The 56214-nt window shown below is 34.6% G+C and overlaps 3 protein-coding genes, 1 long non-coding RNA gene, 2 other non-coding genes and 3 pseudogenes across 7 annotated transcripts; 3 read left to right on the forward strand and 6 right to left on the reverse strand.

Moving 5' to 3' along the window:
* Positions 1-2039: 2039 nt before the first annotated feature.
* On the forward strand, positions 2040-5723 carry LOC120194774 (catalase isozyme 1-like). Its single transcript, XM_039196981.1, has 8 exons — positions 2040-2146; positions 2542-2638; positions 2952-3229; positions 3414-4190; positions 4373-4462; positions 4888-4955; positions 5056-5149; positions 5296-5723. The coding sequence occupies exons 1-8, from the start codon at positions 2132-2134 to the stop codon at positions 5353-5355; spliced, it is 1479 nt and encodes a 492-aa protein (XP_039052912.1). The 5' UTR covers positions 2040-2131; the 3' UTR covers positions 5356-5723.
* A 1739-nt stretch (positions 5724-7462) lies between these two features.
* Positions 7463-12173, forward strand: LOC120194776 (annotated as a pseudogene).
* A 458-nt stretch (positions 12174-12631) lies between these two features.
* Positions 12632-16848, reverse strand: LOC120194773 (bromodomain and WD repeat-containing DDB_G0285837-like). Its single transcript, XM_039196980.1, has 9 exons — positions 16382-16848; positions 15839-15875; positions 15648-15726; positions 15520-15565; positions 15331-15429; positions 14438-14506; positions 14005-14353; positions 13752-13900; positions 12632-13359 (listed from the first exon to the last, which is right to left on the reverse strand). Exons 1-9 carry the CDS (start codon positions 16817-16819, stop codon positions 13024-13026), a joined length of 1602 nt encoding a protein of 533 aa, XP_039052911.1. The 5' UTR covers positions 16820-16848; the 3' UTR covers positions 12632-13023.
* A 2382-nt stretch (positions 16849-19230) lies between these two features.
* On the reverse strand, positions 19231-19294 carry LOC120194781. The gene has a single exon (XR_005523000.1). It is a non-coding gene; the product is annotated as a small nucleolar RNA snoR101 (small nucleolar RNA).
* A 307-nt stretch (positions 19295-19601) lies between these two features.
* LOC120194780 lies at positions 19602-19665 on the reverse strand. The gene has a single exon (XR_005522999.1). It is a non-coding gene; the product is annotated as a small nucleolar RNA snoR101 (small nucleolar RNA).
* A 4896-nt stretch (positions 19666-24561) lies between these two features.
* On the reverse strand, positions 24562-26192 carry LOC120194775 (high mobility group B protein 3-like). 2 transcript variants are annotated; one of them, XM_039196983.1, is made up of 8 exons: positions 26085-26192; positions 25938-25986; positions 25729-25836; positions 25448-25505; positions 25326-25370; positions 25146-25226; positions 24929-25024; positions 24562-24855 (listed from the first exon to the last, which is right to left on the reverse strand). In XM_039196983.1, the coding sequence occupies exons 2-8, from the start codon at positions 25976-25978 to the stop codon at positions 24838-24840; spliced, it is 447 nt and encodes a 148-aa protein (XP_039052914.1). In that variant the 5' UTR covers positions 25979-25986; positions 26085-26192; the 3' UTR covers positions 24562-24837. The 2 variants fall into 2 exon arrangements, with proteins under 2 accessions (XP_039052914.1, XP_039052915.1); XM_039196984.1 differs by having other exon boundaries at positions 25938-25992; positions 26092-26154.
* Positions 26193-27156: 964 nt separating this feature from the next.
* LOC120194736 lies at positions 27157-29618 on the reverse strand (annotated as a pseudogene).
* Positions 29619-34199: 4581 nt separating this feature from the next.
* Positions 34200-34967, forward strand: LOC120194603. The gene is made up of 3 exons (XR_005522985.1): positions 34200-34273; positions 34646-34677; positions 34820-34967. It is a non-coding gene; the product is annotated as an uncharacterized LOC120194603 (long non-coding RNA).
* Positions 34968-36065: 1098 nt separating this feature from the next.
* LOC120194602 lies at positions 36066-45094 on the reverse strand (annotated as a pseudogene).
* Between the last annotated feature and the right edge of the window lie 11120 nt (positions 45095-56214).

Genomic DNA, 56214 nt, shown 5'->3' on the forward strand with positions numbered 1-56214 from the left:
AAATTCATGATGTCAGCTCTGGGCCCAATCTTCTCCAACCCCAACATCACATTCACACCCACACCCACACCCACACCCACACCTACAAGCATCAGCGGCGATTTCAATCTTTGATTTTCAAGGGAGGAATGCCCTTGTTTTACGATAGTGTCTACTACTTTTATTTTAATCTTAATTATATAATAAGTGTATAAATTATATTTTTTCTATAAATATATATCTAAATTATTTTTGAACGATTTTGGTATCGAATATTATAAATATTACTACTTTAAATATTCAATTCATAAATACTGTTATTTTTTAGTTAAATGACACATGTCACATTCTGATAATTTTAAAATATATTTATTTTTTAAAAAAATTAAAAATATTATTATATTAAAAAACTCAGAATTTCTCTTAAATTACATTAAAAAACTACAAATCCCTAACACTAACTTGTCATCGTCGTCTTTTCAACCACAATCACTGTCGTCAACGTACTCTGTATCATCCTTATAGTCATACGTTGTCATAATCACCGTTGCTGGCTGTTGGAATCGTGTAGGATCACGATTTTCATCATAGGGTGTGCAAGGTACAAAACATCGATTGATCGTTGATTGATCATCGATCGATCGCGATTTCATAGGATTATTGATCCCCGGTTGATGTGATTTCGGGAGAAGCTTTGTCAACAGTAAAGTACGATAGTTGACCTTGGTTTAGGGGTTGAAAGGAATGTTTTCAAAATTTTAGGATATTTCAAAAATTTTGTGTGCGTATTTAAAAATATATACTTTCTTAATTTTAAATATTTTTTAAAAATTATTATAATGTGATACGTGTCACTTAATAGATGAAATTAACGACGTTTACGCCCGAAATTATGAAATTGTAACATTTGTAACGTTAAACACCGAGATAATTCAAAAAATAAATTAAACACTTATTCGCGAAAAATAATATAATTTAGACATTTATTTTAGAATTAAACCCTTATTTTAAGGCATAATGCCACAATTGTCTTTCTCATGTTTGTATAAATAATTATTTTTTATATATATTTTTTAGATTATTTTATCTCATAACTTCCTAATTTTAGTCAAAACAAATATTACTAAATAAAAATAATGTTACAAACGTTATGAATTGACCACGTGTAATAAATGTCACATTACTTAAATTAATGATGTAATATATGTCACGTCATCTACAATAATAACATAACATGTGTCACGTGAAAAATTGAACACGTGTAAAAATTTCAAACCAACGATATGAATTGAAAGTTATTCAACTAACGATTTGTATTAAATAAAGATGATTTTGACAAAATGAAACGTTGATGGGAAAGATAATATAAAAAAATAAGAGGTAAAATGATTATTTATACAAACGTTCGAGTAATTGTATCATTATGCTTTATTTTAATTATTCGACTTTTTTCTATAAATTTTAGTTTTGTCTAATTAGTTTTGCAAAATGAAAATTACTTAATTCAATGCAAATAACAATTTATAACTAATTAATTGAGAGTATATATGAAATGATGGATTGATATAATAATCAATAATTTATGAATATTAGAATAAATATAATATTTTAAGTGCGTTTATATTTTAACATTTTTATACAAAAGAAATGGAACAAAAATAATCACAATAAAATAAGATGAAATGACAAAAATGTAAATAAAAAAATACATAGCAGTTGCTGAAATATAATAGGTTAGATATCTATTGTGAAATGATTGTAAATATTTAAAATAATATCATTTTATACTCACCTTGAATCAAAATAAATAAATAATTTCTTTTAAATCTAAAACAGATTTTTCTGTTCATTATTAAAATTTAAATATATTAGTTGTTTATTCCCTCAAAAAATATACTATTTATAAGTATAAAATAAATTTAATAATAAATATTTAAGATATAATTAAAATATCTGAATTCAAATATTATGAATCAACATACAACCTATGAAGCTAATCTTTTCTATCCGCTACCATCCCTATCCAGTTGCGTTGACTTTATTAAAATATAATCACCGATCGAACATCTACTCCTCCGTTTAAACAACCACACCGTCTTCTTCACTTTCAAGCTTCTATCCTTTAATCTCCTTTACAGCTCTACCTTTGCTCATGGATCCATACAAGGTACTATCTCTCTCATGAAACTCTTATTTTAATTTTTAATCGTCGCTAGATTTAATTTCTCTCTCTTTGTATCTGATGTATCGACTTCTTTGAATCAAGTCGAATACGATGTGTTCCGGATTTGGTCTTTGTGGCTTTCTTTGGATCAAACTGTTGCTTGCGTACTAAAGGATTCTTCAAGATATGTTTCTTAGGATCATGAAATTTATTTCACTTCCAAGAACAAAGTACTAACCGCTTTAAATAAGCTTCTTTGTGATAATAATCTTTTGTCATTTGATGATTCAAGTAATTTTTTTGCCCATTTCAGAATCTATCCTTTTTTTTTCTGCAATAATTGTCTTTATTTAGTGAGTAATCATTCTTTTATTATTGTTCTGAATTGGATGATGCAGCACCGTCCTTCAAGTGCTTTCAATTCCCCATTCTGGACAACCAATTCTGGTGCTCCAGTTTGGAACAACAACTCATCCTTCACCGTTGGACCCAGAGGTATTTTCCCCTTTGTTTATTACTATGAGAAGATTCATGACCTATTGACTGTCAGATTCTAGTCATGACTTTTAAATTGAGAAATCTTCCATAATCAGCATCAGCATTCCCCGCTCTTTTGGTTTGCTTACGTTATTCGTATTTGATCATATGGTCACAATCACTGATATAGTACTTTCATTGAGGTTTTTCAGTTAGGATTTTTGTCAATCAATTAGAAAACATGAAGACTATGTTGAAACTCTTTGTGGGAATAAATTGTTATTGAGTACATGGTGTTAATTAAATGGATCCTACACTTCTTCTTTGACAGGTCCAATCCTCCTCGAGGACTATCATCTTGTGGAAAAGCTAGCCAACTTTGACAGAGAGCGGATTCCAGAACGTGTTGTCCATGCTAGGGGAGCCAGTGCGAAGGGTTTCTTTGAGGTAACCCATGACATTTCTCACCTTACATGCGCAGATTTTCTGCGATCCCCCGGAGTTCAGACCCCTGTAATTGTACGTTTCTCAACTGTCATCCATGAGCGTGGAAGTCCTGAAACCCTGAGGGATCCTCGTGGTTTTGCAGTGAAGTTTTACACCAGAGAGGTAAGAGTTCATCTGCCACCTCCTTTCTGTTACTAATATATTTCATTTTATAATTGTCTTCATTGGGTTTAAGGCTTAGTTTGTGAATACAGTCCTGAGTTTATCATGCATTACTTCGTTGAAATATGATCTGTTTTCCAACTTGCTTGTCTGTTTTTATTCTAAATTTTTCATATGATCACAGGGTAATTTTGATCTTGTTGGAAACAACTTCCCAGTCTTTTTTATTCGTGATGGAATGAAATTTCCTGATATGGTCCACGCACTGAAGCCCAATCCTAAGTCTCACATCCAGGAGAATTGGAGGATCCTTGATTTCTTCTCACACCATCCAGAGAGCTTGCACATGTTCACTTTCCTCTTTGATGACTTGGGTGTTCCACAAGATTATAGACATATGGAAGGTTCTGGTGTAAACACCTATACTCTGATCAACAAGGCTGGGAAAGTACACTATGTGAAATTCCACTGGAAGCCCACTTGTGGCGTCAAATGCTTGCTAGAAGAAGAGGCAATCAAAGTTGGAGGATCTAACCACAGTCATGCCACTCAGGATCTCTATGACTCCATTGCAGCTGGCAACTATCCTGAGTGGAAGCTTTTCATCCAGACAATGGATCCCGATCACGAAGATAAATTTGAGTTTGACCCTCTTGATGTGACGAAGACCTGGCCTGAGGACATATTGCCTCTACAGCCTGTTGGTCGTTTGGTTTTGAATAAGAACGTTGACAACTTCTTTGCTGAAAATGAACAGCTTGCATTTTGCCCTGCCATTGTGGTTCCTGGAATCTACTATTCAGATGATAAGTTGCTCCAGACTCGTATCTTCTCTTACTCTGATACCCAGAGACATAGGCTTGGACCAAACTATCTGCAACTCCCGGCTAATGCCCCCAAGTGTGTTCATCACAACAATCACCATGATGGTTTTATGAATTTTATGCACAGGGATGAAGAGGTACTTTACTTTTTCTTAATTAATATCTCTTATCAAATAATGGATTCCTGAACGTGCAAATGAGTTGAATTATATATGTGTGTGTGTGTGTGTGTGTTTACTGGATCAACATAGGTTTTTAACTTGCATTCTATGTCATGATGACCAGTGCTCTTATCAGATGCTATTATACTGTTTTACAGGTCAATTACTTTCCTTCAAGGTATGATCCTGTCCGTCATGCTGAGAGGTTCCCCGTCCCTCCTGCTTTTTGCACTGGAAGGCGTGAGAAGGTCAGTTCATCTTTCTGTCTTATTCTCACTGATTTTCAAAATGGTGTTTGTGATTTCAGCCAAATTTAGTAGTGCAGTACATTTTTTTAATTCAATTGCATGAGCTTATATGTACTATTTTCTGCAATCCAATTCTCGGCAACCATTGGCTTGACTTTGACAGTTAAATTTTGATATTAAACCTGTACATAAAGCTGCATTAATAGTAGTATTAATTTTCTTTTGTCCAATAAGCAATAATAACATAGTCTGTTTGTCTGGTTTCTAGGCATAGGGAAGAAGGTGGGGGAATAAGTATACTTCTATTTAACTTTCAAGCTTTGCGTTATCTCTTAACTTTTAGTATGCAACTTTCAATATTATCTACAAATTTCTATAACTTTTGTTTGTGGAAGTAATGGATTTGCCAAGTATTTTTGTCACAGTGCATTATTGAGAAGGAGAACAACTTCAAACAGCCTGGAGAGAGATTCCGATCATGGGCACCGGACAGGTTACAATTGGGCTTCTCTCAACTATTCTAAATGTAAATTAATGGAATGAATAAAAATGTCTCAAATGTTATTTTCCGTGTTCTGTCTTGCTGCAACCAGGCAAGAGAGATTCATCTGCCGCTGGGTCGATGCCTTGTCTGATCCACGTGTCACTTATGAAATCCGCAGTATATGGATCTCATACTGGTCTCAGGTTGAACACTCGTTCCTCTCAGTACTTGTCAAATTATATAATCACGTGAGCTTTATAGAAAATTATATAACCATGTGAGCTTTATAGACCTATTCTTTGGATTTTAGCTTACTGAAAGTATTATTTTTGACGGGCATATGATACAGGCTTGTAAATCCTTGGGTGAGAACCTAGTATCTCGTTTAAATGTTAAACCGAGCATGTGAAAGGACCATCGACCTGTATACTTTGGAGTTGCTGGGGTGAATAAGGACTGAATATGGAGAGGCCGTCTGGTTGTTTGGAAGCATAAACTTATTGTTGTTCCTTTTTCTTGCATCGTATCGTGTGCGTTTAAGTTTGATAAATGCCGTTAACATAACTAGCATATGTTTTCAGTGTAGTCGGAGCTTGGGGAATGTCTGATTTGTCTCCATTTCTAGTATGTTCAACTTTCCTACTTACTAACTTGCCAGTAATAGTTTGCCTTAGTCGCGTGTTAATGCCATGTGAAAATATGTTCAGAAAAAAAGATTATGGCCATTGGCGATATCATATCTGGAAAATAAAAAAACAGCACTTATTTCTTTCATTCTAGTTTCAACGGTCAAGCAGACTTAACATTTATTGGCTTTGTTGTTATACGACTGATTGAAGCTGCTGTTTATTGGCAAGGTTGATAAAAGCAGCACTTTTTTAAGATCAAAGATTAAAATTTCTATAGCTTAATATAAAAGCTATCCCATGCACTTTTTTAGGGTAAATGATACAAATGGTCCATTGATTATAGGATATTGTTTTATCGAGCATTTCGATTTTTAAAAGTTATAAAATGATTTTTGAACATAGGATGTTGCTTTTTTGAATTCTCAATCATTAAAAATTACAAATGGATATCTGATTATTTATTGTGTTTTAAACTCATTTTTTTTGTTAAAAAATCAATGTCGGTTTGAGTTGGATGCTAATTTATTAGTTGAGATATGATAAAATTTGGTCTAAGAGTGTCAAACTAGTGTCATATCTTAATCAATATGTTAACTTTTAGTTCAAACAATAACAATTTTTAAACAGAAAAAGATGAGTTAGAAACATAATGAATAGTTAGGTAATCATTTTGTAACTTCTAATAGTCGGGAGCTAAAAAGGCAACGTCTTATAATTAGATATCATTTTGTAACTTTTAATAATCTAATGACACAATAAAACAATATCCTATAGACGATGGTTCATTTGTATACTTTACTCTCTTTTTTATTGGTAAGAGTAGTAGTAGCTAGTGGTTTCCTTGGACCAAAACGATTCTTTTCAAATATTATAAATTTATATAAATTTTTAGTAAGATGGATTTATTAAATAGTAAAAAACTAATTTATTAAATATGGGATCAAACCCAACTCTCCAAAAGCATCTAGTTGCTTAATCATTAAACCAAATCATTTTTTCAATAAATGGTTGAGAATATAGCCTTTTAGTGTAAATAATTTGCATCATATCTTGAAATTTTCTTACTTCAAAGATTATTTTTCAACCATTTATCAAATGTAACGATTTGATCTCGAAATTAAGCAATTGGGAGCCTTTCGGTCAGCTAGTTTTGATCCCATGTCTAACCATTAGTGTATCAGTGTAAGTTACCCCTTCTGTTTCATGGGTGATATTTTATCTACTGTAGTTTTCTTCCATTCCACAAAATTTCCTATACATGTTATGTTTTCTTACTGGGTAAGGGTATTGGGGAAAATAAGTATCAAGGGTAAGGGTAATCTCTCAAGCTTTGAGATTGAGAAAAAGATCACAACACCACCAGTACATTTTTCCCATTTAATATTTCTTCTTGACCTTCCCTTTGTATATAAAATTTATGTTTGACTGATGATGGTTGGCATTGCAACAGGTGTTGATCATTTTAAATTAATATTATTATTCAAATTCAGGAAGAAAACTGTTTTGAGCAGAAAAAAAATGATGGAAAAGGAAACTGTACATAGGTATTGCAGGTGGCAATGATTGAGATTAGCCTAGTTTTAGCTTTAGGTAAACAGACATCAGTGGTCAGCCTCAGCTTGAGCGTGGACCCCCCCACACAAAACAAAAAACTTGCATTAGCAAACACACTCTCCCCTCAATTCCAAGGAAATGGCTTTCAAGATCAAGTGGTACACACTCAGCAACTTTTATGTTTTTGGTTTTTCAATTTGAACGATTTTGATTCAGCAATACCCTCCATTATTAATTAACCAAAGGATAGCATCGGCAAAACGAAAGCAGATTAGTTGTTGTTGAAATAGTCTGACTTTCCATAGACAATTTCAAGGAGCAATGGGAGGATTTGTTTATGTTTAGCGTGGGGTTTGGGACCGCTGCCAACAGTGCTAGACAGTGATTCAAAGGTCGAATCTTTTTTCTTTAAAAACATGGAATCACAAGAGTCTAAATTCTCTAGTGAGTCACAGATAATATCTATGACCATCAGACACAGCGGCTCGTTTTGAACAGAGACAGCCTGTTCCAAGCTCTTAACCTTTGTTTCTCACGTTCTTCACTCGCTCCAGCTTCTTCATACAATTTTCATCTTTCAAGAGACAATAAATAAATATTTCAGAGAATAAACAATATGGTATGCCCAATGGTGGTGTTGTAGTACTATTTTGAGATTTGGGGTGTCTTCGAAGAATATCCACATACTACATGGCGAGTTGCTGTCTTTTGTTCTTATTTGGCTTGGTTTTAGCGCTTGAAAATGTTTTGGGTTATATCAGTCTTTAAACCGGATTAGTTTTTATTAATTGTTTAGAGTAAAACGAGAACCTTGAATCAAATATGCTGAATCCTGAAGGAATCCTGCTGATTATTGTTTTTTTTTTCTCGTTTTGAATTTAGCATCATGAAATATGGTGCTCCTCGTATTGGGATTTATCAATTGATTGATCATTGTCTGACTTGCTGCTGATTTGCATCTTGTTTTTTCTTTGTTTTTGACTGATTTTAGATGCAGAACAGCAAAACAGAAACCTAATCTTTATATGATTTGTGTGCATAACATTTATTTATCTGTCTTGAGCTTTTAGCCTATCGGTTCTTATGATCCTATCCAAGTTGGTATTCATCCTGAAGATTTTGATCTCACTTTTTTCACTATGAACAGATTCAATAGTGAAGTCAGGAATCGATACTAGAAGTTATTCTTGTCAAGATTCATAGTTGACACAGGACCATCCTCCTAAATTGTCATGGAAGATTCCATTTTCTCACCAGGAATGTATTTGGATTACATGGATGAATTGTTGTTAGATGGATGTTGGTTGGAGACAAGTCAAACTGAGGGTTCTGATTTCCTTAGTCCTAACGTTTTCTTTGATAATGGATCCGTATGGCCATCTTCGGACTCTATTGCTGGTGATTTCGGTGGTAGCCTCATTCAAGGAGAGAACGAAATATCAGTGTTGCCTGGAAATTCACATATGAATCAAACTCATTCTCAAGGTACTCATTTTAGCCACAACATGGTTGATGATGTTGAGCCAACTCGTAATCTAAATGGTGATTGTATAACCGAGGCTTCTGAGCTGAGTAGAAGATGGTGGATCGGACCCAGAACTAATCAAAGTCCTTCAACCTCTGTCTTGCAGAGGTTAATTGGGGCACTTAATCATATTAAAGATGTTGCACAAGAAAAAGACGTCCTTGTACAACTATGGCTACCTATAAATAAAGGAGGTAAACGTGTTCTGACGACCAGTTAACACCCCTTTTCACTTGATCCCAACAGCCAAAGGCTGGCAAGTTATAGGAACATCTCTGTCAAATATCAGTTCTCAGCCGAGGAAGATTCTAAGGACATGGCAGGATTGCCTGGTCATGTTTTCTTGAGTAAGATCCCTGAATGGACTCCTGATGTCCGATTCTTCAGAAGTGATGAATATCCTCGAGTCGATCATGCTCAACAACATGATGTCCGTGGAACCTTTGCCCTTCCTGTATTTGAACAAGGTAGTAGGACTTGCCTGGGTGTTATTGAAGTTGTGATGACAACTGAGAAAATCAAGATTCGTCCGGAGCTGGAAACCGTTTGCAAAGCATTAGAGGTCCTTCCTTTTACCTGTTTGATTAAATATTTTAATTAACTTGTTGCTACTCTTGGTGAATTGCATTTGGAGATTATGGCCAGCATCATGCATGTGACTAATGATTAAATTTCTAAAGGAACTTTTTTTTTCTGCTTAAAGGAACTTTTTTTTTCTGCTTGAAGAAACTTGTTGAGTTTTTATGCTTGTCTCCTTATGTTTTTCCATTTCGTTTTCTTCGTTTCTTTTTCATGATTTTCCACCATTTATACTGTCTTAAGCTGTTGTAATTAACTTTATGTTTATAGTTGCATTTAGGAGCATTCAGTTCGAATCCTGATACTGCTACTTCGTCCTGTTTTTCTTCATAAGCAGGCTGTCAATCTTAGGAGTTCTATACCTTCTACCACTGAAAACATAAAGGTAATTTCTCACCGTTTTGGAATGAGATGAATTGTTAAGTTCTCAACTTGTTCTTGCATTTAAGGGTTAGTCTCACACTTCATCAGGCAGGTGATCGTTCCTACCAAGCCGCCCTACCGGAGATCAAAGAAGTTTTAAGGTGTGCTTGTGAGTCGCACAGATTACCTCTGGCTCAGACTTGGGTTTCTTGTATGCAGCAAGGTAGAGGGTTGTCGGCATTCCATAGAGAACTACGTTCATTGCGTGTCTACTGTGGATGATGCTTGCTATATAGTCGAGCCTGATATCCGGGGTTTTCATGAGGCTTGCTCCGAGCATCACTTGTTTAAAGGTCAGGGTGTTGCTGGGAAAGCATTTATGACTAACCATCCATGCTTCTCAACCGACATAACCTCATTTAAGAAGACCGAATATCCGCTTGCTCACCATGCAAGGATGTTTAAATTGCATGCTGCTGTTGCCATGCGTTTGCGATGCATTCACACTGGTAAAGCAGACTATGTCTTGGAGTTCTTTTTACCTGCAGACTGCAGAGATCCTGAAGGAAAAAAGGAGATGCTTAATTCGCTATCCAGTGTTATACAACAAGTATGCTGTAGCTTACGAGTTGTCACAAATAAGGAGCTAGAGGAAGAAACAGATTTGACAGTTAGTGAAGTTATAGCTCCTTCGGACGGCATACCAAGTACAGACGAGTCATCAGAAGAGCAGTGTACTCATCATTCAGAAAAGTATTTAAGAGAAAATCCATCTTGGACTGCAGGTCTCAGTGATGTTAAACAAAGCAGTAGTAGTAGCACTAGCACCACCACAGTACACGGGAAAGAGAAGGCAAGGGTGGTGACAGTGACAGATAAAATATTATCTAAGGTGAAGAGGCATCAACAACATATTAGCCTAAGTTTTGGATGTGGAGACACTACTGTTAATAAGATCAGCTTTTCAAGTGTGGCTAAGGGAAAAACAGGAGAGAAGAGGCGCAGCAAGGCAGAAAAAACAGTCACGTTGCAAGTTCTCCGCCAATATTTTGCTGGAAGTCTAAAAGAGGCAGCGAAAAGTCTTGGTGGTAAGTATCAATGGATGTTTCGGTTTAGCGTAAGCTTGGTAGATAAACAGCCTAACGTTTTGTGCTTAAAAGAAGTTACTGTTGAAAAATGGAGACAGAAAAAAGGTTAAGGGCTTAAATCTGCATGTCACCATGTTTGTTGCTATTTTCTTTCTGTTAGTTTTCTGGTATCTGTATGTTTCGTGAAGTTTAGATGTTGTATAGCACGGCATGATATACTGATGAAAATAAATGTAAACTGTTGGCTATTATTTCTCTATAATTTGATGTCATTTACTGTTTTCTTCCATTATTTTTCAGTGTGCCCCACAACCTTGAAAAGAATCTGTAGGCAACATGGAATAAAACGCTGGCCGTCTCGACCAATCAAGAAAGTTGGACACAACTTGCAGAAACTCCAACACTATATTGATTCAGTACAAGGTGCCTCTGGTGCTTTTCATATGAGTGCCATGTACCCGAACTTCTCAGAGACGGCTTCTCCAAGATCATCAGGAAAGAGTGCATTATTGGCGTCAAACTCGGGGATGAATGACTAGCCAAAACAAACAACCTTACAGCCCGAGGGTGGTAATTTCGTTTCCCAAGCTGCTACTTTAAATTTACCTTCCGCCTCATGTAGTCAGAGTTCCGATTCAAGTCATAGTTCTTCTGGGACGCATCAACTTTCAAAATTTAACATGTCCGGTTATGAAGGTCTTATAATAGGAGAGAAATCTGGGAGTGGTGGGCTGAAAAGTATTACAGGTGAAGCGGAGCTGCACGTCTCAAGCCAAGGACTAAGCTTTAGATCACAGAGCCTTAATATTTTAAGGAACAACTTGTCCCTGACAGTAGTCATCCCATAATTACAAAGAATACCAGTCCAGTTGCTCAGGATTTGGATGCTCAAAGGGTACAAGTCACCTATGGAGATGTGAAGATACGTTTCCGCATGCAAAGTAAATGGCGATTTAAGGATTTAGTGCATGAAATTAGAAGACTGTTTAATATAGATGATATAGCTGGATTTGATCTCAAGTACTTAGATGATGATTCTGAGTGGGTCTTATTAACATGTGATGCTGATTTGGAGGAGTGTATTGAAGTAGGTGGATGGTCTGGGGGCAACACAATTAAACTCTTATTACAAGTTTCTGATCGTCACTTGGAGCAGTCTTCAGGCAGCACTGCTGCTTCTTGATCTGAAGAACCTTCAATATGATTCAGATTTGGTTCCAATCGAGAAAAACAATGTAATCGAGAACATAGATCTCAATTGTTGAAGGAAGACTCGTTTCTGACTTCCTCTGTATATAACACTGGCAGAAGTAAAATAAGCGAGCAAAAGATAACTTTCCAGGAAATACTAGTAATAGGATGGGGAGAACTTAAGTTGATGAATATGTTTTGCATGCCCCGAGGCCTGAATGGCTATTTTCAGCCATAATATATTGCATCAAGACAAGAAGATATCTCCAAAGGTAGGCTATTAGAACAATGAATGAAAGAGCCTTTTTCTAACCTTACCTGTACGATTTTCACATCGCATGCTATAGTTTCCTGAGTTCACCGAGAACAATGCAAGACAACTTTTATGTGATGGAAACTATGATTTTATATTTTCACGATATTACTTGCTTTGTGCATGTACATGAAAAACATTGCTGATTAACAAAATGTTCCCTACTTGGACGGGTGTCTCAAAGACTAAACTCCAGAGTGGAGCAAAGGAAGGAGACAAAAATTAAGACTGATCTAGAATTAAACACGAGAACCGCATATATGCTCCCAACATATATATATATACATATTGGTAAGAACAATGTTCATGATTAGTACCACTAGTAGTATTGGTAACTTTTCTTTGCTATCCAACAACTCAAAATGTAACAAGATGTTAGATGCCAGATATTGTCATATAAATCTATAACTTTTAACCTATGAAAGAATTTGATATATCTAGTTGAGGAATTACTGCGCCTCATCAGACCTTCCAATGAAGAATGCAGTTAGTAAATTCATATACAGGCCAAGACCTAATATTAGCGCACACATGCCACATCATACGGAAAGTGTTGTCTAATTATCACAGTTGCAATGCTAAATCCGGGTGCTGGGGTGAAGCAATTGGCATACTAGAACTAGGTGAAACAGGTGCCAGGAATCTCACATTAAGATCAGGGGCAAATGGAAGTAAATCCTTCTCATTATAGGAATTCCGCAGAAGCCCGACATTAGTTGCCACATGCAACCCCATTTGAGTCGAATAACCAACCCCAGACACACCAATAGAACCATTGAAACCAGAGTGTGGTAAAAGTCTTAGCTGAAACTGATGAAATGGTGCAGAAGCCAAGTCATTTTGAGAAGTTAGACCAGACAGTCTTTGCGTCTTCTTTACCTCGCAAAGGAGTTATACTTGCGGCAATGGAGTTTGAACCAGAAGTAGCTGCAGATAAAAATATGCCAGGAGGATTATCAGATGGAGGATTTAAAGATCTCTGCTTGTCAGATAAGGAAAATTGAGGCTGCCCAACCGTCCTGTTTTCTCCTACCCATCCTGGACCAAACTTGAGCCCTGTAGGCAAAACACTTTCAATTTTTCTTGAAGCAGTTTTCCAAACAACTGGTCTAAGATCTGCAGCAAAACGTGCCAAGCTTGTAGCATAACCATTTTCTGCACTCAAACCAACCTAATAGACATCGAAAGGGGGAAAAAGGTTACCACTTACCAATGTATGAAAACAATAAAATTGACACAAAATAAAATTGAGATAAAAAAGTAGTTGTCAATGTGGTTGCCATATCATATAAGGGATCAAGCAGTCTATTCTTCCGGTGATCTGGATAGTTTTCTATTTTCTCTATAAACACTAGTTGTCAGAATATTCAAAAACCCTTTTGGATAGACATATAAACATATAATAGGATCAAATTACCAGACAAACCTACCTATACTTGCACCAGAACGTTTTCATGCAATTTATTATGACAGTTTAGGGTGGAAAAGGTCGACCAGACATTCCATCTTATTAACTAATCCATTAACTAATGCATTAATGACCATTATTTGCAACATACACACCGGAACTAGTTGCTTCAGTTCTCCATCCAAGGTGGAAAAGATATGTTGCTCATGTCCAGAAGTCACCGAATGGTTGTAGGAGTCCCGCCTGTTCTCATCTACTGCAAAATGTTTCACCCCATACTTCATCACAGCCTTCACAACAGAAGCTACAAGATGAGAGAAAAAATAGCTCAATATGAATATAAAAAACATGCAGTAAATAACATTTGACATTTAAAAAGTTTAGAATCAGACTGTTAAAATAGCAAACCTGGAAATTCATTCTCCCATTCAGTTGAACAACTGGCATAATTTTCTTTGCTAGGAGAACCCCAGGAGGACCTGATTAATGTATCAGCAGGCCATAGCTTGCGGGAAGTAGGTTCTTTCCTCAAATTGTAAGTGTTTGAAAGGCTGGAAGCATCTCGACCAGCAGCTAGAGTTGCATTTGAGGGATGCTCAGAATCAACACGGTCAAAAGATGATGACACCAATGACTTTTTAAGGCTCTTTCCAGGTGGCCTTCCTCTCCTCACAACATTAGGTTGGGGTTCACCTTCATCACTATCTTGCCTCAAATCCCCAAAGTCCTTTTTAGCCAGCTCTTGTATTGATCGTGCCTAATCAACCACTCCAGATGTTTAAAATAACAGAAACCAGAGTATCATGACAAAGAAATTAATACAACTAAGACCTAAACAAACCTGTCGAAAGTAAATTGTATCCGGTGCATTATACTGCATTGCATTCAAGCATATTAGAAAAACATCCATCTGCATGAAAAAATCTCGCATATTTCAATTCCAGTTCCAGAAACATCAGGTATCATGCCAGAAAAGCATATGCAAGAAACTAAATCCCCCAAAACAAAGTTTTGTTACATGTTTGTAAAAACTAAAGACTATCCTCAATGGAAAAGTCCAGTGCATTCATACTGACTTGAAATAATTTCAATGGGAATTCCATCTTCTCAGTTAACCTCAAAAAGCAACTCACAGCATATACAGTTGTCTGCTAGGGAATATAATGATGTTATGATCCCAAGCTAAACAAAACAAGTTCAGCAATCAAATTCACAAATCATGGGCATTTCCAATTTAATTCTATATCATATAAACATTGATAAAAAGGGAAAATAGAAATCCGAAATATGTACAAAGAATATAGTGCAGTACATGTTTAGTGAAACAAATTAAATTGTAAATAACTCAGGATGTGCATTGTAATTGGTTTATGATTGTGTATTTGTCACAGACATTGTAGCAAAAGTTTGCTGTTAGTTAGAATGAAACTTACTTATCCAAAAGCCAAATTAAAGAATCTTGCAGGCTTAAGTGACTAAAATGCTATACCAGACAACTGGACTTAAAATGACAAACTAAAACATTATAGCCAGCAACATTACTACTTAATCAGCATATTCAATTTTCTACAGAACACACAAATCAACCAAATCCAGAAAAACAGAAACTCAAACACCATTAAAGGTAGAACAGTCGAACAACTTAATCACCCATCCCTCGCCACCCCGCCTAAGGGTAGACAGATAGAAGAAAATTGCATCCATATTAGCAAAGAGAAGGCTTGCAAAACAAACCTCAAATTGTTCCAAGGTAGTATAAGCTCCACCATCAAGTTTTTTCCTGACAGTCAAAAAGTCCATTGGGTGTGCAATAATGTCATGGTAATCAGGAAGCTGTATCGAGAACAATCCAACATTATCTCATGAACTGGGATTTCTCTTTCCAATAATCTACATTATGCAAGAATGAAAATGAAAATGCACCTCTTCAGGATCCACTGGCTCTGAGAATACCCCGTAAGTGTCTTTCCTGTAGAAACAATCAAAATCCAATAAACATAAGATAGGATAAGATAAAGAAAAACCAAATGAACCAAAAATAAAAATAATACTTTTGAAGCCTGTCAAGAATGAACACCAACAACTTTTTGTCTGGCAAAGGAGTCGTGGGGCCAGACTCCACCGGTGACTCTGTCCACAAATAAACCATAAAATCAGTTTATTTACCAAAACCCAAAACTTCCTTTTCTTTTTAAGAATCCCCAGAAATGCCTTTTTCATGAAAACCGAGATTGATTAATACCGTGAAGAGTGTCTGTCGCTTTCGGTAACTTTTCCTCCTGTAAATAAGATAAAACTCTCGTATCAAGAACATATATATGTATTGGAAGAGATATTTGCCTTGATTATTTTCCTTGATCACTGAAGAATCAGTGAGAAAAATTACAGTAAAAAAGCTACAATAGTGCAGAGCAAGTACCCAAGAAAAAGGACTTCGAATTGTTATTAGTAAAGGAAAAGAAAAATGAAGCTTATCAGAATGATGGTCTGTGCATCTATTGTTTTGCTAAAAAATAATGGTCGGATAAGATGGCAGACAATAAATTAATAAAATATTAATGGAAAAATCGTAAATCAGGAAAGAAAAGGAAACTGTTCATTCATCTCGTTTCAATTTCCAATTATAAAAATTCGGCGCACGAAAGTTCGAAACCCAAAAATTTAAACACTAAAAAATATATCCAAAAAAGGTAGGAAAATCATTTTTGTTTCTATTTCAAAAACAGCGCTTTCGAAAACCCGCGAATATAAATATATATAAATGTTTTAGTGTATGATTAATCACCGTCTGGTCAGATCCAGGCTTGACAATGGTGAACTTGCGACGTTTGAGTGACGCGTCGGGTTCGTCACCATCCGCATTAGAATCAGATCCAGGGGAGGCCGAATTGTGCGCCAAAGCAATCGAATAATGCTGATGAGTACTAGAAGAATTGAAGCCAGTCAATAGTTTATGCTTCTTCTGTTGGCGGTCATCGTCGTCGTCGTCTCCTCCGGAAACCGGGGAGCCACCGTTGAGATTAGAGTGGAGGAGAGAGAACCGGCGGGTCAAATTGATGGAAGAATTAGGGTTAATGTGATTAGGGTTTTTTTGTTGCGGTTGCTGTGGCTCCTGCAATTGTTGCTTGAGAGAACGTTTTTGAAGTTCTAAGAGAGAGGGCCTTCCCTTCTTCCTCCTCTTCCTCGTTGTTGTCTCCGCTGCGATCTCACCACCACCACCCATTGCTCTTTTTTTGCTCTCGAAAGTTTCATTACTTTGTTTATACCAGTTTTGTTAAACAGCCACGTCACCGTTGTCAATCTAAGATTGATAGAATTGAAAGATGGCTGATCAAAATAAAAAAGGAATAATAATTCAATGATCATTGTATAATTTGCTTTCTTTTTATAATAGTCGCGTTCGGCGAACAGGGGCACAACACAAGATGCCAGCATGGAGGTGAAGTCACGTGAAATGGACGGAAGTACACGTGCCCAATACTCGGGAGAAAGTGTGAAGGGGAAGTTTCATTTTCTATGTACTAGAAAAAAATGAAAATTAGAAAATAGTACCCCCAAAAATATTATGTTTTCTGAATGCCAAACGCAGTAAATAGTAACAGCTGTAATAAACCTCTACAAATATTAGTTTTATCTTTCATATCAAAGTTATGGAATAAATCATCGTAGATAAACGATTTATATAAAATCTTGACCGTTGAGTAATAAATGATTCAAGTTGTGTATCGATACCTCAACTTTAAATACTAGTAACCCCACGTCTAATCTCTGGAAAATTCTATTACAACCCTAATAATCCTCGAAACATTTCGTTTAACCTTTGGAAACTATATACATAAGAGTATCAGCCGATATATTTTTAATATGCAGAATCCTGGGAGCTTTTATACATCGTCTACATTAAAAAATGCTCACTCCTCAGCCGGGCAAACAAAACCTCCCAGGGTTTGCAATCAAGATTAAGTGTACGCCTTATTGCGTAACTCTATTTTAACACCGATGTTCACTCATTCTTCATATACTTCCTGCTCTGAGTAAACATGTCGTCGCACTCTCTCAGCTATAACATTCCCCTCCCTGATTGCTTCTGCTACATCTTTAATTGCTTCCCTTATGCTTTTTAGACCCTCTCTTGAATACTTCAACTCTTGTGGCTTTTTGTTTTCTCCCTTTCGATGATGTTGCTGACAGGGATGGTGCTTGTGAATCAACTTGGCTGGCATCATTCGTGTCATTATCTTCCTTATTAACACCAACTACATCTTGCAGAGGAATACCATCAAGTACTCCGCCTATTGAGCTACCCAATTGACCCGCCCTTTAGCTCCTCTCTTTTCTCTATCTTCAGCAAAAAACATCAACAGTTGATCATAATTAGCAATTCTTGTAGTCATACATTTTTGCATCAGGTTTGACTGGCAAACAAGACAGCATAACAGGTGCAGGAAATTAGTTCCAGTAATTAATAGAACCAATCAAATAAGGCAGATAATTTGAACAATAATATTCCACCAACCTTCACTAGTGCTTTCCAGTGATCAGGCTTAGAAGTCCACAATTTAGTGTCGGGACTCCAAGCAAAACCACTTATGCACTTGAAAAGGTCACAACACTCTGAAAAACTCATGCTTCAGAGTCATTATTCAATTTTTCAGGTGACCTTTCTCAATTGGCATCCCGATCTTTTCATGCAATTCATTCACCATATTTTCATATACCATTGTAGTGAAGACCTCATCAACCCTGTTTCCCAAACTCTGTTGGTGCAAGAGAGCATCGCTGAGGACATCATCCATAGGTTGTGTCCACTACAAAACATCCCTTTTATTCACATTAATATTCTTAGATTTACCAAATATTCTTACCTGCACTGTCAATAAGATCTTAGGGAATGATAACAATTGAAGGAGTTATGCTCATCTAATTATAGGAAGGAATCAAATACAACCAGGTAGTTAAACGGGAGTAAGAATAGATCTTCACTTTAAATGATTAACCTAATAAAAAATAAAACACCATCAAAAATAGCATCCAGAGGCTGTGAATGAATTAACCAATAAAAAAACACATCCCCTTTTAAAAGAAACTGAAGTGCACCCTTAGATATGGGTATTCCTCAATGTGCATTCTGTATTTTAGCAATGAGTGTATTTGCTTATGAATTGCTTTCATCCTCTACACCTTGCAGTAACCCTAAATAAAATAATATGCTACCATTATAGTGTATTAGTGTAAATTGTAGCACTAGCACTCATGCACTATATAACCCAAGTTGATCAAAGGTTGTTGACTATTCATTCCTCAGCCTATACTAAGCATTATCTATGAAAAAAATACACACTACAGAAAATAAGTAAACATACACTAATAAAATATGAGTCACCTACTTCTTAAAAGGAAGAAACTTTTTATAATATTATTTGATGAATTAATTAGATATTTAAACTCATATTAGGATGAACATAGATGAAAAAGATTCCCTTGTATGGATATGGGGCCATCTTTTATTTCCATTTTGAAAAAAGTGATCTCCAGCTTCAGATTTTGAAGCAACAAGGCACGCTAAATACAAAAGACTGGAAGGATGAAAGAAAATGACCTATTGTAATTTGTAATATGTGGAGCAACGAGAAATGCATCAGGACATATACTTCTCAACAGGTAAACTTACCTGAAGTTCACAGATCAAGTGTAAGCATCAATGCGCCCTAGCTTTGCACCACAATTTAAAAGTCACAACTATCATTTGATGAATTAATTAGTTATTTAAACTCATATCAGGATGAACATAGATGAAAAAGATTCCCTTGAAGGGATATGGAGCCATCGTTCATTTCCATTTTGGAAAAAAAAATGTAAGCCATGGCTTCAGAATTTGAAGCAACAAGGCACACTAAATGCACAAGTCAGATTAAAGAAATACTTCCTTTTAAAAAGAAAACAAAAGACTAGAAGGGGAATGAAAACGATCCATAGTAATTTGGTAAATGCAGTGAAATCAGAAGTGCATCAGTACATATACTTCTCAACAGGTAAACTTACCTGAATTTCAGAGATCAAGTGTAAGCATCACGCGTTTGCACCACAATTTAAAAGTCATAACAATATTTTACACGGAATCATTTTTATCCCTCTTCCCACCACCAACAATTTAATGACAAATAACCAAAAGATTGCATTACAGTTTGTACAAAATGAGCCGAAAAATATAAACCGAAAGCACAAATCTATAATCATTAAGTGAAGGACTAGCCAAAATAAATGGTTAGCTAGCAAGAAGAGCACTTTGATAAACAGTGGTCAATCATGCGCACTATCGAAGCACTACTCCGTAAATTCTTCTCTCAATATTTATAGTGATACAGGACGAAACCGCTATTATAAACAAAATACGCACCTTTAGCAAAAAGAGGTTCGTCCATAGCCATAATACACAAAACATCCCTCAAACTTGGCATTAATTTAATTAGATCAATGACCAGGTGAGCAAATGGAATTTAAGAAACCCTAGTTCCGATAAGAGGGTCGGGTAACAATAATTTTTTTTTTATAAAGAACAATAATAGCAAGTAATAAAAGGAGAATAAGAGGTTCGGATAATAAGAGCATGTCGAAATCAAAGGATTAATGGATGAAAGAAAACCTTTTAAGGACTGGAGAGGGCGAGCTGATATTCGTCTACATCGATTGGAAACTGAAGCCTAGAAGCTGCAGAGAGAAGGGCAGAGAGCACCCGGTGGACGCGGGGGTGGGGACCCAGTAAAAACTCTTAACTAATGTAATATTACGATACGGGCCTTTCTATTAAAACCATGTATATTATAGGCCACATGTGTTATTGCGGTTTTTTTTTCCAATAGACCAGACGGTTTTTTTTTATTTAGGGTTATAAAGTCACTAAGATTTTATTTTGAAAAATACATAAATATTACAGTGTAGTTGAAATTCGTCATTTTGAGGTGATGAGTTTCTTTAGATATTTTTTTAATAGACGTCGATGAGTGAGTCCCATGAAGACCATTATTTTAATGTCATTAATAGAAAATGTTTTTTTAAAATTATAAAAATAATTTAAGTTTTAAAATTGTAAAAAAAATTAGAGAAACTCTTCACCTCGAGATGACGAGTTTATTTGAATTCAAAAAAAATTAGATGCCAATCAACGGCCAGTTGCAACAGTTATAGCCATTGAGGCTAATGCTATAAATAGGATTTTTGGGTTTTACTTTTTCATCCAACTCTAAATTCAAAAAAAATATGAAAAAAATCCTACCTTATAAAAAATCCAGAAAAATGGATTCCCGATAAGAAATGTTGCACATGGATAATGTCAATATTTCGTCGATCGAACTCCAACAAGAAGAAGAATGGAATATTCGTTAGTGCAGGATGACATACCAAGATCCGCATAAGTGGATGTTGATATATCTTCAGCAATTCGATCTATTTACAACCATATTTGTACGTGGCTCCAAGGTATACCCGACGTTGATTGAGGTTCTGATTGCACGTTGACGACCCGAGACGCACACGTTACATTTCCCGAGTGGTGAAGAGACGATTAATTTGGAAGACATTGCTTACCAACTCAGTGTTCCTGTGAATGGAGCCCCCGTGGTAAGACAGAACAATTACGACCCCGCTATGTTGGTCTACCAAGTTTTGGGAAAACTGCCACCATCCGAGGACATCGAGGGCTATCAGGTACAGATGAAGAGGTTAGAGTCTAAATTTCAAGTGACGACAGATTCTACCGAGGATGAGGTTATTTTGCGTCACGAGCATATCTTCTCCAACTGATCGAAGCGGTATTATTATCGGATAAATCCGGTAATTTGGAGCACACTTAGTATATGCGAATATTAAATTACTTCGCTGAGTGTCGTAATACCAGTTGGGGCTTGCCAATTTTAACTTTTCTGCATCGAGAGCGTTGCAAGGCTATAATTGTCTAGCGGGGTTGAAAAGCTGATATAGCAGGTCTAATATTACTATAATCCTGGGGTTGGTATCGATTTTCGATTTTTGACGCCAATTACATAAGACTCAATTGAGTTTCCTCTTACTGGAAGGTAATATTTAACTTATTTTTTAAAATGTTTTTTTTAATTTGATTAATTTAATTAATTTTTATATGTTTTTAATTTTTAATTTTAAATATTTTAGATGGCGTCATAAAATAATCGAGACGAAGTTATCGGGTGCCACTACAAAAGATATACGGATGAGAATCGACATCGCGGGTTGATATGCGGTATACATATGTTCTTTTATTAATATTTTTTTAATTTTTTAAACTTTATATATATATATATATATATATATATATATATATATATTAACTTTGATATTTAATATTTACAATTTTCTCGGCTTCTGTATGTTGAAGACGAGATTTACCAGTTATTGACACCGATATTTTTTTGAGGGGTTCGATTGATGGTGTGTCGCAATGTTGTTATTACATTTTGCGATTGTTGAGTGGTACGACGTTGATAGAATCTTGCGACAGTTTGCATCGCATCAGTCGATTCCTACGTAAATCGTTGATATGGACGCGCTCCATAGAATTGATACGCGTGGGAAACATACCGACAATTGACTGGTTACGAGATTACACTGTTGGACTTAGATTTCGACGATTCTCCCTATCTCAAAAATTACGAAGCAAAAGGGAAACCATATCTCACGACACCACAAGAGAGGGGAGAATGAGAACAACATCATGCCAGATTCGCCAAGTCCAAGAAGAAAACATCGTTGTCGTCGTCTTCTGCTCCAGCATCTGCAGTTGAAGATTATTATTATGCATCTTATACTAGTTTCGATTTCTATCCTCCATATTACACTTCAAATGAGACTCGACCGACTTGGGTTGGAGGTTCATAGTATACAATGCAACACACTCAAGCATATTCAACAGAACATGCCGGTGCAGGTGAGTGAGATCATATCTTATATGGTCAACAACGTACCAACCAAGTCAATTCAACAACGGCTATGATGGCATCAAATACCATAAGCACATCACCATATTTCGAAGGTGGATATCAGAGTGTGTTAAGTACACCTCCTCGGCAAGATAAAGACAACGACAATGACGAAGGCGATCAAGGCCGACAACCCCGACGTACTTGACGAGTCCTGCGCCATTATCATTCGACCACTCTTCGGCATCGTCAAGAACTTAGAAAATATAAATAATTTTCCTTTGTAATTTTTTATAAATAATTTATTTTTTAAAATTATTGATTTACTTTGTAATTATTTTTAATACAATTTTTTTGAATTTTAATTTTTATAATTTTATCTGACGACCGTTGCCCAAGTGACTGTTGCAACTGCCCGTTGACCAACGACTACAAAACGACTATTTTTTTAAATTTGAACGACTCGTCACATGAAGGCAACAAGTCCTATTAATGACATTAAAATAATAATCCTCATGGAGCCCACTCATCGAGGTCCATTAAAAAATAATATTCAAGGGAACTCATGTGATGAGTTACAGCTACACTATAGCATTTACCGTATTCTCCAAAATAAAAAATTAGACCACCCTAAAACCCTAAATAAAAAAAAACTTGGATTGACATTTAATGATGGTCATAATTTGGGGAAAACCTCATGCAATTAACTCCAAAAGAAATAAAAAAAGACAATAATAGAAAACAAAGAGAGCAGACACAAAACTATAAAATTGGCTCCCAAATTTCTATGTGTAAAATCAATGACATTTACAACAATACAAGCCCCATGCTAATAAAACCGATTATCAGTATTTATAATATTAATATATTCATTGTAGCATAAATCATAATATTAATTAACATATTTTATTAACAAATATTTACGCCAACAATCAATTTTATAACATTAATTAAAGCTATAACACCAATTATTTATAATTAAAGTGTTTTTGTAAAATAAATATAATTATCTTCAACGTAATTGTATACTTAAAGCTGTACATGAGAGGTTTTATTAAAAGACCTTGGCTTGAATGCCAAGACTGAAAAGTAATTTTATCAGATATATTGACATATTAAGTCAGACGCTATTAAAAATTGAATATGAACGAACGAAACTACCTTAATAATAAATAATTTAGCATGAACCAAATGCATTTCCTTTAATGGCTAAAGGCTAAAGCAATAACGCCTTAAAAATTTAATATTTACCATTAAGGATATGGGCTAACACCAATATATTAAAATCATTGGCTCAAAAAGGCCCAATCCCACTTCCCTTCACTGGTTACTACATCTCTAACACGATTTTTCTCAATAAACATGATTTGTTTCCGAGTAATGCAACACTGAAGCACTTTAATTTAATATTTATAATTAATCAAATAATAACTTCGGCCTTCGACCAATATCTAACAAAAAAACTCCCTCTTACGTAACCACAAACAAAGAAAGCATGTCAAAAACTCGTGCAAGAGCAGAAAATAAATAAAGTCCCTAAATACCAAATTGCATCACAATTCGTTAGGTTGTAAGGGCAAGAACTAATGACAGATACAATAACAAAAATAAGAAAGAACAAAAAATCGTAAGCACATGGCCCCAGGTCGTAAATGTGGGTAGCCACAAAGACGATATATATAGTACTAAAAGGGAAACTGTATTCTATTTTTCAGACAAGAAGTAGAAGCATGAATACTACAACTATTATCCATCAAACAGAATCACAAACACAAAAATGAGCGTCAGTTACAAGGCAAACAACCATGCAATACAAAATAATAGACGCTTCTAAAACCCTCAATCAAACTTGTTATTTATTGACTATTATTATCATCTCAATTTATATAAAAATGGATTGTTCAATGCTCTAATCAACAAATGAATCAAACGCTATGCCATCACCATCATAATAATACCAGCGTGTATGATAAAGTGTTGTGATTATATAATAAAATACTATAGGGATAAAAAGGATTTTTTTTCCAAGCCATTCTTCAACTTCAAAATCAATATTATATTATAAAATAGAGTGCGTATATATAGCAATAGGTAAATCTTCCACCCTCTACAACTATAGATGTCTCAAATGTTGAAAGGAACTAACGGGATTTAGAGGTACATTTCCCCCTTTAGATGCCAGGAATGCCCATCTAAAAGGAAACAGGGAAGCATCAAAAGCAATACCATAATAAGATTATGATCAAACAACTATTACCAGCCTATATTGATTATGCTAAATCTCCTCCCTCGATCTTTCCTTCCTTCCTTCCTAATCATCATCTTCTTCCTGAATTATTTGAAAAAAAACATTTCAATAACAAACAAGATCGGTAACAAAAACAACAATTATTGAAACTCACCTCTCCGCTGCTCTCTTCATCATCCTCGTCGTTCACCTCGGACATTGACTTCTCAGACTCAGCATCTTGTTCTTCTTCTTCTTGGGGACCTTCATCCTGTAGTCATCCCAAAACAAGGGAAAGGATCATGAACTATTAACAACCCTAAACAGAAACTTCAAGCTCATCAAGAGAGAAGACTAAAAAACAACTAATTTGGAAATATAAAGCGAAATACCTGTCTCTTATTGTAGGCTTTCATGTTCTTTTCATACTCAGCCTTTCGCTTCTCTGCCTTTGCTATATAAGGTACTTTTTCCTGAATTTTATTGTTATTAAATTATTCAGAAAACAGAGTTGTATGTTTCGTTTTAAAGAATACTAAAAATGAACACAGCAAAAGAGTTCATATACTTACAGCATCAGACAAGCTCTTCCATTTATCTCCACCGGCTTTGCCGACCTAAATTTGACCACACTAGATATATAAGAAAACTGCGTCTTGAAAAAGAAGAAATAAAAAAAATATTTCACACTTACAGCGGCAACAGATTTGTTTTTAGGGTGTTCCTTTTTGTATTGCACTCGGAACTCCTCCCTAAAGATAAGATGTCAATATTACCGAATTATATAAGGATATGATCTGAAGTCAACGAAGTAATTCTTTGGGGCTTGAATTTATCTTTGACCATAAGAAGATTCATTCAATTCACCTCTTCAATTGTGGTTTACACGAAGAATATAAACGCCAGAGCTTTCCATGACACCAAAAAATATAAAGAAAAACCCAACATATACAGGATAGAATTGTGAATGATTACATGAAAACGAAGAAGGCACTAGCAGGCCTCTTCGGCTTGTTTGGATCCTTGGCTGCCTTCCCCGCTTTCTTTCCAGCTTTGGCGGTTGATTTCCTGTTCACTGCGAGCCTGTCAACAAATCAGAGAAACGTCAAGAAACTTATAACCCTCATCTAGATCTGAGATCTCAGAACAATCCATATGAATAAGATAAAGAGAAAAAAATGAACCTGCCACTCTTAGCATCTGACTTGGATTTACCTCCCTTCATGTTGAATCCTGCAATTAAGATCGGAGATCAATAGAGAAAAAAAAATCGATATGAAGAAGGGAAGATTCGTTGGAAAATTACGAAAACGAAGGTCGAGGGGAAATACCTGATTGGTGAGGTAGGGTTAGGGATGAGGGGAGATAGAAGGAAAACGAGAGAGAGAGAGAGAGAGAGTTGCAAATTAAAGTTTAATTGAGCTGCCCTTCAAAGAAAAAAGGTTTAATTGCGCTGGAAATGAAAATTAGAGGATGGGCTGAGAGCTCTGGCATTGGCGTTAGGCATTAACCATTGAGCATTGGGCTAAAATTTAAGATTCTATTCAATCAGGATCCATTCAACAGAACTGGACTAGGCTAGATAGCGCGTTCTTGTTTCACCGTGGATCCAGTACCGTTCTTTTTGGATAAAAAACAATAAGAATAATATTATTCTTAAATTTCATTAGTAAGATCAAAATATATACCCTTGAGATTAAAATCAATGAAAGAATGCGTATATACATTTACTTGTCACAGTAATAGTGAGATGAATAACTATTGTGAATATTTAAAAATATATGTCTACAACAAAAATAATTTATTATATGTAGATAATAAGAAATTATTTGAATTATTTTCATGTCAGTTAATAATTTTAATATCAAATAATATTTTGTAGTTATTAACCTTCTAACTAATTATTTTACTTGATATTAATTTCATAAAGATAAAACATATATAATGTAGAGTAAAAAAATCTAATAAATTTATTAGTATGTAATACGAGATCTATTATGATTTTGTTTCCTAATTATAATAGTTAAAACAAAAGGTTTAAAATGATAGAATAATTTTTGAGTGAGACCTTTTTTAAACTCTAGTTAAAACTCGGCGGTGCAGCGTGGTGAGATTGTGTAAACGTGCCTCACCATTATTTTTCAAATACGAAATAACTTCCGTGAGAAAGTACCATATCCTAATATTGTACACTGGGCAATAACAGAGAATCCTTGTAAAATTAATAAAGATATGTCAACCCGATCAGTCATTAATTTTACCTCGGCTTCATAACTTGGAATGGGGTATGGTAAGTCCATAATTGCAGCTTTTACCAGACTCAACATACTCTATTCATCAAGATGTACACCCCGCTGGCTTCCCCACATTTCATCAAGCAAGGGTTTTGTAAAGAACAAAAGTTAGCTATATGCAATTGACATGATAATGTCCAGCCCTATCTCCTGGAAAGTTTTAGCTGCAACACAATAGGGTATAAAATAAAATAAATAGGTTTGGAATGGAGGGTCTGTGATTCATAGCTCAAAGCATTTACCTTCGATTTTGTAGTCCTCCATCCTCCCAAATCCGACTGCTTGGGGGAATATGCGAACTTATCAATGAAATTTAAACTGGCAGTCTTCTTCGTGATGGAGACATTAACCTGTAACAAACCCTATGTTAACTTTAGCAAAGAATTCCAAATTTTTGGACAGCATGCGATTTAGCGCCTAAATTGGATGAAGGCGAAACTATAAAATTTCAGCATTTTATCCGTAAAATTCCCGGTTGTCTTAGTATAATGGCATACACACGAGAGGTCAATGGTGGAAGAATTCATTAGGCCCCCAGTATTATTATAGCTTACCTTATCCTTCGATGCCTGGTTCTCTGCTGCTTCAGAATTTCTAATTACCACACTTCCATGGTAAAGCATTATCTGCAGATGAAAAAGTTTCAGAAGAGCGTTTTAAAAATATAAGAAAGGATTAAACTGTCTGAAGAATCAGAAAAATAAAAGTTGTGACACTAAGGTATTAGAGTTCTTGGCAACCTTGTTCAGCAACTGCGCATTTTTTTCCATCAGCTGCTTCGATTCGCACGCCAAGACAATTGTTAGGGTTGCTGCAGAAGGGACAAAAGACCTTTTTGAATACATATCCATCTTCTTCACGCCAAATGCCCTGTTCTCTGTCACGTTCGAGAGTTCCATGGCAGAATCTTGGATCAACTGATGAAATGTCAGTTATGATAACTGGTACAGTTGGCGGCGTATTTGAATCGCAAGAAAGTAATCTCCCTTTGAAAAGTGATAACAAGTAGACTTTTGAAGACACGGTCAATGAGAAACTGAGATACAAATGATTTTCAGGGCGGCTTAAAGGGCTTTGGCAGAGTAAACAGGAAATTTGTAGTCTTTTATCCATAACGGGACGAGAAATTAGTATTATCGGTTGCCAATGGCTGTGGAACATTTGATTCCTTCGGATAATCGTTTTCAGCTGAGCTAGTTTCAAAACCAAATTCAATCCTGCGAAGCATATCTCCATTGGCTAGTCCCTCAAAATTCATGGAACCTGGAATTTGAGCAGGAGTAACACTGTCTTCTTCATCAGCAATGTTAATGAAAGGTGAAGCTATGGATTTCCTCCTCTTCTGGATATATGAACAAACACTAAGATTCAAAGGTGATTCGTTTCTTGGTTTGTTCCCAGCTGTGTTCTGATTCGCATCTTTTTCATGGGTGAATATTGTCTTGGATCCACAAACAGAAGGAACTTCATTCAGGCTTGTTGACATTGGATGAAACGAAAATTGGTCCGGAGACTTAGTTGTGGCCTGAATTATTGTTGAACCACAGCTACTATCCTTAGTTATGGAACCTGGACTAGCTAAAGAGATACCAGTATTCACAAATTGTGTTTCCTGGACCATGATTGCATCTCGATCTTCATTTGAAAGGGTCATAGATGAAACCTCAAAACTCCTGAAAAAAGATGCTCCCAAGCCAATTATACCAGTTTGATGTTTCAAATTCTTAAAAAAAATTAATAATTACGTACTGTTAGATAAGTAATAATATTGAACAGCATCCAAAAGCAAATGATCAAACACAGATTTCCTAAACATGATGCAGCCAGTATTGCTATACTGTGATTCACCGGCGAAGTGGCATGCGCAAGCATATAGTTTGCTATTATTACATTTAAGCTTCAAAGTACAGAATAGGCGTCAGACATTTACCGTGAATCTTTTGAAGAGTTGCATTCTAGATCAATACATTCATTGCAGGTCTTCTCATCCTTACCGGCTTGCATTTTTGTCTGAGCTGCAACATCACTTTGAGGCTTCATTTGAGAAGTAACATCATATTTTGCCAAAGAAGATAGTTGCTGTCCACAATGAATAGACGGGTTAAGTTTCAAATTTCTCTTTCTGGAAATTTGCAGCTTTGATCCTTAGAAGGGAAATTTTTCATTGAAGTTATTCAAGTTGAGGTCAAACTTTGTTCTTCGCAACCAAGTCCTGCAAACAGTTGAAGCCAGAGAAAAGACTTTATGTAAAAAACCGAAGTCCATGCACAAGAAAATCTAACAGTTTAAAAAAGAAAGGAACATATACTAATAAAGGAACTGAGAAAGACCTTGACTTCACTGAAAAAGGATCTTAGCTCATCTGATGACTTCTCAAAACTTCCATACATTCTAAGGGATGGCCTAAGCCACTTTGATATATATGCTCTATTCTTTTCATTCTGAGAACGCCAATCTGATCGCAAAAAAATCCATTTTACTAAATATTAAGAAAAAAAAGCAAGGATCACTACCCATTTTCTTAATGTTAAGAAGAAAACTACCTCGATGCAGCAAAATGTCACAACCCATATTTTAATTAATGATATCAAACCGTCACATTGCTTAACTTTGGTACAAAAGCATCTAGTAGAAGACTGAGGAAGCACAACTACTAGCTATCTAATAGTAACATCTGCTCATTTGTAGGGCATTGCTTCATATATTTAAAATACAAGTTTAATGCTTCACGAAAAAATCACAAGAACAAGAAATTGGAAACTATCAGAAGATAAAGATTTTCCCCCTTTGCCCTGCTCAACTCATCCTTGCCAAAAAAAAATGCACAAAAGAAACAATAAAGGAGCTAGACTTAACCCCAAAACCAACTAGATATTTATATGATACAGCATTCAATTATCCACGGAGTATCAATAACCAGATGCTTATGCATCTCACTAGAGGCACAATAAACCAACAGTGACTATTCTGTTTCATATAACAGCTTGTCCTAGTCCACGTCATAAGTAATAGAACATTGCCAAATTCCAAATCTGCTCATGTACCAGACAAATAGCTTTCTAGATACATTTCTTGACTCGAGACTCAGCTTTGAAAGGCCCTGGATGTATAAACATAATAAACTAGTGAAGTATCAGAAACCAATGCACCAGTGGTAATTTGGGTAAGGGAACATTGTTATAAGATTTAGACATTGTCCACAAAGCTGTTCCCTTATCTTTTCATTTGACAGTAATCTGTGTCATGTTAGCATCTTATTTTCAGAAACTTCTGTCATAACTAAAACCAAATTCAAAATCATTACCCAACAGGATGATGGTTCCACAATCACATCTATGACATATACAGTGCCCTGCATAGTAAAAAGTAGTTTTCTAGAAGATTTAATCAGTGCCTTCTGAAAAGTGGACGGACAGAGATATCTTAGGAGATTTATTTTTAAATTTTGAAGTTTGAATTTAGAAAACATTTGTAGTGGTCGAATGATAATGACGCATTTATCTCTAGGGTTTTAGAGGCTATAAATACCCTCTTGGAGTAAGCTTAAACAGACAACTCAGAATTTATTCTTATTTTTCTTTCTAGTTTTATAAAGATATTTCTTTTCTTTTCAAATTTTCATCTGCTGCCAAGGTGACGAGTTTGACCGGATTTAATTTAAAATATATATATTAATTAAAAAAGGTAAATTAACAATTTTATTACAAAAAAATACATACATAATAAATTTTATTTATATTTTTGTGATTCTTGATGATGTCGAGGAGTGGTCGAATGATAATGGCGCATGGCTCGTTGAGTACGTCGAGGTCATTCACCTTGATCGTCTCTATCTACATATTTGTTTGCTTCCTATATAGGAGGTGTATTGAACATCACTCCACTTTGAGATCCACCTTCGAAATATGGTGATGGGATACTTATAGTATTTGACGCCATCATTTCTGTCATTGATTCGACTTGGCTACGTTGTTGACCATAAATGATATGATCGCATTCACCCTCACCCGCATCATCTGTCGGAGATGCTTGAGTGTTTTGCATTGCATCTCATGAATCTCCAACCCAAATCGGTTGCATCTCCATTGAAACATGGTATGGAGGATAAAAACCAAAATTGCATGAGAAGCAAAAGGAGAAGACGAAGATGTCGATGATGATTTCTTTGACTTTGTGAATCTAGACTTGTATTGTTATCATTCTCCCCTCTCTTCCGATGTTGTGAGATATGGTTTCCCATTTCCTTCGCAATTTTGGAGATAAGGAGAAATGTCGAAATCTAGGTAGGTAGGTGTAATCTAATAACGCAGGGGGACTGATACATGACGTTGATTTCATTGCTCAATGTAGAAAGCGTGATTCCTTGGCTAATTTTCGGTAAGCTTCCAACATGTGTCAATTCTGTGGAGCGTGTCCATATCAAATATTTGCTTAAGAATTGGTTGATGAGACTCAAACTATCATAACATTCTATCTGTGGCGTGCATCTCAACAATCGCAAAGTGTAATAATGGCGTTATGGCGCACCATAACTCCGACCCATCAAAAAATCCCAGTGGCAGTAACTGATAGATCTCTTCGTCACAATACGAAAACAAAGAAAACTGTAAACATTAATTATAAACGTTAGTATATATAAAGTTAAACAATTACAAAAGAATAATAAAATAACTAATATAATGCAGTTAAATATTTACCGCATGTCGATTGGCGATGTCGATCCTCATTTGTATATATATTTTAGTTGTACCTGATAACTTCATCTTGGTTATTTTTTGGCGTCATCTAAAAAATATAAAAAAATGATTAAATACTAATAGACAATAAATTAAAAAATATAGTTTAAAATGAAGTTAAAAAATTACCTTGTAGCTAGAGGAAACTCAGCCGAATATAGTGTAATTGGCATCATAAACTAGAACCGATACCAAGCCTAATATTGTAGCAGTAATAGACAGCATGTTACGTCAATTTTTTGACCTCTTTTGACGATTGTTGCCTTGCATAGCTCCCGGTATAAAAAAACTAAAATCGTCGAGCCCCAACTATCATTACGACACTCAATAAAATTATTCAATATAAGTAGATATTGAGTGTGCGCCAAATTACCGGATTTATTCGGTAATAATATCCCTCCAATCAATTGGAGAAGGTACGCCCGAGCCGTAAATATGACCTTCTCCTCGATAGAGTCGTTCGTCACTTGAAATTCGAACTCCAACCAAATGATTTGTATCTGATACCCATCTAAAACCTCGGGCGGTAGCATCCTTCCCAACACTTCTTCAACAATATTGAATCGGTCGTTTTGCCTTACGACAGTCGTACCATTAATTGGAACATTGAGTTGGTAAGCGTCGTCTTCCAACGTAATCGTCGCTTCATCGCTCAGAAAATGGAAAGTATCCGTCTCAAGCCTTTAACGTTTAATCAGAGTCGCAATCAATGGCGGGTTCACCTTAAAATCACGCAAAAATATGGATAAATACATGTTTAGTTGTTGTAGATATATAATGATCCGTTGATGCAGATCTTTCAATGGCATTCCTCGTTAACAAATGTTTCGTTTTTCTTTTGGACGGAGTTCGAATGAAGAAATATGGACATCATCAGGCGTAATATTTATTGTCTTTAAGACATTTTTAGGGAATTCTTTGGAAAGTGTGATTTTTTCTCCAATTTTTCTGAAAAAAACATATAATAAAAATCCTAAACTCCAAATCTCTATTTATAACCTCAATCATAACGGTTATAAATGACTGGTATTTCAAAAATCAGACCGAACTCCTTACCTTAAGGTGACGAGTTCTATGGTGATCGTTGGCAACTGATCGTTGTTGTTGCCCATTGCCCTACGAGACTATAAACAACTAGTTTTTTTTAATTCAAGCGGAACTCGTCACCTCGAGGTGACAAGTTCCATCATTTTTATTATTGTAAAAAATTAATTAGCTTTGTAAATTATTTTAAAAAATAATTTCTTAAGAGACTTGTCACTTCGACGTGGTGAATCCCATTAAATACATTAAAATAGTTGCCCACGTGAGGCCCACTAAACTGGTACTAATAAAAAATAAATCTAACGGAACTCGTCTCTTCAATGTGAGGAGTTTCCTTTATACTGTAGCAATTGGTGTATATTGCAAAATAAAAAATAGTGTGCCCTATTGGGCAAAATAATTTCCGGGTTTGACCTATTGGGCCAAAAAACATTGTAAATGTGTTGTTGGCTTGTTGCTCATGTATAAAGTTGATCCGCTAGGGGTCGTGGATCGTGTCGTTATGGGCTTGGGTCTGAACAAATCCACCCATGTGTTTTTCCAATTAATATATATATATATATATATATTATTGTACTCTTTTAATGAAATTAGAACAGTGTATTAAAACATACTAATATCGATTTTGAAGTAAAAAATCACACTTATTTGAACTAACATAAAAATGGATTTATACATGTACGAACCAACTTACTTCAGTGGTTAAATGAATTGTTGTTGTTTCTAGGGGTCACAGGTTCGAGTACCAATGACTATAATATGGTAATTGAATGTTCATTGTCAAATAGTTGAGAATATTACAACATATACTACTTTGTAATCACCTTAGCTTAATCGAAAAAATATAGATTTATAAATTTATTAGTTTTAATTGATAAAATAATTAGAAGATAATTAAAAAAATTTATGAAGATGAGTATTATTATAATTATCCCTAGATATAAGATTCAATCTTGAAATTTAAGAAAAATGATCCTATAAGATAGAATCAAACCAAAACTTATCAAATTTGAATCTCATGTCCATCCCTAATAAAAAATACACCATCTTTTTAGTAATCTAGAACGATTATGAGGTAATATATGTTTATAATCATTCTTAATCATTAACGATACGCATATTATAAATGAACATGCTCCAATTCAAAACAAAATTTAAATAATACTCTCTTTTATCATTGATATAATGAATTTAAATACAACAATTTTAACAACAAATGTAAACCTATTTAATTATGGGCCTCAAGTTTTTATGGTTACCATATTTTGTAAAACTAAATGTCCCATCCCTCATTATGGTTTTGCTATGTTTGATTGACATTCTATTTCCTTCCAACACATTCATAGAGCCATTGTTTCCTTCCAACACATTCTATTTGGATCCTGGAGCACCGGATAAATGATGAGTTTAGGGCCCACCTAAATATCAAGTTATAACCATTTTATGGTGAGTGGTTTTGTTTACAGTTTCTTGGGATGCAGACAGCATTAGTATGTTTGGAAGTCGGATAGGAGTGTGTAAGTGTATAGTGTATGTAATCCTTCGTGGGAAGGAATTTATTCACGTTGGATCAAATGTCATTTAAAGCAAAATGAAGAGCAAGAGGCCAATTTTTTTCTTTCAATCTTGAAATGGACCTGGAAAGAGAAATCCTTGAGTGATGCATTATGTAATAAAAAGTAATGGAAGCTGTCAAAAGCATCCCCCTCCCCTTCTCATACCACTCTTTTCTGATCTTGATATCAATGTCATAGTCCTCAGTGTAAGTTTTTCTTTTTACTATAATAATAATTTGCAACTTGTGTGCTGTCCTCGCAGGTTTAGCTTCTCAACAATGTTCTTTGCCCACAGTAAGTGAAATTTCCACTATTATATATACACACACACACACACACACACATACTATAAAGAAACGGAAAAAATGCTAAAGGCAGGGCAGAAATGATGTATGATAAATTTGATTAAGCTGGCCACTTTATATTCCTTTTGCAGGAGAGAATACTATGAGCATGCTCGGCCGTCTAGTGTTAATTATATGTCTCTTTGTGGTTTTAATAATCAACTCCAGTTACACTGCAAGTCTGACATCAATCCTCACAGTGGAACATTTATATTCTCCAATTAAAGGACTTGAAAGCTTGGTAACTGATAATGAGCCTATTGGATATCAAGTAGGCACTTTTGCTGAGCGGTATCAAAGCGAGGAACTAGACATATCTAGGCTTGTTCCTTGGATCACCTGAAGAATATGCTTCGGCCCTCGAAAGTGGTCCTGGAAATGGAGGTGTTGCTGCTGCAGTCGATGAACGTCCATATGTTGAGCTTTTTCTCTCGAGCCAGTGCAAATTCAGGATCGTCGGTCAAGAATTTACCAAAAGCGGCTGGGGTTTTGTGAGTATTTCTTTTCTATCGTTGAGGATTGGAATAACATCACGTCACATGCACATTACCATCATTGACCATTTTTTGTTTTTTCATGACACGGCATCTTTAGGCAAAGTTTTTTTTTTTTTTTTGCTAATAAATGAGTCATTCATACATTCATTAAACAAAGAATTGAAATGCCCCCGTTATTGGCAGGCAGGCATCCTTTAAGTCGTGTAATATTCTGACTAGTTTTTTGCTTGCCTGATTTATCCCTAGGCGTTTCCTTGGGATTCTCCGTTGGCAATCGATATGTCATTTGCAATTCTAACACTTTCTGAGAACAGTGATTTGCAGCGGATACATGACAAGCGGCTGATGCAAAGCACCTGAAGTTTGGAGAGTACAGAGATAGAGACAAGCCAACTTAATCTATCCAGCTTCTGGAGTCTATTTCTTATCTGTGGGATTGCTTGCTTCGTTTCTCTTCTCATATATTTTCTGCAGATATTGCAGCTGTTACGTCCTGCTCCTGAATCTACTTCAAGAACCGGTCCAGATAGCTCACGTACTCGACAACTGCAGAGGATTTTGTCATTATTGGATGAGAAAGAAGACCAATCAAAAAGTGGCCAGAAGAGAAGGAAAGTAGACAATGATGGGGATGAAGAGTTGGGGAGTTTTCTCAAGAGGAGAGAAACGAACAATAGCAATAGGAATGTAACCTGGAGCAATTAATTACTTCCCACTTCATTCATTGGACGTACCTAACTGTTAACTATGCCACTGTTCATATGTGTTCAAAGGCGAAGGATTGGTTTTTAGGTTTATTATATGTTAGAAGGATTTTGATTTCAAACACATCAACAAGTAATTCAATCCAAGATTGTTGCCACTTTTTTTTTATAGCTTCAAGCATTCAAATGTTTTTGATTATTCTCATCATGTCACACTGCTGTTATTAAAAAACGAGACAAATGATAACATGAACGTTGGAAAACCTTGACCACTGACCATGGAAACCAAGTTTGAAAATGAAAATTGCAATCTTAAGCCTCGTAAACCTTGCATTCTTCATCAGCTGGGTTTGTCTCGCAGAAATCTTCCAAGGGATCACCGCTTCCAGCTCCAGGCATGCCTGGCCACTTGTTTGCCACCAAGTGGGCCAAATCAACAACCCTTTGGCTGTAAATTGCAAACATCAATCACAATGCAACAGTTATTAGTGTATAAGTTCAAATACAAAAGATTAAAAAGTTGACAACTTGGCTCCTCAACAATTTTAGCTTGATTGCTTGCTTTAAGCTTACCTGTAGCCCCATTCATTGTCATACCAGGCCACCACCTTGGCCATGTCATCTCCCAGGACCATGGTCAATGAAGAGTCAATAGTAGAGGAAACATCAGAGCATCTAAAGTCCACTGAGACAAGAGGAACATCACACACGTCCAATAAACCCTTCAATGGCCCCTCGGCCGCCTTTCTGAATGCAGCATTCACATCTTCGGCCGTGATACCCTTCTTCGCAACATTCACAACCAGGTCAACAACTGATACATTAGCTGTTGGCACACGAAGTGCAATGCCGTTGAGCTTGCCCTTGAGTTGAGAAAGCACAAGAGAGACGGCCTTGGCAGCACCTGTACTTGTCGGTACAATGTTCAATGCTGCAGCCCTGGCTCTTCTCAAGTCACGGTGTGAAGCATCTAAGGCCTCTGGACAATCACAACCAAAACCTTCAGTTTTCTCGTCTTCCGAAGCAATTAATTCTTTCGACATGTAATCTATCATGAAACCTAATTGTTGAGTTTATCAGTAGACTGCAGTGTTTGATTAAACAGTACCTGGTCTCCGGTATAAGAGTGGGTAGTTGTCATTGTACCCTTGACAATGCCTGGCAAAGTGAGAAGATTAGCAAATCTTAAACTGCTAACTCGCATGGAATTAACCTAAACAACTGAAAAAGTCAATTCCAAGATGGTTTTAAGATGTGAAATAGGGTATACATATGAGCAATGCTTACCAAATTCTTCATCCATGACTTTCACAAAAGGAGCCAAGCAATTTGTGGTGTGTTGAAAATTCAATATTAGCCTAAATAAGTTCACATCTAAATTAATTTGATGTCATTGCTTACATCAATTTAGTTTTGATGTCATTACTTACATCAATTTAGTTAGGTGAAAATTAAGTATTTTTCTCATGTTTTAATTTCAATGGTTTAGATTATTTAGTGCTTATTTTAATGAGTGGTTTAAATTGTTTCTTGTAACCTATAAATACCCTACTTGTATTTGAGTTTTATCATCCAACAATCAAAGCTTAATTATAAGCATTTGAAAGTTTTCTTAAGAGTTCTTCCCTTTTGCAATTTTGTGAGATTATTCTAAAGAGTTTTTTCTTCTTCTCGATCAATTAGAGTTTTTACTCTATTTTGATTCAACAATTGGTATCCGAGCCACGTTTTTAAGGTCTCTTGAAATTCTGAGTATGCTCTGTGGCTGCAGTTTTTAACTGATCTTCCACATCAGAAAATATTTCTTGAGTTATTGTCGGGGTTATTACAAACCTATTGGAGCTTCTTTGTGTTTAGAGTAATTTAGTACTCTGCACGTTTGTTACTCAAGCTTGTTCGGTGTAGTCAAAGACTTGACGTTAAGATGGGTGATCTTCAAGTAGTTGGAGGGATCAAGAAGCTCAACAACAAAAACTACAACACGTGGGCAACATGTATGGAGTCATACTTACAAGATCAAGACCTCTGGGAGGTTGTCGGTGGTGGTGAAGTTACACAACCGGCGACAGAAGATGCCAATGGAATCTTGCGAAAGTGGAAAATTAAAACAGGCAAAGCAATGTTTGCTTTAAAGACCACAATTGAAGAAGAAATGTTGGAGCACATTCGGGATACTAAAACACCAAAGGAAGCATGGGACACTTTTGTTACACTCTTTTCGAAGAGGAACGATACAAAATTGCAACTTCTCGAGAATGAACTTCTATCAATGGCGCAACGCGACATGGCGGTTGCCCAATACTTTCACAAGGTGAAGTCGATATGTCGCGAAATTTCAGAATTAGATCCGACAGCTACTATTGGGGAAGCCAGGATAAAAAGAATAATTGTCCATGGTTTGAGACCCGAATATCGAGGGTTTGTTACCACTGTACAGGGATGGCCGACACAGCCATCGCTTGTTGAGTTTGAAAATTTGCTTGCAGGTCAAGAAGCCATAGCCAAGCAAATGGGAGGAGTCTCGCTGAAGGGTGAAGAGGAAGCGCTCTACACCAGCAAAAGCAGAGGCACTTTTCAGTGGTATACTGGCAGTGGATCTAAAAAGGATGGTGACAAGGTGAAAAATTACCAAGGAAAGGGAGGCCCTCATTCAGGGAGAGCATCCAAGAATCGCGGTAATAGTAGAAAGTTCGATGGCAAGTGTTATAACTGCGGGAAGATGGGTCACATGGCAAAAGACTGTTGGACCAAGAAAAAGCCTGTTGAAAGTAATACTGCTACTTCTTGTTCGAAGGAGAATAGTGAAGATGGTTGGGATGCTGAAGCGTTATTTGCTACGGAGGAAGAAGAATTAGCTCTCACGGTAACAACACCAGAACGAATTGACTACAAGAATGATTGGATAGTAGATTTTGGCTGCTCAAATCATATGACGGGTTACAAACAGAAGTTACAAAACCTGTCTGAGTATAATGGAGGTCGTGTGGTGGTGACAGCTGACAACTCAAGGTTACCGATAACTCACATCGGTAAGACAATAGTTACGCCTCGATATAATACTAATCAGGTGCAACTCCAAGATGTTTACCATGTCCCAGGAATGAAGAAAAATTTGCTATATGTGGCTCAACTAACATCATCAGGACATTATGTATTATTTGATCCCCAAGACGTGAAGGTTTATCGTGACGTCAAAATCTCAGAAACACCAACAATGGAGGGACGACGTTTGGAATCAATTTACGTGATGTTAGCAGAGTCTGCATATGTAGACAGGACAAGGAAAAATGAGACATCAGATCTATGGCACATGCGGTTAGGTCATGTTAGCTATTCCAAGCTAAGTGTGATGGTGAAAAAGTCGATGCTTAAGGGGCTTCCTCAACTAGACGTGAGAACAGACACGGTCTGTGCGGGATGCCAGTATGGTAAAGCACACCAATTACCATATGACGAGTCGAAGTTTAAAGCAAAAGAACCGTTGGAGTTGGTTCACTCTGATGTGTTCGGACCGGTTAAGCAACAATCAATTAGCGGTATGCGGTACATGGTAACATTTATTGATGACTTCTCCAGGTATGTGTGGGTTTTCTTTATGAAAGAAAAATCTGATACTTTCTCAAAGTTTAAAGAGTTCAGAGACTCAGCTGAAGGAGAAGTGGGAAAGAAGATATGTTGCTTGCGCACAGACAACGGAGGAGAATATAGATCAAACGAGTTCTCTCAATACCTAAGGGAATGTCGAATACGTCATCAGTACACTTGTGACAACACGCCACAACAGAATGGTGTAGCGGAAAGAAAAAATCGGCATCTTGCAGAAATTTGTCGAAGTATGCTACATGCAAAGAATGTACCTGGAAGGTTTTGGGCTGAAGCAATGAGGACTGCAGCCTTTGTGATCAACAGACTTCCTCAACCAAGGTTAGGATTTGTTTCACCCTTTGAGAAACTATGGAACATAAAACCTACAGTTAGCTACTTTCGAGTATTTGGCTGTGTATGTTATGTGTTTGTTCCTGATCATTTACGGAGCAAATTTGACAAGAAAGTTGTTAGATGTATCTTTGTGGGATATGACAGCCAGAGAAATGGGTGGAAATGTTATGATCCAATTAGTGAAGATGCTACACGTCACGAAATGTGGTATTTGATGAAGCATCTTCTTGGTGGTCCTCAGAGAAGGAGGTGTTGCCAGATTCGAGAGAATTTGGAGACAAGCTACAACAAAAGATGGGGGAGCATGCTGTTCAACTCCAAACAAGTTCAGATGAATCAGAAGATCCAAATGGAGATGATGTCGAACAAAGAGTGACTCAGAATCCTTGGTAAACTGGCGTGTATCAACAACCAAACGAAGAAGGCGGTCCTAGTGAAACAGAAGAATCAATTCCACAATCTCAACTCCGAAGGTTAATAAGAATACGAAGGCCAAATCCCAAATATGCCAATGCAGCCATAATTGAAGAAGCAACGGAGCCTGAGACGTTCGAAGAAGCATCGAAGAGTTCTGAGTGGATGACAGCTATGAAAGAAGAGATCGATGCACTTCAACAAAATCAAACTTGGGATATTGTACCAAAGATAAAAGATGTGAAACCTATATCTTGCAAATGGGTTTACATGATAAAGCGTCGTCCAGATGGGTCAATCGAGAGGTACAAAGCACGATTGGTAGCTCGTGGTTTCTCTCAACAGTATGGACTAGACTATGATGAAACATTTAGTCCAGTGGTGAAACTTACAACCGTACGAGTCTTACTTGCACTTGCAGCCAACAAAGACTGGAACTTATGGCAGATGGATGTGAAGAATGCTTTTCTTCATGGAGAACTAGATCGAGAGATCTACATGACCGGTGATGATGAGGCAGAAATTCTTCAGACGAAGGAGAATTTATCAGTTCGTTTCCAGATGAAGGAACTTGGACAACTTAAGCACTTCCTTGGTCTAGAGGTTGATCGTACACACGAAGGAATATTTCGATGTCAACAAAAATATGCTAAAGATTTGTTGAAGAGGTTTGGAATGCTCGAATGCAAGTCAACTTCAACGCCAATAGAACCAAATATCAAAATGTGTGCACATGAAGGAAAAGATTTGGAAGATGCAACAATGTATCGACAATTGGTAGGTAGTCTGATCTACTTAACCTTGACCCGACCTGACATTTCTTATGCAGTTGGTGTGATGACTCGGTATATGCAAAATCCAAAGAAGCCTCATTTGGAAGCAGTTCGACGAATACTGAGATATGTGAAGAATACAATTGACTATGGTCTTTTGTACAAGAAAGGTGAAGACTGTAAGTTAGTTGGTTATTGTGATGCTGATTATGCAGGAGATCATGACACCAGGAGATCAACAACTGGATATGTGTTTAAGCTTGGCTCCGGAACAATTTCTTGGTGTAGCAAAAGACAACCAACAGTATCACTGTCAACCACTGAAGCTGAGTATCGAGCAGCAGCAATGGCAGCTCAAGAGAGTACATGGTTGATACAGTTGATGAATAATCTACATCAACCAGTAGATTATGCAATTTTGTTGTATTGTGACAACCAATCGGCAATTCGGCTGGCGGAGAATCCTGTCTTTCATGCAAGAACTAAACATGTGGAAGTACATTACCACTTTGTTAGGGAAAAAGTTTTGCAAGAAGAGATTGAGATGAGGCAAATCAAGACAGATGAGCAAATTGCTGACTTGTTTATAAAAAGCTTGAGTGTTGGAAAGTTTGAACATTTCCGTCGTCAGCATGGCGTGATTCAAAGAATGGAGGCTAACATTGAGGGGGAGTGTTGAAAATTCAATATTAGCCTAAATAAGTTCACACCTAAATTAATTTGATGTCATTGCTTACATCAATTTAGTTTTGATGTCATTGCTTACATCAATTTAGTTAGGTGAAAATTAAGTATTTTTCTCATGTTTTAATTTCAATGGTTTAGATTATTTAGTGCTTATTTTAATGAGTGGTTTAGATTGTTTCTTGTAACCTATAAATACCCTACTTGTATTTGAGTTTTATCATCCAACAATCAAAGCTTAATTATAAACATTTGAAAGCTTTCTTAAGAGTTCTTCCCTTTTGCAATTTTGTGAGATTATTCTAAAGAGTTTTTTCTTCTTCTCGATCAATTAGAGTTTTTACTCTATTTTGATTCAACATGGTGCATGAAGCATTGCTGCAAGTATAAAACTGAATCAAATTCTAAACACTAGAACAACAGAGAAACGGAGAATGATTACAATGTTCGCTTTATTATCAGATAACTCTTTGATTAGAATTGACCTTATGATGTTCGCGACCTCGTGGCCATAATCCCCTTCATTGACTCCAACAACATAGGTCGGAATGTCTGCACCTTTAGCTGGAGCTGTTATGATAACTTTCTTGGCACCAGCTTGTATGTGTTTCCCAGCTCCAGGGCCCTCTACAAACACTCATGTTCCCTGTAAGATGCATATCAAATTATTACATTATCTAACAGTATAGGTATATGTTGAGAGTTACTGCACTCATATGTATGCAGCAGTCCCAGACGTGCTTCCATGCATGCTCATGCATGATATAGTTGAGATGGTTCTAGAATTAATAAGTCTAGAAGCTAGTTGGTTATAATAGAATATTGTTAAGCGGTTTTTAAAGCTTTGTAAAACTGTTATATAAGCTGGAAGAACGTGAGGCTTGTGATTAGCTTTTGTAATCAACTTTGCTGATTGAATAAAGAAAGTGCATAAGTTCTTAAAGGTTTCTCTGGTATATTCAACATGGAAGCATTCCCACATGGCATCATTCACTAAAGATCTTGGCATCTTTGTTTTCTTTCACTACTGCGCCGCTGATAGTCGATCTCCAATTTCGTTGATGTTGTTCCGTTTCTTCCATTGATTGTTGTTATTCTTCTCAGTCGATTGTTTTTCCTTCATCCACTGCTGTTATTTTCGTTTGTTGTAGATCTAAATCAGTTCAACTATTGTTGCTTTCTCTATCGGATTGTCATTTTTCCTCTACTGCATGCACTAATTTTCTACAACTCATTTTATTTTCCATAGCAATCCCAATTCTCTTCTTCAACAATTTATCCACTGAATCAACCTTCTGTTTTGAACCAATGGTGACAAACACCACTTTGGACAGAGTCTGCCCTTCCCAGGGATCCCATAACAATGTTGACCTCAAAAACCCTGCTCGCTTTTCCGTCGACGAGCACAACAAAAAAGAAAACGTGATGGTCGAGTTCGTGCGAGTTGTGAAATCAAGCAAGCAAGTGGTGGCTGGGATGCTTCACCATTTGACGGTGGAAGCTAACGATTCCGAAAGATGTTCATGGACCAATATTGTAAGCTGTGTCCACAAACAATCCTGTAGTTCATGGTGCTACAATCATGCTGTGAAGACTATACAACAGAGATCCAATTCGCTGCTGCCTTACGAACTTATAGAATTCGTTCATGCCAACGCTGAAGTATCAGAAGATTTCGCGAAACTAAACATTCTTCTTAAGTTGAAGAAAGGAAGATAAGAAGAAATAAATGAAGGTGAACAAGAATAACGGAAGGAAGCATCGCACTTCCGATTCAAGTGAACGGAAGGAAGCATCGACACTTCCGATTCAAGTCGAACGGAAGGAAGCATCGGCACTTCCGATTCAAGTCGAACGGAAGAAAGCATCGGCACTTCCGATTCAAGTCTAACGGAATGAGGCGTCGCACTTTCGATTCAAGTGTTCATTTTTTTTCATTAAGAAGGTTGAGAAAGCAGGGAGAATGTTGAGAGTTACTGCACTCATATGTATGCAGCAGTCCCAGAGGTGCTTCCATGCATGCTCATGCATGATATAGTTGAGATGGTTCTAGAATTAATAAGTCTAGAAGCTAAATGGTTATAACAGAATATTGTTAAGCGGTTTTTAAAGCTTTGTAAAGCTGTTATATAAGCTGGAAGAACGTGAGGCTTGTGATTAGCTTTTGTAATCATCTTTGCCGATTGAATAAAGAAAGTGCATAAGTTCTTAAAGGTTTCTCTGGTATATTCAACATGGCAGCATTCTCACAGTATAAATTTATGGCATCTCCATGATATCAAGTTCTTTTTGGTCAGGAATCGGAATACTTGTAGTTTATTCCTGGAGGCCACATAAATTCCAACACTAAAGGCAAGGACCTACCTCGATGACGATGTCGATGCCAAGTTCAGCCCATGGAAGCTTGAGAGGTTCCCTGTTAGAGACGACCTTGATGGGCTTACCATCAACACTGATAGTTTCATTGTCAACTATCTTCACATCAGCTTTGAAAGTTCCCAGCATTTAATCATACTTCAGCAGGTGTGAAGCCTGGTTTTCATTTTTTTCATAGATCGTGGTTAATAAATGAAACTAACCAAATTTCCTACGTTTTAACTCTTAAAAAGCATGACAAGTCACATACACTTACATTCTTTACGCCGCCACTGTCATTTACCACAACCACGTCGAGGGGCGAGTTCTTCCTGCCATGCCAACATCGGAGAAAGTTCCTGCCTATGCGTCCGAATCCATTGATCGCGACCTTCAATTTGGCAACTGTTTCTCCCCTAACAGGAGTTGCTCCTACTCCTACAGTCTAAATTTCAAAACAGTTTCTTAGAATAAGGATTGCAGATAGATCATTTTAGATTTTATGCTGGCTATCTAATGAAGTTCACAACTGTCTGCAACGCATGAAACATTTAACTCAAAAAACAAAATCTTGAGAAAGTGAATGAACCGTTGGAGCAAGTTGAGCAGCCACCATATCGAAAAAGGATGCATCTCGAGCATTGTTGACGAAGGTGACGCTCGAGCTGGATCGAAGTCAAGAGAATTCAGCAACTTGTAGTCTCTGCACAGCAAGAACTAAAATGAGTATCACAGGATTAAAAGGGCTAGAAAAAATACATGAGATAGACCTTGGAGGGGCATTGGCTTGAAGCAGGGAAAGAGTGAGTAATCCTAGATGGAAGCCTGGCTGTTGCAGGGATTCTTGATGGAGCTACAGCAGCGTGTGTAGCCATGGGTATTGGTTGCAAGTAAAACTAAAAGATCAAACGTACCTGGCGTCTAGTCCAGTATTATAGTTAAACTATTAGCATATAAGGTATGGATGAAAGTGAAGTAGAGGAACGTGTGGAGAATATGGACCAGGAGTATGCATCTATGCAATAAGATCTAAAGACTAGGATTGTGTCCATGAAGCCGATTCATTATTTGAGCCACAAATATCGGACCGCCCACCCTTGAGAGAGGGGTTTGGGTCAATGGAATCGGGTGGGACTAGATTTTTACATGCAAATTTTTGGCTATGAAGAGATGATTTTGGACGGTGGTGATTGGTGAAGCTTTGGTGTATCCATGTCCGTGTAATAGAACTTAAGAGTTAATGTCAGCTTATTTTTGTGCTCAGTAATAGTTAATTCCCCAACGTATATAGCTTCATGTATATGTGTGGCTCATAGACAAGTAAGAAGATGAACATCTTTACATAATTTACATTTACATTAGTGTTTAGTAAAGGCATTTCGTGTAATAAGTTTTTTTTTTTCATTAGGGCATCCGTGTTTTTTATTTCGCCCGTTAGAGAACCTAGTTTTTAGAATACGGCGAATGCTACAATGGAGCTGGAACTCGACATAATGAGTTCCAATAAAAAATATTTTTTATTCAAACTCATCACCTCGAGGTGACAAGTTCCAATAAATATATATTTTTATTAAAATTTATCACATCAAAATAAAAAACTTGAATAAAAAATATTTTTATTAAAACTTATCACCCGACGTAACGAGTTTTATGTACAATAAAAAATGTCAGATCCCAAAATAAAAGTGTTTGTGCTCTATTTTGTAATTTTTTTCGGGCTGTCCTATTGGGCCAAAAAACTTGTATAATAATGCAATTAGTTAAACTCAATAGAGCAGCCTGCCACAACCTAAGACGGGAGGCCCATCCCATCAACAGCTTCACATGAGTCCAAGCCCAAAAGTACTAAAGGAGACCCTTTGTTGTTTTTCAATGGGCAAACTATACTGGATAATTGTAATGGTTTTAATAGTTATTTGGTAATATAGATTTGTTGGGAAGCGAATAAGATTGCTCATACATTAGCTACTCGATCCCTTAATTATAATGCTTCTTTTTTCTTCGAGGTTGAGTATCCTGAGTTATAATACCCCAAAAATTTCAACAAGTGCCTAAAAGGTAAATTTTGAAAGTTAGTGGCTAAAGTATAAAATTATAAAAGTTTATGAACTTAAAGTGTAATTTTGAAAAAGATATATATTTTGGTACTATAAATGGATGGTTTCTTCAAAGAAGGATTTTTGTATCTATTAAATTTTCGATCTGAAATTTGTAGGAAAAGCTATTAATAGGTAAAGTTTCGTAAAATAATCAGATATCCGGATAGAATAAAATTTAAATTTTTTTGAAGGATGGTAGTATGAGGTTAGAAATGTTGTTTTGGTATTTTTTTTAATGTGAAGAATTGAAGCGAATCAGTCAGATTAAAAGAATTTACCCTATTTTAGTTAAAGAGTGGAATTTAGTGATTAAATTGGATTTTTGGAAAATTGAAAGGGCAAAGAGGGAAATTGATAAGTGGGATTTTTATTTTTATTTGAGGTTATTAAATTGGAGATAGGAGGGTGGCATGAAAGTAAATAATTGGATTTATTAATGGTAGTTTTGACATTTGTGTCAAAATGAATTTTTAATTAATTTAAAAGGCCCAAATTAGAGATATTTGCATGAAAATTTCAAAAAATCTGCTCTTCTTCTCCAGCAGCTGCCCGAGACCTCCATAGTTAAGGTGAGCCAAGTTTTCTTTCCCATTTTGGTACATTTTGTTGAGTTTTAGGACTAGGTTGTGAAATAAGAAAATTACCTACACTAAATTCTCTACAAATTGATATAAGTATTGGTTTGTTTCATATTGAAATGTGAAAATGAGTTTTTATGGTGGATGAAGGGGAAGTGAGAAATCAATGAAATAAGATTGGATTTTGATGTTGGGAGTGTTATGGAGTTATATACAAGCTTAAAAGTTGATTAAAAACACTTAGAAGAACTTGTTTGAATTTTCGGCCACTTTGAGTGTTCATGAGGAAATGTTGATTTTTTATTTGTGTTGATATAGAAATGATTGGAAATAAATGAAAATGAGTTGTAGGTGATGAAATCAAGCTTGAATCAAATTTGGAGACCATTAGAGAAAAATCCAAAAACTTTCAGCCTAGTGAAGAAAAAATTAGGAAAAGTTCTATAAAAATTTCTTCAAGATTTATATTGGATATAAGGATGATTTCATATGGTTGGAATTGAATTTTGGACCAAATTGGAACCTTGTGAAGCTTTAAGGATCTTTTTGCATTCTTTAAGAAATTATAGGATTAAAAATGAAAATGTGAGAACATTAGTGTACTATGCTGAAAATTATAATTTGAATGATGAAATGTTGTATTGGGTTGATTTGGAAAGTTGAATAATTTTTAGGGATCAATTTGCAAGTTTTGGAGAACTAGTGGTGAAATTGCAAAAGTGCAATGTTAATGCATTAATTGGGGAGTATTGTGAAAAGTTAAGTAACTTAAGGTTTAGAATTATTATTTTTCAAGTACTAGGGAGATTATTTGGCAGAAGTTGAGTATAATTGATTAAGTTATTTACCGTATTTTATCATATTGTATATGGATATGTGTTTAACAAGTTAGTTAGATACTAATATATGTTAAAAATTGTTTATGTCGGATAATTAATTTTCAAGTAGATCATGATTGGAATCGAGACCAAAACAAGCAAAATGAAAAAAGTTACATAGTTCAATAGTGAATTGATAGAAATAGTAAGCGTTAATGAGGCATCAGGTGAGTGCAACTAACTTTTTAGCGAAATAATACGATGAAGACTTGCTATGAGTCAACTTCGATCATTTTTATTTAAAATTTTTTTAAGTAGTAATTGAGCATGAATTTTATCAAATTGTTTTAATTTTATAGTGTATGATTGTTTTGGGTATGAATTGTCCAATACAGTGTTTACAAAATATTATTCGAATTGAATATATGATTAGGTTATATGCAAAATAACATACGATTTTTAGTAAGCCCGTTGTATGTAAGTGAGTGTTAATGGTACAATTGGCATGTCAAGAGGTAGAGTGAACAAGTACGAGCTTACGAGTTGCACCAGTATAGATTGCTCATATGACTTGTTTGTCTTAGTGGTGTCGAGATGACGTAACCTGGTGCAATATACATGATATTTTATATGTTATATGATACAACACTATTACTCATATGACTTGTGTGCCTTGGTGATACACTAGGTGTAGTAACTCTGTGCATTTATTAGTAACAATTTCGAAAGCATAGTGGGCCCTCACTCATATGACTCATGTACCATAGATTTCTTATGATATACGGTGGGCAAATGTTTGATATGAATAAGAAAAGTACGAACTTGAAATGATCTGATTTCGAAAAGAAAAGTACAATTTTGCAATGATATGAACTTAAATAGAAAAGTATAGATATAAAACGGCATAATAGAGTCTGAATTAGAGATTTTTATAATAAATTCTTATTACGAGTTGACATCTAATTTTATACATGTTTTATTTATTAATGTTTTTATATGATGCTATCTGTTTTATAAGCTAAAAATTTTATTATTTTATTTTACTTGGTTGTCTCACTAAGGGAAAACTTAACGTGTGAGTGTTTCACACGTAGATGCAAGCTAAAAGGAAAATATAGAGCGGATCAACATCATTTTCGAGGAATCAATTCTGCCACCAGAATCAATAAGTAAGGACATCATGTCTGTTAATTTATTTGGTAATGTCATGCATATTAAAAAAGTTTCTAGATGGTCTGATTCGAGTTTGATTAAGATATTTTTGTTTAAGTTATGAAGGTTTAGTTTTACAAATGACATTATTAATTATGAATATTAGTTTATTAAGTCGTAACTATTTATTATAGAAACGATTTCCAAATCAGACATTTTCTTGCAGTTTTGATTTAAGATATCTTATAGTACAAAACTTCTTAAAATACTATCTGAATTGAATTTAGATTTTGACATTTAAATATTAAATTATGATTTTGTGTGATTATTAGTTTTAAAATAAAGAGATTCATTTTTAGATTTTAAAGTAATAAACATTTACTGATTTTTTAAATAGTAAATATTTCGTATGACTGATGTGTCATCTTTAACTCGTATATGGGTTAAGGATGTTATACGAGTTCATTGTAAATGTTGTAAAGAATGATTGTTACTAGATTGATTAATGAATTTTGGGTACTCTTTTCCTCTTATAGGAACCCAACCTTGTTTTGGTATAAAGGGTTTTTAACGAGGTTCGTTTTTCTTTAGAAAAAAATGGGTAAACTATCCCAAGATACTAAAGTATTGGCTCGATTTTATTTTTACCATTGAATTAAAATATTATCAATTAAGGCATTAAATTTTTAATTTGGTTTCAATTATATCATCAGTCGGTAGCTGTTAATGTAATTACCGATGTGCCTATTAAATTTTTTATATAATAATATATTTTTCTTTATATAAAATAATTAAATAAATTTAAGATGTCAAACTCACTATCAATTAAATTTATTAAATTATTTTAATCAAAATTATAACTAAATTAACATAATATATAAATAATATAGATTAAATGTGTTGTTATATAAATTTGCTCAACTTTTATATAAACGATTATGTTAAAAAAATATAATTTAACGACTTGATAAAAATCAATTAATAAAATTTTTAATCTAATGGTCAAAATAAAATTAAATAAAATCAATAAGTTAATAACCTTGGATAAAAAAATTTAAATCTTTTTATAAATTTTTAATCTAATTATAATTTAATGAAGTGTCTAGTGACTCTAAAACTCATGACATAAAAGAATATTAAAGAATAAATATAAATAACTTTATCAATCGAATAAATGTGATAGTTCAATCTATATCTTTTTAATTAATTAAGTCGCATCCAAAGTTTTAATTTTATATTTTATTTTATTTTTTAAAAGAAAAGCTTTACAGACCGATATAAGCAGCTGTCAGCTTTTGTTAATTAGACACAATAATAATAGTAATAATTGAAGATTATCTTTTTTGGTTGTGTTGGCCGAATGGCTTGATTCATTCCATATTGTGCTACCTGCTAAGCGCCAAGCCAATAACAATATAATAAAATTATAGAATCTAAGTTCAAGTGTTCAACGTATAGCCAATTGGAGTTAAAGATAAGAAGGCACGTGATATGATACGAGTTAACCTCAGCAGCAGCCATGCGAAGTTAAAATCACCGTGTTAAAATGAAAAATCTCAAGTACAATAGTCTTAATATACGATTAAAAAAATATGTTATTAATTTTATTATTATGCTAAATAATAAAATTGATAAAAAATGATCGAAAATATTATTATATCTGTCGGTTTTTTTATTATTAATTACCGATATAGGTAAATATAATAGAAAAACTCGGTAAAAAAATAATATTTTCGGTAAAGCGCTGCCTAGAATTTTATTTTTATTGGATTTTTCTACCGTGTTTACTTATATCGATAATTAAAACCGGTAGAAATACTAATATTTTCGAATATTTTTTACCGATTTTATTATTTAAATAATAACAAAATCAATAGCATATTTTTTTAACCATATATTAAGGCTGCTCACCGTATAACTTCCCATTCTTAATTACTCACCAATATCTGGACGTTTACACATAGTTAACGTCACGATCTATTCTTTATAATATATCATAACTTAAACGAACATTATGGAGTGCATTAAATAAAAATATCGGTGATAAAATGAAGTATGTTTTTAGATTAATTAAGTATTAATGTCTATAGGGTAAATTACATGTTTAATACGTAAATTATCGGTTTTGATCTATTTTAATATCTAATTTTTTTAATTTTTTCAAAATCATATCTAACGTTTAGTTTTATTTCATTTTAGTACCGTTAAAAAACTTAATGTTAAGTTTTTTATTTTCTCTTTCGAAAGTTTAGGTACTAAAATGGACTAAAAGTGATAGTTTAGGTACTAAACGCGTTAAATTTTTAACGGCATTGTACTAAAATGAAACAAAAACTAAATGTTATGTATGCTTTCAAAAAATAAAAAAATAAATATTAAAATGAACTAAAATTGATAATTTATGTACTATACATGTAATTTACTCATATTTATAAAGTGTCCGTACCTTTTATCTAGACTAAAACTATCACTGGAACGTATTAAAAATTCTAAAACAATTACATTATACCAGCAATTAAATTTATTAAAATTATCGACTGAACTTTTACTTAATTGAAATTAAATATAATTACTCTTATTTGTAAGTATTAGTATTGTTGTATATCCATCTAATGTCATCCGTATATCATCTTTGTATCTTAAAGTCTTCAAAAAATCTCTTTATAATCAAGATTTATGAAGAATATATACGGAAAAGGAGTCTCAAAACACTTAACACCTCTCAAGAAATTGTGATCTCTTGACATGACTTCTTATAGACAAAGATGGATATAGGCGAGGGCAGACGGGACGGCCACCCCTCAAAATTTTAAAATTATCATATATATTATATTTTATCTATATGTTTTTTATTAACAAATATTTTTGCCTATAGAATTTTACAGGCTAAATCTACGAGATAATGTGTTGGAATTTTTTATTTCACGAGATAACGTTCTCCCAAGATTAATTGCTAAAGTAGGGCGAATTGCACAGTGTTGGCCGTAGGTCGCCATGCCTTCCGGGCAACCTACGACGTGGCAGCTTCAGACGTCCCATGCACAACCCAACCCATAGGTCGCCATGCACTCCCAGCGATCTCCTAGGTCGCCATGCACTACGGGCGACCAAGGAGGTCGCTATGCACGCCTGGCGACCTTGTCTCCTTTCATGGCCATGTGATATGGATGCAACACATGCATGAGGGAGTAGAGGGCTAAAGCTTGGTCGTCGGGCATGAATCTCCCAATTATGACATGCAGGGCGTGCAAGGGTTAAAAGCTTGGTCGTCGGGCATGCATGGCGACCTCCTTGGTTGCCCGGAGTGCATGGTGACCTATGGGTTGGGTTGTGCATGTCCCATGCACACAATCATTCCCTTGTCGGAAGCTGTCACGTCGTAGGTCGCCCGGAAGGCATGGCGACCTACGGCCAACACTGTGCAATTCGCCCTACTTCAGCAATTAATCTTGGGAGAACGTTATCTCGTGAAATAAATAATTCCAACACATTATCTCGTAGATTTAGCCAATTTTACAAGTTTAAGTCCACCTCCTAAAAATTTTATAAGTTTAAATTCACGTCCATAACATAAAATCCTACGTTCATTCCTGCTTATAGATCCATTCGACCTACCAAAACTAAATATGTTACTAACTTGTCATATCTACTTAGCTTGATAGCCTACGAGTGATCATAATGATCTTACATATGTCACTAGCTTTAAAAATCTTTCAATTAAGATCGAAAGAAGATGAAACCTTCGCCCCTAGCCCATTTTTCCTCAATCTTCTTTTGAAAAAAATTGTTATGTCATCTATCTATCAATGATTATTTGATCATTGATTATAATTTTCTATCTAAATTAAAAATAATAAATCACCCGTAATCATCATAATTATTTTCATCAAGTATGAATTGAATTAATAATATCCATAGATAATGCTTATATCCCTTCCAACTTCTTGATCTCATCTGAGTAAACCGGAAGCATATAGATATGTTAATTCATTTCCCATTATTTGACGAGGCCATGCATTGGATTGATTGATGACGCTAAAAGAAATGTGACTATAAAAATATAAGCATGTCGATGTGGGTCAATCTTTTGGTGTTATTATATAAAAAAAAAACCCTTAAAAATATTTTTTTGGACCAATATCTCTCAAACAACATTAGTTAAAAAATACGTCCAAATTGCCCACATAAAACTATACTGCGTCTTATAAAACATATTTAATGGACCTCGTGTTTTATAGGATGCGAGATCCATCAACTTTTTCTGATAAAATCATTTAATATTGGATAAATACAATAATATAAATGCATAAATCTTATTTTTCGTAAAACGTGATATTTGACCTCATTTTCTATAGAACGTGAGGTCATCCTCCGTGAAAGTATGAGGGTATTTTTTAACAAATCTGATTTAGTGGATTATTTCTCAAAAAAAAATATTTTTTTGTGGTTTTTAATATAATAACGCCCAATATTTTGTTATGATTTCGCATTATAGCCAGACCCCAAATAATAATCAAACAAGTGAAGAAGAAGCAATAAACGCAAAATAATGCGTATTCACGTGAATGTTTTGTCCTTTGCACGTGGAATCAGAGTACAAAGTCAACCACTTAAGTTTAACCATAGCTTATTCTTGTTGATCATCACATATTACTAAAATACCTTTTGTTTTCTTAACTTATTATTTAAATAATTAAAAATATGATTATTGCAATGTAAAATTCATTTATGTATAACTTTAACCCAATTTTAAATTTAAAAACATTTATTTTAAAATTTAAAAAGTAAAGTTGTGCATGTAAGTAAATAAAAAATATAATTGAAAATAGTTTTTTGAAATTTTAAAATATTTTTTTAAAAAATATTTACGACTTCAATAATAATTAGATACAGTGACGGATCTAGAAATTTTTTTCAGGGTGGGCACACATATATTAACAATATAAATTTTTTATACGATAAAATCTCAGGATAGATGCCATATAATTTTAGGATGGACACACATATATTAATAAAGAAAATTTCAATTTTTTTTTTAAAAAATCGAATTCTAGAAAATTTTAGGATGAGGCACGTGCCACCCTAATACTAATGTGGATCCGCCACTGATTAAATAGTACACAAGTAATTAAAATTTGTATCCCACGCATGAATTAATTTCTTATATAAATAGATTTAATGTGTTATATTTTTATACTAATCAGAGTTGAGATTAGCTTTATAAATGATATCAATTAATTTGATATTTATAATCTAATAAGATTTAATGTGTTATATTTTTATACTAATCAGAGTTGAGATTAGCTTTATAAATGATATCAATTAATTTGATATTTATAATCTAATAACATCTAAAGAAAATTATTAAAAAATAATAAAAACTATTAATATTTGTAAGTTGGAAAAAAGAATAAAATATTAAAAAAATAATTGTTTAAAAAAAGAACAGTTGATTTAAATTCTAATAACAAGGACATCAAAGAAAATTAAAAATATATAATACAAAATATATAAATAATTTTAATAATATAAAATATAAAACATATATTAAAATTAAATAAAGCGATATTTTAAACTTTATTTTTAATCTAAATTTCTTAAGGTATTATTTATTAATTATTTTTTTGTATAATTACCCATTTTTTATTTATTGATGGTCTAATCCGATTTGAATTGATTAGGTACGATTTTAAAATTTTAAAGTTTAAAATATTTTACGTGTATATATTTAAACTATTTCATATAAAATAAAAATATTTTTTATTAACGTGAGATAAATAAAAGGCAATATTTGTTTAAATATGATTAAACACTTGACATTGAACACTTTTTATGTTCAAACCGAAATTTCAAAGAATAATAATAATTTCTTTATCACAAAAAGTATTTGGTTCGTGTAATAATGATTAAATAATTAAAAATACAATGTACTTGTTGAAGAACTAGTTAATATTTAAACAGAGAGCTTAATACCTTTTAAAAAAACAGCATATATTTTATAACTTTAGGGATTGTTAAAAACCTATATGCTTTTTGCCTATTTTTTTTTACAATTTGTTTCAATTTTATTGATCGATTCAACTTTTTTTTAATTTCGTTTAACTGGCGACGATACTGATTTTGATGCTGGTTGTCGCTCGTCGATTATATTTTCTTTATTTTTTTTTAGTTTTTTAATAAGAATAATTATGTCTTTGTGACATGTTATATGTCTTTATGACACGTTTATCTCTACATTTGTTACACTTTTTTTCTGCCTTTTGGTAGCTTATATTTTTTTGCCATTTTTTCCGATTATTTTTTTCCACATGGTTGGATTTGACATCGCCACTGTAGACACCCATTTTCTTAAAAGATAGAACTAGCAATAGTTCATCTCCTAAGAGGACTCTTCTACCACCATATCTTTTAAAGCAACAACCACACCAACACACGTGCAACAACTTAGCAAGGAGTCTAGTTGCATTAAAATTTTATTGTTAATAGGATTATAAAAATAGTTAGTTTTTTTCACTATAAATACATGTAATCCTCCCCATTTGTAAGGCACGGATTTACATACAAGATATAGAGGAAAGCACGAAAAATACAAAGGCAAAGCTATTGTAAACGATTCGAAAAGGAAATAAAATGTAGCATTTTTTACATTGAATCGTTCATTTCTCGCATATGCATATTATTTTTCTTGAGATTTGGTTCGAATAACCTAAAGCGTGAGTTGTGTCGATGACCAAAAAGGGGTGGGGTTTCGAAGTTTCAAGCCTAGATCTACTCCTGAGGCATGTTTATTTTTTTAAAAGTATTTAATATTTCCCCTAAGTCAATCATAATCTTTAATTTACCTTGAAATTTACACTTTAATTTTACTTTTATATTAATTTCGTCTCATATATATATATTTTTAATTATATTTTTTTATTTATTTACTATATTCCTCTTTTTTTATTTATTTATATTATATTATTTTTAGTATATATATCTTATATTATATATATATATATATATATATATATATATATATGTATAGATGTATTAATTTGTCTCCATTTGCTATATATATATTTTTCTTATATTATATTTTATACGTTTTTATATATTTTTTCTTAATATTCTATTTTTGTTTTTATTTATTTATATATATTATATTTTTACTTTATTATATTTTTTTTTATTTTTTTTCTTAATATCATGTATATCTTTATTTTTTACTTGTTTTATTTAGTATTATATATTATATATTTATTATTTTTATTTGGTTTAGTAAATACTACTTTATAGTACACATTATTTTTATTCTTTTTTAATTTCTTTTACATTTTTTTTACTCCATTAATTTTTCCCTTTATCTTTATCTTTTTTTAACATTTTTTTGTTTATTTTTATTATTATTTTTTACGTATTTTGTTATTTTCCATTTTTTCTTGTTTTATTTATTATTCTTACGCTTGCACACTTGCTATCCTAATTCGATTTT

The sequence above is a fragment of the Hibiscus syriacus genome, unplaced genomic scaffold, assembly GCF_006381635.1.
Source record: "Hibiscus syriacus cultivar Baekdansim isolate YM2019G1 unplaced genomic scaffold, ASM638163v2 tig00117000_pilon, whole genome shotgun sequence".
Taxonomy (NCBI): Eukaryota; Viridiplantae; Streptophyta; class Magnoliopsida; order Malvales; family Malvaceae; genus Hibiscus; species Hibiscus syriacus.

Bases quoted from the DNA above. Each gene is read 5' to 3' on its own strand.
- LOC120194775 (XM_039196983.1), bottom strand. From the start codon at position 25,978: ATGAAGGGAGGTAAATCCAAGTCAGATGCTAAGAGTGGCAG. The intron at 25,506-25,728 runs GTAATCATTCAC...TCTTATCTTTAG, and splicing joins AGTGCCTTCTTCGTTTTCAT to GGAGGAGTTCCGAGTGCAAT. The intron at 25,025-25,145 runs GTATTTCGCTTT...GGATGACTACAG, and splicing joins AAGCCTACAATAAGAGACAG to GATGAAGGTCCCCAAGAAGA.
- LOC120194774 (XM_039196981.1), top strand. The intron at 4,191-4,372 runs GTACTTTACTTT...ACTGTTTTACAG, and splicing joins TTATGCACAGGGATGAAGAG to GTCAATTACTTTCCTTCAAG. The intron at 5,150-5,295 runs GTTGAACACTCG...CATATGATACAG, and splicing joins GGATCTCATACTGGTCTCAG to GCTTGTAAATCCTTGGGTGA.
- LOC120194773 (XM_039196980.1), bottom strand. From the start codon at position 16,819: ATGGGTGGTGGTGGTGAGATCGCAGCGGAGACAACAACGAGGAAGAGG. The intron at 14,354-14,437 runs GTTTGTTTAGGT...GTGGTTGATTAG, and splicing joins ATACAATTTACTTTCGACAG to GCACGATCAATACAAGAGCT. The intron at 13,360-13,751 runs GTGTGTATGTTG...GATGTCTATTAG, and splicing joins AACTGAAGCAACTAGTTCCG to GTTGGTTTGAGTGCAGAAAA.